The sequence below is a fragment of the Chlorocebus sabaeus genome, chromosome 14 (genome assembly GCF_047675955.1).
Source record: "Chlorocebus sabaeus isolate Y175 chromosome 14, mChlSab1.0.hap1, whole genome shotgun sequence".
NCBI lineage: Eukaryota > Metazoa > Chordata > Mammalia > Primates > Cercopithecidae > Chlorocebus > Chlorocebus sabaeus.
The window spans coordinates 20,804,579-20,876,667 of NC_132917.1; the positions used below are offsets into that span (position 1 = coordinate 20,804,579).

General features: G+C 36.6%; 1 protein-coding gene across 1 annotated transcript; it reads left to right on the forward strand.

Annotated features, from left to right (window-relative positions):
* The first annotated feature begins 11,436 nt into the window (after window positions 1–11,436).
* On the forward strand, window positions 11,437–32,967 carry TDRD15 (tudor domain containing 15). The gene is made up of 4 exons (XM_007971351.3): window positions 11,437–11,515; window positions 15,234–15,346; window positions 23,045–23,130; window positions 26,053–32,967. The coding sequence occupies exon 4, from the start codon at window positions 26,056–26,058 to the stop codon at window positions 31,861–31,863; it is 5,808 nt and encodes a 1,935-aa protein (XP_007969542.3). The 5' UTR covers window positions 11,437–11,515; window positions 15,234–15,346; window positions 23,045–23,130; window positions 26,053–26,055; the 3' UTR covers window positions 31,864–32,967.
* Window positions 32,968–72,089: the final 39,122 nt, after the last annotated feature.

Below are 72,089 nucleotides of genomic sequence, written 5' to 3' on the forward strand. Positions count from 1 at the left end.
GACAGCTTTGAAGAGAGCAGTGGATCTCCCAACACGGAGGTTGAGATCTGAGAAGGGACAGACTGCCTGCTCAAGTGGGTCCCTGACCCCTGAGTAGCCTAACTGGGAGACATCCCCCACTAGGGGCAGTCTGACACCCCACACCTCACAGGGTGGAGTACACCCCTGAGAGGAAGCCTCCAAAGCAAGAATCAGACAGGTACACTCGCGGTTCAGCAATATTCTATCTTCTGCAGCCTCTGCTGCTGACACCCAGGCAAACAGGGTCTGGAGTGGACCTCAAGCAATCTCCAACAGACCTACAGCTGAGGGTCCTGACTGTTAGAAGGAAAACTATCAAACAGGAAGGACACCTACACCAAAACCCCATCAGTACGTCACCATCGTCATCAAAGACCAGAGGCAGATAAAACCACAAAGATGGGGAAAAAGCAGGGCAGAAAAGCTGGAAATTCAAAAAATAAGAGCGCATCTCCCCCAGCAAAGGAATGCAGCTCATTGCCAGCAATGGATCAAAGCTTGACGGAGAATGACTTTGACGAGATGAGAGAAGAAGGCTTCAGTCCATCAAACTTCTCAGAGCTAAAGGAGGAATTATGTACCCAGCGCAAAGAAACTAAAAATCTTGAAAAAAAGTGGAAGAATTGATGGCTAGAGTAATTAATGCAGAGAAGGTCATAAACGAAATGAAAGAGATGAAAACCATGACATGAGAAATACGTGACAAATGCACAAGCTTCAGTAACCGGCTCGATCAACTGGAAGAAAGAGTATCAGCGATTGAGGATCAAATGAACGAAATGAAGTGAGAAGAGAAACCAAAAGAAGAAAGAAGAAAAAGAAATGAACAAAGCCTGCAAGAAGTATGGGATTATGTAAAAAGACCAAATCTACGTCTGATTGGGGTGCCTGAAAGTGAGGAGGAAAATGGAACCAAGTTGGAAAACACTCTTCAGGATATCATCCAGGAGAACTTCCCCAACCTAGTAGGGCAGGCCAACATTCAAATCCAGGAAATACAGAGAATGCCACAAAGATACTCCTCGAGAAGAGCAACTCCAAGACACATAATTGCCAGATTCACCAAAGTTGAAATGAAGGAAAAAATCTTAAGGGCAGCCAGAGAGAAAGGTCGGGTTACCCACAAAGGGAAGCCCATCAGACTAACAGCAGATCTCTCGGCAGAAACTCTACAAGCCAGAAGAGAGTGGGGGCCAATATTCAACATTCATAAAAGAATTTTAAACCCAGAATTTCATATCCAGCCAAACTAAGTTTCATAAGTGAAGGAGAAATAAAATCCTTTACAGATATGCAAATGCTTAGAGATTTTGTCACCACTAGGCCTGCCTTACAAGAGACCCTGAAGGAAGCACTAAACATGGAAAGGAACAACCGGTACCAGCCATTGCAAAAACATGCCAAAATGTAAAGACCATTTAGGCTAGGAAGAAACTGCATCAACTAATGAGCAAAATAACCAGTTAGTATCATAATGGCAGGATCAAGTTCACACATAACAATATTAACCTTAAATGTAAATGGACTAAATGCTCCAATTAAAAGACACAGACTGGCAAACTGGATAAAGAGTCAAGACCCATCAGTCTGCTGTATTCAGGAGACCCATCTCACACGCAGAGACATACATAGGCTCAAAATAAAGGGATGGAGGAAGATTTACCAAGCAAATGGAGAACAAAAAAAAGCAGGGGTTGCAATACTAGTCTCTGATAAAACAGACTTTAAACCATCAAAGATCAAAAGAGACAAAGAAGGCCATTACATAATGGTAAAAGGATCAATTCAGCAGGAAGAACTAACTATCCTAAATATATATGCACCCAATACAGGAGCACCCAGATTCATAAAGCAAGTCCTTAGAGACTTACAAAGAGACTTAGACTCCCATACAATAATAATGGGAGACTTCAACACTCCACTGTCAACATTAGACAGATCAACGAGACAGAAAGTTAACAAGGATATCCAGGAATTGAACTCATCTCTGCAGCAAGCAGACCTAACAGACATCTACAGAACTCTCCACCCCAAATCAACAGAATATACATTCTTCTCAGCACCACATTGCACTTATTCAAAAACTGACCACATAATTGGAAGTAAAGCACTCCTCAGCAAATGTACAAGAACAAATTGTAACAAACTGTCTCTCAGACCACAGTGCAATCAAACTAGAACTCAGGACTCAGAAACTCAATCAAAACCAGTCAACTACATGGAAACTGAACAACCTGCTCCTGAATGACTACTAGGTACATAACGAAATGAAGGCAGAAATAAAGATGTTCTTTGAAACCAATGAGAACAAAGATACAACATACCAGAATCTCTGGGACACATTTAAAGCAGTGTGTAGAGGGAAATTTATAGCACTAAATGACCACAGGAGAAAGCAGGAAAGATCTAAAATTGACACTCTAACATCACAATTAAAGAACTAGAGAAGCAAGAGCAAACGCATTCAAAAGCTAGCAGAAGGCAAGAAATAACTAAGATCAGAGCAGAACTGAAGGAGATAGAGACACAAAAAACCCTCCAAAAAATCAATGAATCCAGGAGTTGGTTTTTTGAAAAGATCAACAAAATTGACAGATCGCTAGCAAGACTAATAAAGAAGAAAAGAAAGAAGAATCAAATAGACGCAATAAAAAATGATAAAGGGGATATCACCACCGACCCCACAGAAATACAAACTACCATCAGAGAATACTATAAACACCTCTACACAAATAAACTAGAAAATCTAGAAGAAATGGATAATTTCCTGGACACTTACACTCTTCCAAGACTAAACCAGGAAGAAGTTGAATCCCTGAATAGACCAATAGCAGGCTCTGAAATTGAGGCAATAATTAATAGCCTACCAACCAAAGAAAGTCCAGGACCAGATGGATTCACAGCTGAATTCTACCAGAGGTACAAGGAGGAGCTGGTACCATTCCTTCTGAAACTATTCCAATCAATAGAAAAAGAGGGAATCCTCCCTAACTCATTTTATGAGGCCAACATCATCCTGATACCAAAGCCTGGCAGAGACACAACAAAAAAAAGAGAATTTTAGACCAATATCCCTGATGAACATCGATGCAAAAATCCTCAATAAAATACTGGCAAACCAGATTCAGCAGCACATCAAAACGCTTATCCACCATGATCAAGTGGGCTTCATCCCTGGGATGCAAGGCTGGTTCAACATTTGCAAATCAATAAACATAATCCAGCATATAAACAGAACCAAAGACAAGAACCACATGATTATCTCAATAGATGCAGAAAAGGCTTTTGACAAAATTCAACAGCCCTTCATGCTAAAAACGCTCAATAAATTCGGTATTGATGGAACGTACCTCAAAATAATAAGAGCTATTTATGACAAACCCACAGCCAATATCATACTGAATGGGCAAAAACTGGAAAAATTCCCTTTGAAAACTGGCACAAGACAGGGATGCCCTCTCTCACCACTCCTATTCAACATAGTGTTGGAAGTTCTGGCTAGGGCAATCAGGCAAGAGAAAGAAATCAAGGGGATTCAGTTAGGAAAAGAAGAAGTCAAATTGTCCCTCTTTGCAGATGACATGATTGTAGATTTAGAAAATCCCATTGTCTCAGCCCGAAATCTCCTTAAGCTGATAAGCAACTTCAGCAAAGTCTCGGAATACAAAATTAATGTGCAAAAATCACAAGCATTCTTATACACCAGTAACAGACAAAGAGAAAGCAAATCATGAATGAACTTCCATTCACAATTGCTTCAAAGAGAATAAAATACCTAGGAATCCAACTTACAAGGGATATAAAGGACCTCTTCAAGGAGAACTACAAACCACTGCTCAGTGAAATAAAAGAGGACACAAACAAATGGAAGAACATACCATGCTCATGGATAGGAAGAATCAATATCGTGAAAATGGCCATACTGCCCAAGGTAATTTATAGATTCAATGCCATCCCCATCAAGCTACCAACGAGTTTCTTCACAGAATTGGAAAAAACTGCTTTAAAGTTCATATGGAAGCAAAAAAGAGCCCGCATCTCCAAGACAATCCTAAGTCAAAAGAACAAAGCTGGAGGCATCACGCTACCTGATTTCAAACTATACTACAAGGCTACAGTAACCAAAACAGCATGGTACTGATACCAAAACAGAGATACAGACCAATGGAACAGAACAGAGTCCTCAGAAATAATACCACACATCTACAGCCATCTAATCTTTGACAAACCTGAGAGAAACAAGAAATGGGGAAAGAATTCCCTATTTAATAAATGGTGCTGGGAAAATTGGCTAGCCATAAGTAGAAAGCTGGATCCTTTCCTTACTCCTTATACGAAAATTAATTCAAGATGGATTAGAGACTTAAATGTTAGACCTAATACCATAAAAACCCTAGAGGAAAACCTAGGTAGTACCATTCAGGACATAGGCATGGGCAAAGACTTCATGTCTAAAACACCAAAAGCAACGGCAGCAAAAGCCAAAATTGACAAATGGGATCTCATTAAACTAAAGAGCTTCTGCACAGCAAAAGAAACTACCATCAGGGTGAACAGGCAACCTACAGAATGGGAGAAAATTTTTGCAATCTACTCATCTGACAAAGGGCTAATATCCAGAACCTACAAAGAACTCCAACAAATTTACAAGAAAGAAACAAACAACCCCATCAAAAAGTGGGCAAAGCATATGAACAGACATTTCTCAAAAGAAGACATTCATACAGCCAACAGACACATAAAAAAATGCTCATCATCACTGGCCATCAGAGAAATGCAAATCAAAACCACAATGAGATGCCATCTCACACCAGTTAGAATGGCGATCATTAAAAAGTCAGGAAACAAGAGGTGCTGGAGAGGATGTGGAGAAATAGGAACACTTTTACACTGTTGGTGGGATTGTAAACTAGTTCAACCATTATGGAAAACAGTATGGCGATTCCTCAAGGATCTAGATCTAGATGTACCATATGACCCAGCCATCCCATTACTGGGTATATACCAAAAGGATTATAAATCATGCTGCTATAAAGACACATGCACACGTATGTTTACTGCGGCACTATTCACAATAGCAAAGACTTGGAATCAACCTAAATGTCCATCAGTGACAGACTGGATTAAGAAAACGTGGCACATATACACCATGGAATACTATGCAGCCATAAAAAAGGATGAGTTGTGTCCTTTGTAGGGACATGGATGCAGCTGGAAACCATCATTCTTAGCAAACTATCACAAGAACAGAAAACCAAACACCGCATGTTCTCACTCATAGGTGGGAACTGAACAATGAGATCACTTGGACTCGGGAAGGGGAACATCACACACAGGGGCCTATCATGGGGAGGGGGGAGCGGGGAGGGATTGCATTGGGAGTTATACCTGATGTAAATGACGAGTTGATGGGTGCAGCACAGCAAGATGGCACAAGTATACATATGTAACAAACCTGCATGTTATGCACATGTACCCTAGAACTTAAAGTATAATAATAATAAAAAATAAAAAATAATAATAAAAAAAAGAAAATAGCATGTAAGGGACTTGCTTTTCTGTTTCATCAGTAATAATGTGACCCATGACTGGATGACATTAATAAATGATGTTCCATACTAAAGGCAATTCTTGATAAGAGACATTAGATTGCTCTAATACACATGAACCATGAACCAACAACATATATTATTTTTTACAGTTTAATTTCCAATTTCTAAAAGAATTCTTCTCCCCAAAGATCACAATGAATTTCAAGTGAGATTTAGGATTGGATTTAAATGAACTTAGAAAAACATTTACTTGTATTTTATCTTATTTCTCATTTCCCAACTATTCTCTAAATCATAGAACTCATAGGAAATATTAACTGCTTTTTAATTTCTCCTTGGGAAATTCACCAATTTTATACATTCTGAACTAGGAATTTAACTAGCTTCTATACATTTACAGAAAGAAACTGACTGCCACATATTTGTGACTATTGTTATGAAAAGGCGAACACTTTATCCTCACTACTGAGTTGGGAATATATCTAGATGATGTTTATGATTATTTCTTAAACAAGATATTTGCGGAAGCTCTACTTGCAAAACATATTAAATGGCAAAGAAGCTTTGGTTAGAAGTAAGGAGGGCTATAAGGAAGAAATAAGAGTAGAAAATAAAAGGGCCAGAATAGATAAAAGAAGTCTATTTTGTAGGCTTGGGGAAGGGAGTGCTGAAGCTAAGGGTGGAGCAATGGCATGCAGAAGAAACTGGGGACTTCCAGGGACAAAAGAGGGGCAGGAGGAGAGGAGTGAGGAGGGGCTGGCGAGGTGGCTCACACCTGTAATCCCAGCACTTTGGGAGGCCGAGGCAGGTGGATCACCTGAGGTCAGGAGTTTGAGACTAGCCTGATCAACATGGTGAAACCCTGTCTCTACTAAAAATACAAAAATTAGCTGAGTGTGGTGGTGGGCACCTGTGATCCCAGCTATTGGGGAGGCTGAAGCACAAGTGTTTCTTGAACCCGGGAGGCGGAGGTTGCAGTGAGCCGAGATCGCTATGCTGCACTCCAGCCTGGGCAACAAAGAGCAAAACTCCGTCTCCAAAAAAAAAAAGCAATGAGGACAGGTTTTCTCTAAGGGATATGGGAATCACGTAACAGGACAAGAAGGTAGACAGGAGCTTAGGGGAAGGGGCAGAGCTGGGGGTTTCAGGAAATACTAAGAAAAGGAGCTTGAGGGCAACGAGGGTGGAGCTGACTGACTGCCAGACCACCTGGAGGGCTGTGCTGGGGAACCAGAAAGAGCTGTGTGGGAAGGAAAGGGATTGGAGGCTAGGCATGGTGGCTCATCCCTGTAATCCCTGCACTTTGGGAGGTGGAGGCAGGAGAATCTCTTGAGCCCAGGAGTTTGAGACCAGCCTGGGCAACATAGCTAGACCCCATCTCTAAAAAAAAAATGTAAAAAATTAACCAGGTGTGGTGGCACGTGACTGTAGTCCTTGCTGCTTGGGAGGCTGAGGTGGGAGGATCACTTGAACCCAGGAGGTCAAGGTTACAGTGAGCCATGATCACACCACTGCATTCCAGGTGACAGAGTGAGCCCATGTCTCAGAAAAGAAAAAGAAAAAGCCTGTCAAAATGTGCAAAACCTTTATAATAAAAGCTCCAAAATACTGCTGAGAAATCTAACAAACAAATAAATGATTATTTGGATTTGTTGTTGTCTTCAGATGGAGATGACATTGTTTTACAGCTTTCTTTATTTAAAAAAAAAATAATAAAGGGAGTGGGATGAAGCCTGGGCCTTGGAGAGGGAATAGAACAAGGAAGTCCTAGAGGAGGCTGGGGAAGAGAAGAGCCTGGGTGTGTATGGGAAGCCATAGCCTCCTGCCTGTCTAGGAGGGAGGCCACACAGCCGGGACACTCATTCTGGGACCAGATAAGAGATACAGTGAAAGCGAAACATGCTTCCTTTTCATGTCCCACTTACAATGGTTTTGTAGACCATATCTGGTAATATGTATACCACATTTTCAGAAAAATTTCAATAATATCATTTTTATCAGCCTCAGAGCTATCTATTGTATGACCAGAATGTGTTCTTGTTGGACATTTATATTGTTTCTAGTTGATGTTTGTATGAGCATGCTGTACTGAATGTCCCTGTAGCTAAGTCTTTGCTCACGATCTCAATAATTTCATAAAGAGAAATTGCTGGGAAGGGGAGAGTGACTGTGGGGAAGGGGAATGCCAGAGCAAAGGACATAAACAATTTTAAGGTTTCAGATAAGTAATTTTCAAATTGCCCTAATTAACATTCTAACACAAGCCTATGATGATCTCTGCTTCCCCACGTCCCATTATCACTGAGTATTATTTTTAAAAAAGGTGAGATTTAATTACATCTTAAATAAAAAAGACATCTTTCTTTAAAAAGTAACAGGATGACTGCAGATGTACAGGCATCAAGAGAGATTATCAGTAGGCAAGTTCATGCTGCCTCCCGGTGGCACATACAAAACTGACAAGATAGAAAACCAAGTCCAACCACATAGGGACTATCTAAGCAAGTCATCAATGTTAATTTACTTAGAGCTAAAGTTTTATAAAGTGAGTGGAAGAAATACAGAAAAAATGGACTTGATCTTAGCATATTAGAGGAAATGGGAACTAGAAGGAAAACATTCTTACCGATGACTAGAACATGTGACATGATTGTGTATGATGCACTCAGAGATGATTTATTAAACTGAGTGATAGCAAAAAAATTAACTTTTTAATGTCAGGCTAGGAGGAAAGATCACCCGTAACTTCTTTGAAGGGGCTATGGGACTACCTATATCTTGCGTATTTCACATCTGTTTCTTCTACAAGACAGTGAAGACAACAAGGTGCAGTCTTCTAAGGTAACTATTTCCCTGAAAAGAACACTCATAACAGTAATTACGTATTCTGTGTCTTAGACCACCTTTGGGGAAGAAAGTTTATTTTAACACTGAAATTGTTTCTGTGTGTAAAACACTATGCTCTCTAGGGACAAAGCAGGAAAGGAAAAGGGAAAAAGGGAAAAAGTTGCGCAGACAAATGATGGTTTTTGTACTAAAAGGAGTTGTTTATCTTTTGCTGTTTTCCAGAGTTCCATCCTCTTCTCTGTTTATCTGTTTCTGCATGATCTCAACTACTCCTAGGACTGCAAATACCACTTGCACAGTAATCCACTTGCTTATTCAATCTTTGACTTAGATTCACTGTGAATGAACAATATGCTTAGTATTATTTCCATGAGACTTGATGTTAGAGAAACACACATCAAATAATCATATCAATAGGCATGTATTTATAGATTATGATAAATAAGGGGAAAAGTTCAGGTTACCAAGAGAATGTATAACTTAGAGGTTCTTAAACATTTTGCTCTCATACCCCTAATGCTCTCCTATCTGTAATGACTGATGATTAATTTACTGATAATTGGGTACTTGCCTAGATTCTTCAATCTTTTTTTTAAAAAATAAAGCACTACAATTAGAGATTACCTGACTTGAAAAATGATTTTCTACTTAGCCATTAGAATGGTCTACAATCTTAGTTGCTGGGAAGCTTAACAAAAGGACTCTAAAAAAATTATATGTTATTATTTCACTTAGATATGCCTTATTTAACACATATACTCAGAAAACATACTGTTAATTTTAAGATACTTTTTCAAAACTCTTTTTTCAATGAGGTATAACATAAATATACACAAAGTGCACACATCTTCAGTGTACAGGTCAATGAAGGTTTTTTTTTTTTTTTTTTTTTTTTGACAGAATCTTGCTCTGTCACCCAGGCTGGAGTGCAGTGGCGTGATCTTGGCTCACTGCAACCTCTGCGTCCTGGGTTCAAGCAATTCTTGTGCCTCAAACTCCCGAGTAGCTGAGATTACAGGCGTGCACCACCATGCCTGGCTAATTTTTGTATTTTTGTGTTTTAGTAGACATGGGGTTTTGCCATGTTGGCCAGGCTGGTCTCAAACTCCTGACTTCAAGTGATCTGCCCGCCTTGGCCTCCCAAAGTGCTGGGATTGCAGGCGTGAGCCACTGTGCCCGGCCAGATCAGTGAAGTTTCAATTTTATAATGAGTTCATTTCTACAAAACCTTGGAGTTTGAGTGTGCAGCCTCAATGAAATAAAGTACCTCTTTATTTCAAGTTTTAAGTACCTTAAGACTTCTTTCTTACATTTTTGGATTTGCTCTAACAGAACTCTCCCTTGGGTACATTGTATTGTTTAAAAATGTCAAAGAGATGGAAGAAAAAAATGTCCTTATGTTTTCTAGAGTTTCCAGATAAAATATACAATGACCCATTAAATTTGAACTTCAGAAGCTAATAATTTTTCAGTGTTTTAGTATATCTAGAATATACTCATACTAAAAAAATGTTATTTATCTGCAGTTCAAATTTAACTGGGGTTCTGTATTTTTACTTGCTAAATCTGGCAACTCTACTCATGGTCAACTCCACGTTGTGTCTAATTATCAACAGCCCTACATGCACCAAAATACTCCATTTCTAATGCTGTGCTTTGTGTCTCACAGAAATTTGAGTAATATGGAAAAAGACACAATGGCCCTACAAAGGAAGGCTTCACGATGCTACTATTTTAAACAGCTGCTTATTTGTTCAGTGTTTCAGGGGAATTTACACTTCAGGGTAACAAACAATAATAAATATAGGCAATGAAGACTTTTTTGCTTGTTTGTTTTGAGACGGAGTCTCGCTCTGTCACTCAGGCTGGAGTGCAATGGCGTGATATCGGCTTATTGCACCCTCCACCTCCTGGTTCAAGCGATTCTCCTGCCTTACCCTCCTAAGTAGCTAGGATTACAAGCGTGTGCCACCACACCTGGGTAATTCTTGTATTTTACAGGGTTTCACCACATTACAAGGTTTCATCAACAGGGTTTCACCACTTTAGCCAGGCTGGTCTTGAACTCCTGACCTCAGGTGATCCACCCACCTTGGCCTCCCAAAGTGCTGGGATTTTGCCTCCCCCAAAATACCTACCTAGATGACTTAATAGAGTTGAGTTTCTAATTTTTCAAGGGACAGTTACTTTCTCTTCTTGCTATATATAATGTCATATAAATTGCTGCCGAACACAAAAAAATAGAGTTGTGCGGCTCATTTTATGAGACTAGTGTAATTTTTCAAATAAAGTTTTTATTTTAAAATTACATTTTTACAGAACAGTTGCAAGAAGAGTAGAAAGAACATGTCACCTCCCCATTTGAAAGTAAACTACAGGCATTGTGCCCAATAACCTTTGTCTAATTCCTATAAACAAAGACTTTTCCCTACATAACCCTAACATACCCACGGGGGTCAGGAAATTAACATTATATACTTTAATACCATCGAATCCACGGACCCAATTCAAGAGTCTCCAAAATAGACAAATAGAATTAAATGCAATAACTTAAATAAATATCTGATTAACTGGTGCTCAATAAATAGACATTCCTTTCACTAATTCACTGGGGACTCCTGAGTTTCTATCCTGGTAGTTGCAAGATAGATCTGTCTGCATGATCTCCAACCCTTGGACAGCCAGGAAGTGGGGTGATACCACCCCAATGTGTCACAGCCATATGACAAGGCTACATCCTGTCCACCACATTAGCCCGTCCAGAGTCTCTCCATGGCCTGTCCCTGAGAGACAAGGCTGTGAGGCTGCCCACCTGGCGCCTAATGCCAGCTTCAAGAACTCCCAGTGGGCACTACACTTACCGTGCCGCACACAACGTCCGCCCTCAGGAAGGCAGGGACAGCGTCAGGCGGGACGCTTTGCGCAGCTGCAGGCCTTCCCCGCCACATTCGGCCTTCAAGCCCGCACATGCTCCCTGGGGCCCCTGCGGGATTATGAGGGGGTGGGTACAGGGCCCGAGTTTCCCGCCATCTTGGGCCCTAGCGGTATTTTTCCAGTTCCGGGAAGATCGGCCTGACCCGCCGCAGAGATTTTTGGTAAACCCCAGCTCGGCTTATGTATGGTTAGCCTGCTTCAGGTACTATTGATTTCCATGGTACTTCCCCACTTTTCTCCTCTGACTCACAGGGGCTTTGGCCTCCCAGGGGCGGGCTGGGAGCTGAAGTCTGTGGTGGGATCCTCGGCTGCCTCCGTTCTCCCTACCTCTAATGGCGGCGGCGGCCCAGACTCAGCTCTCCCACCCGGGAGCAGAGCCCTTCCTCGAAAAGTGCAGTTATCAGAGAGGGGAGCACCCAGCATATGAGGTCAATGATGGCTGATCCTAATGTCAAGCTGTGTGTGAGTGTGAGAGAGACGCTAATGCCAGGGTGTGTGTGACACAGTGATCCTAATGCCAGGGTGTGTGAATGTGAGAGAAACCCTAATATCAGGGTGTATTAGTGTGACAGATCCTAATTTCAGGGTGTGTGTGTGTGTGAGTGAGAGACCCTAATGCTAGGGTGTGTGAGTGTGACAAAGTGATCCCAATGCCAGGGTGTGAGTGTGAGAGATCCTGTCAGGGTGTGTGTTAGACCCTAATGCCAGGGTATGTGAGTGTGATCGAGTGATCCTAATGCGAGGGTGTGTGTGTGTGTGTGAGAAACCCTAATGCCAGGGTGTGTGTGAGTGTGAGATAAATCCTAATGCCAGGGTGTGTGTGAGTGTGAGATAAATCCTAATGCCAGGGTGTGTGTGAGTGTGAGATAAATCCTAATGCCAGGGTGTGTGTGAGTTGGAGAGATCCTAATGCCGGGGAGTGTGTGACTGTGAGAGAAATCCTGATGTCAGGGTGTGTGTGTGAGGGAGACCTTAATGCCAGGCTGTGTGAGTGTGAGAGATCCTAATGTCAGGATGTGTGAGTGTAACTGAGAGATCCTAATGTCAGGGTGTGTGTGTGAGCGACCCTAATGCCAGGGTGTGTGAGTGTGACTGAGAGATCCTAATGTCAGGGTGTGTGAGTGTGAGAGAGATCCTAATGTCAGGGTGTGTGGGTATGAGAGAGACCCTAATGCCAGGGTGCGTGTGAGAGAAATCCTAATGTCAGTGTGTGTGTGTAACACACCTTAATGCCAGGGTGTGTGAGTGTGAGAGATCCTAATATCAGGGTTTGTGAGTGTGACTGAGAGATCCTAATGTCAGCGTGTGTGTGTGAGGGAGACCTTAATGCCAGGGTGTGTGAGTGTGAGAGATCCTAATATCAGGGTGTGTGAGTGTGACTGAGAGATCCTAATGTCAGGGTGTGTGTGTGAGAGAGAGACCCTAATGTCAGGGTGTGTGTGTGTGTGAGAAATCCTAATGTTAGGGTGTGTGTGACTGTGAGAGAAATCCTAATTTTAGGATGTGTGTGTGAGGGAGAGATCCCAATGCCAGGTTGTGTGTGAGTGTGTGAGAGAAATCCTAATTCTAGGGTGTGTGTGTGTGAGAGAGAATAATCCTAATGCCAGTGTAGGTGTGAGAAAGAGATCGTAATGCCATGGTGTGTGTGTGAATTAGATTCTAAGCCAGGGTGTGTGTGAGTGTGTGAGATATGCTAGGATTGTGTTGGGAAGAGATCCTAATGCTAGGGTGTGTGTGTGAGTGTGAGATATCCTAATGCCGAGTTGTGTGTGAGTTGTTGCGTGTGTGTGTGTGTGTGAAAGAGAGAGAGTGTGTTAGTGTAGACCAAAAGACATAAAGAGAGTTAAGGTATGGAGGTGCTTTTCTAACGAAGTTTATGTTTGATGAATCACTTAATTGTTGTACCACTTTGGTATACATTCAATTTTTCTAACCTTTTGAAATTAACAAGAAATATAAGCTCTTTACAGCATGTCAGCTAAAACAGAGGGTCAAGTGAATTCCCTTTTCCCCCCGGAACTCTTTTTCCAGTTCCATCTCCTGATATATTTGTTTGATATGTACCCGTCACACTTTCCTCTATTTGTATACGAACACATGATCATGTATACATGTAAGATATGATTTTAATATCTTTTTTATATTACTCTGACCTCCTCCCAAATTGAACAGGATTCTTAAGACCTGTTGATCAGAGCGAATAGAAATTTTTTATTAGTAATTACAAATATTAACATAGGTCCTCTATGAATTATTCTTTTCCTCCATTAATGAACATTCAGGTTGCACATGTGTGCCTGTGCATGTGTGTGTACGTGTGTGTGTCTTATAGCTTTAGTGAAGTATATCTGAGATAGACCACATATTTGAAGTGTACAATTTGACATTTGACACATGTATACTCTATGAAGCCACTATAAATGGCATCATAAGCATATCCATCACTTTCAAACGTTTCCTTTGGTCCCACTCCAACCTGCGCTCCCCTTACCCAAGTCAATCATTGATGTTTCTGTTACTGTAGATTAATTGGCATTTTCTAGGATTTTATACAAATGGATTCATAAATTGTGTATTCTGCCTCTTTGTGTTTCAGCATAATTGTTTTGAGAATCATCCATGTTTTTATGAGTATCAGTGCTTCATTCCTTTTTTTTTTCTTTCTTTGAGACACAGTTTCCCTCTTGTTGCCCAGGCTGGAGTGCAGTGGTGAGACCTCGTCTCACTGCAGCCTCCACCTCCCGGGTTCAAGGGATTCTCCTGCCTCAGCCTCCGAGTAACTGGGATTACAGGCATGTGCCACCACATCTGGCTACTTTCGTATTTTTAGTAGAGACGGGGTTTCTCCATGTTGGTCAGGCTGATCTCGAACTCCCAACCTCAGGTGATCCGCCTGCCTTGGCCTCCTAAAGTGCTGGGATTACAGCATTCCTTTTTATTGTTGGATAGTTTCCATTTTATGTGGTACGACTATTCTATGGTTCCATTGTTTATTGTGTTGACAAACATTTGGGTTGTTTTGTTTTGGGCTCTTACAAGTAAACTTGCTGTGAACAGTCTCCTACAAGTTTTTGCATGGACATATATTTTCATTTATCTTGAGCAAATACTCGGAAGTGGATTGACTGGGTCATGTGGAAGGTATATGGTATATATTTAACTTTTAAAGAAACTTCCAAACTGTTCTCCAAGTGTTTGTACCATTTTACAATTCCTTCTGCAGTCTGTGACCTTTTCAGTTACACTATACCCTCACCAATGTTTGGTATGGTTGCCCTTTAATTTCAGTCATTCTAGTGGATGTGAAGTGTTATCTTATTGTGATTTAATTTGCATTTTCTTAGTGACAATGATATTAAGCATCTTTTTCAAATGCTAATTTTCCATCCATAAATCCTCTTTGGTAAAGTGGCTGCTAAATCTTTTACCTATTTTTAAATTGGATTTTTTTTTTACTGTTGAGTTGTAAAAGTTCTTTATATATTTTAGAGACAGGTTCTAGGCTATATGTTTTGTATTTTCTCACTCTCTGGCTTGCCTTTAGTTTTTTTATTGTGTCTTTAGAAGAGCAAAATATTTTAATTTTGATAAACTCTGATATATTCATTTTTTTCCCTCTTTAGTAGTTTGAATTTTTTTGTGTCCTATTTAAGACATCTTTGCCAAGTCAAGTTACCTATGATTTTCTATTTTTTTCTGAGAAGTTTTATACATTTAGTTCTTATATGTGGGTTTATATTCCATTTAGAATAAATTTTTGCATATGGTTAGTTTTTTTTCCCTCTTTTAAGCTTTTGGCTGTCTAACAGTTAAAGCATCATTTGTCGAATTGCTGGCACCTTGGTTGAAATCGTTTTATCTTTTATTGACTTTATCTAGGTCTTAATTCTGGATTCTATGATCTGTTCCAGTGAATTACATTTCCACACCAGTACTACACCAGTACCACAGTGTCCTGAGTGCTGTAACTTTATAATTAGTCTTAAACTCAGGTAAGCATAAGTTCTCAAACTTTAATCTTTTTCAGTTTATTTATTTATAACTGATTTAGACCATTCTGTTCCTTTGCATTTCCGTAAAAGGTTTCAATTTCTACCAAAATGCATTCCAGGATTTTGATTGGGAGTATATGTCAGTTCTGTAGGTGACTTTAGGAAGAATTGATACCTTAAAATTAATTTACATCCTCTTTAATTTCTCCTAGCAGTGTTTTATAGTTTTAATTTTATAAGTGTTTCAATAAACATCTTCCAGTATATATTCTTATATTCATAAGGATAGATTACCAAGAGTAATCTTGGTATCAAAAGATGTGAGGATTTTAAGATTAATGGTGCTATAAGTTTACATGACAAAAATATTATAAGAATTTATTCTCGGGCCGAGCGCGGTGGCTCAAGCCTGTAATCCCAGCACTTTGGGAGGCCAAGACGGGCAGGTCACGAAGTCAGGAGATTGAGACCATCCTGGCTAACACGGTGAAACCCTGTCTCTACTAAAAAAATACAAAAAACTAGCCGGGCGAGGTGGCGGGCACCTGTTGTCCCAGCTACCCGGGAGGCTGAGGTGGGAGAATGGCATGAACCCGGGAGGCGGAGCTTGCAGCGAGCTGAGATCCAGCCACTGCACTCCAGCCTGGGCGACAGAGCGAGACTCACCGTCTCAAAAAAAAAAAAAAAAAAAGAATTTATTCTCTTACCTGGAATATATGAACTTTCATTCTCCACATCTTCTTCATTTGTTCTGGATATAATCATTCAGTTGTTTTTCCTAACACAGTACATGGAAGAGGAATTCTCATTTTTCTTTTCCCCATACCAGTGATATGGAACACATTTCTATGTTAAGGACGCTTTACATTTATATTCCATGTTACAGTTTTTTTTTTTTTTTTAAATCTGTCATGTGTCTATTCATATGCTATTCTTTTTTTTTTTTTTTTTTTTTTTGAGACAGAGTCTCACTCTGTTGCCCAGGCTGGAGTACAGTGGCACGATCTCGGCTCACTGCAAACTCTGCCTCCTGGGTTCATGCCATTCTCCTGCCTCAGCCTCCCGAGTAGCCAGTACTACAGGCGCCCTCCACCACATCCAGCTAATTTTTTGTATTTTTAGTAGAGACGGGGTTTCACCGTGTTAGCCAGGTTGGTCTCAATCTCCTGATCTCTCCCGCCTCGGCCTCCCAAAGGACTGGGATAACAGGCAAGAGCCACCACGCCCGGCCGATTTTCTTTTCTGTATAGCAGTTTTAGCATATATGTACCTAACTGTGTTCTTCATTCCTTTTATGGTTTTTGGGTTTCTATCTTTTTTAAGATTGTCCACCTTATCCTAAAATATTTCAAATGTTTTTCTAAATTTTCTTCTAACTTTATGGCATTTTGAAAAGAATTTTGTTTCAGTGTTTTTTTCTTGACTGTCAGAGAAGAAATGTATGGCCATTTATAGAAAAATTCGAAATGCAAAAATCAGAAAGAAGGAAAAATCACTGTCACTTAATATAATCCATGGGAAAATAAGTGTTTTCTTAAAAAAATGTTATTATTATTTATTTATTTTTTTGACAAGAATCTTGCTCTGTCAACCAGACTGGAGTGCAGTGGCAGGATCTCGGCTCACTGCAACCTCTGTCCCCCAGGGTCAAGCCATCCCACCTTAGCCTCCTAAGTAGCTGGGACCAGAGGTGCACGTTACCATGCGCCGCTAATTTTTGTATTTATTGCATTGTGTTTCTCCTTCAACAGTTGATGAAATTTGGGTAGTTTTCACTTTTAGTTGTTAGGAATAATGCTACTGAGAATGGTCCTGTCCAGATATTTGTGTGGATGTGTGTTTTCAGTTTTCTTTGATCTGTATCTAGTAATGGAATTGCTGTTTAAGTTTCTGAGGAATCACCAAACTTTTTGAAAATGGCTGCACCATTTTACAGATGCAGATTGCAGGAGGGTTCTCATTTCTCTACATTCTTGCTAATACTTGTAATTGTTCATTTTTTAAAACACAAGTCATCCTAGTGTGTCTGAAGCAGCATTTCATTGTAGTTTGCATTTTCCTAGTGACTGATGATGTTGACTGTCTTTTTATATGCTTATTGGCCTTTTGTGTATCTTTTCTGAAGAAATACGTAGTCAAATCCTTTGCCTGTGTTTAGATTGGATTGTCTTTCCATTGCTAAGTTTGAGGTCTTTGCATATATTGTGCATCAAGCCCCTTATCAGATAGATGATTTGCAGATATTTTCTGCCATTTGGGGGGTTGACTTTTCACTTTTCTGATGGGTCCTTTGGAGCACAGGTTTTTTTTAAACTTTGATGGTTCAATTGATCTTTGTTTTAATCTTTTGTCACTTGTGCTTTTGGAACCATATTTAAGAAGCCATTGCCTAATTAGGTTATTGTCTTGATATGTTTTCTGTTCCTTATAGCAATACCTGAAACTGGGTAATATATAAAGAAAAGGAATTTATTTCTTACAATTATGGAGGCTGAGAAGTCCAAGGTCAAGGGGCCCTATCTGGTGAGAGCCTTCTTGCTAGTGGAGATTCTGCAGGTCCTGAGGTGGTACAGGGCATCACATGGACAGGGGGTGAGCATGCTAGTTCAAGTCTTTCTTCCTTCTCTTATAAAGCCACCAATCCCACTCCCTGATAACCCGTTAACCCATGAATGGATTAATTCATTTATAAGGACAGTACACTCCTGACCTATTCACCCCTATCGAATGTCCCACATCTCAGTGATTAAGTTGCAATGTGAGTTTTGGAGGGGGCAAACATTTAAATCATAATAGTCATGAAGATTTATTTCAAATTTTTTAAGGGATTGACAGCTTTAGTTCTTATCCATAGGTTTTTTATCCATTTTCAGTAGCTTTTTGTGCAGATGCTCCTCAACTTGCAATGAGATTACATCTTTTTTTTTTTTTTTTTTTGAGATGGAGTCTCGCTCGCTCTTTCGCCCAGGTTGGAGTGCAATGGTGTGATCTCAACTCACTGCAAGCTCCGCCTCCTGGGTTCACGCCATTCTCCTGCCTCTCAGCCTCCCAAGTAGCTGGGACTACAGGTGCCCTCCACTGCGCCCAGCTAATTTTTTGTATTTTTAGTAGAGATGGGGTTTCACTGTGTTAGCCAGGATGGTCTCGATCTCCTGACCTCGTGATCCACCCGTCTTGGCCTCCCAGAGTGCTGGGATTACAGGCATGAGCCACAGCGCCCAGCCGAGATAAACTTGATAAACTCATTTTAAATTGAAAATACTGTAAGTTGAAGATGCATTTAATGCTGGCAACAAAAGAGATGGTCCCTGACTTACCATGGTTCAATTTAGGATTTTCAATTTCACGATAGTGTGGAAGCAATACACATTCAGTAGAAACTGTACCTCCTTTTTAAGTTGCAAGGAGCTCTTAGATTTCTAAGGGGTTATGTCCCCAAAAATTCCCTGTAAAGCTGTAAAACCTTAAGTCAAACCATCGTAAGTCTGAGAACATCTCGTGTATATTGTGTGAGGTCGGGGTCTGACTTCATTCTTTTGCATGTGGGTATCCATTTTTTTTTAGGACCATTTTTTGAAAATATTATTATTTCCCCATGAATAAACTTGGCATCTTGTCAATGTTTAGCTTTTTCAGTGTGTTAATGTTGACACTCATGGTGCAAAAGCAATGGTGGGTAAAACTGCTGGCACCTTGCTGTGAATCAAGGCAATGGCACCAAACTATTGGTAGTCATTTTATTATTTACTACCAAACACTTGCAATAAAAAAGGTGGCAGTTTCACCTTAAAATGTCCTTGATCTGGCAGTAAAAATGAATGATATTGAAGCATGATCCTTGAAAATATGTCTTTTTAATATTCCATGTGATGAAATGGGAGGTACTCATAAAAGCACATCTGTTGATACTGAACTGTGCAGATTGACTCTAGGAAAAGCATTTGATGTAACGATTTGAGCTGCAAACCAGTGTGGCAGACTGAGTCAGATTTGGGTACTTGGCACATTGAAGCAAGCTCCTCACTTGGAGGAAAACAGCTGACAGTATTTGTCAATGATAAAATCCAAGTTTTAAAGCAAAAATTAGAAAAGTCAGGAAAGTTATGTCTGCCATTCTGAGTTTGATGGTATCCCCAAATTTGATGACTTTTCTGATGAGATTGCTGGTGATACCAGTCAGTTTTATTTGGGAATGTTGGGTAGTGTAGTATGTCGACATATGGAAGATCTATACATCTAACCAATATTTTCAAATTAATCCATGTGATATCTTATAAAATCATGCATATTTAAATATTTCAAAGTACAAGATAGGTAGGCCAGTAGATTTTTAAGTTAACAATACAAAAAGTTCCCTTATGATTTTATATTCCACGCTGTAAACTAACTTCGAAGAAACTACTACTCATTGAGTTGTTGTGCATATCAAAGAAGAATGTCTTCAGTTATATGAAAAAGCTTTTAATGTTCTCCTCCCTTCTCCAACTACGTGTCTGTATAGCTAGATTTTCTTCACATCCTTCACTCAGAATAGCCTATTGCAACACATTGAATGTAGAAGCAGATATGAGAATCCAGCTTAATTTCTATTAAGCAGACATTAAAGAGATTTGTAAAAATTATAAAACCATGTCACTTTTCACTATTTTTTTTGGTTTTAGGAAATATAACCATCTCTCATGAAAATATCTATGTTTTTAGTGGGTTTAGTATTTTTAAATGAATTAAATATATTTAAAATTTCTATTTTTATTTCTAAAATGATAAATGTTGGTAGATATAAGTCACATAAATGAAAACTCTCTGAGATCTTTAATGATTTGTAGGACTATAAATGTGTCCTGAGAACAAAGGTTTGAGAACCACTAGTTTAATAGAACTTTTTTGTTGCTTTTGATAGAGAGGGTAGGGAGGGGCTAGGGACTGTTAAATTTGTGGGAGATTACAGTTTTAATTAGAATAGTCAGGGAATGCTTCACCTAAAGGGGATCTTCTGACCAAAACTTGAAGGAAGTGAGGAAGCAAGCTGTGCTCTGACAGCAGTTAAGCCCAAAGCCCAAAGGTGGAAAGATTCGTGGAATGGCAAGGGAGGCATTGTAGCTTCAGTGTAATAAGTGAGGGGAGTGTAATAGGAAATAAGGTAAGAGAAACCATGGGAGGTTTTGGTGTTGGTGGTGATGGTGGTGATGGTTAGCCCTTTTGGACTTCATGAAGCCATTTTGATGGCTTTAATTTTCACTCAGTGAAATTAGAAGCCACTGATTTTTTTTTTTCTCTCTCAGCATATTGTATCTTATATTTTAAAAAGATCACTCTGGTTACAATGCTAAGAATATTCACAGGTTGGGATAGGGTGGGGTTAAGGCTAAAAGACTAGTGAGGAAAGTAGTATCACAGATGACAGAGGAAGGTAGTTTAGACCAGGATTGTGGCAGCAGAACTGCAAGTTTCAGATTTTTATATGCTCTGGAGATGAACCCAGTAGAATTTCCTGGTGGATTGTGAGTGGAATGATAGTGGAGTCATAGATGATGAAGATATTTGTCTTGAGAAAATCCTTCATGCAGTAAATTAAATTGATTTCAATGTTGTTTACAGCTTCATTTTTTGCCTATAATTAACAAAATTAATATATTTAAAAAATTGTATGGCCTCTGGGTTTTGTCTCCTAAAAGATGTCTCCCTTAGTAAGATTAGAAAAATATTCTTGTATTTTCTTCTACTTCTTTTAGATAGTTTCAATAAATTAGTTCTTTTATCTACCTGGTGTTTGTTTTTGCTCTCTCATTAAAGCAGTTTCTCAAATTCAGAACTGTTGACATATTGGGCTGAATAATTCTTTGTTTGTGGAAGAATGTGCTCTGCTGTGCATTATAGGATATTCAGCGGCATCCCTGGCTTCTACCCACTAGAGACTGGTAGCACTCACTTTCTACCTCAGTTAAGACAACTAAATGTATTTCCAGATGCCCCCAAATGTTCCCTTGGGGAAAAAATACTCCTCTTTGTGAACTTCAGTAAAGAACGTTAAAAAAAATTAAGCCCTGATTTTGAAATATGCATACTCAAATAGTATACCCAGTTTTATTTTCATCACATCAGTGTCATTAACAAGGTGAATCTAGAAACCATTCTGAATATATGGAAAAGACGGGAGGAGGAAAACCAAAGCACAGATGCTTCAACTTGAATCAGTCTTTTGGAACATAGTAACCTTGCCAGAATATTGCCAAAGTTTGAGCAGAATGATCTTAAATTTTGAAAAAGGAAGAATTAATAAGCACATTCTGTCCCAGAATGGTGCTTTGCTTGTTTGTTTGTGTGGGTTTTTTTTTTTTTGTATTTGCATCTTTCATTTTTATTTTGGTTCTTCTCCATGTTTATGTAGTTTAGTTGAAACAACAGTGTAAAGCAGTGGAAATAATGTACGTAGTGCACTGGACTGATAATCAGAAAACCTAATCAGAAACCTGAATCTCTTTTTACATTTCCGTTTTGATGAATTTTGGTTTCAATTGATCTTCAGTTCTGTGCTCTGAAAAATGAAGAATCTTATTGTGAAGATCAGTTAAACTAGTGTACTAAAATCCTTTAAAAAATTTAAAGCATTATAAGGAGTTATTAATACAAGGAACTATTATTTTACCTGCTTTAAGATTTTTGACAAAATTTATATTTAAAACGTAAAATTGTATCATAGTTCTAGACCTGTACTTTGAAATACTGTAGTCACTAACCACATATAGCTATTGAGCATTTGATATGTGGTTAGTCCAAATTGAGATGTATGCTAAATGTAAAATGTACACCATAGTTTGAAGACTTAGTATTAAAAAGAAATCAAATATCATAATTTATGTTGATTACATGTTGAAATGATAGTGGTTTGGGTATATTGAGTTAAAATAGATTTCTCTTTTTAATTACTTTTTAATGGTGTTACTGGATTACTTTATATATATGGCTTAATTGTGTTTCTAGTGGACTCTACTGGTCTAGACTTATTTGATGTTAATTTATAGAAGATAAACTTCAATGAGTGCCATTATCTATAATATATGTTCTATAGAATCAGGAAATTTTAGTATAGAAAGAGTTTTCCCTATCAATTTTAATAGTGTTTGCAGATTATATTTTCCTCAAACCTCAGGGGAACTGTGATTCTGTATATTTTTTATTTAGATTTAATTCAGGTGTTTGGGGACTTTGGATTTCAATTTGATTTTTTTACATATAATTTTTATACAAAACATTCAAATATTATATACTAAATTTAAAAGCAGAGAAGAGCACTAGTTAGTGCCATTAGATTAACTCATTGATTATTTAAGTTGTGGCTCTCCCATATTTTTGTTTGCTCTGTCTGTGTTGGATCATGTGTAATTTTGGAAGCAGGTAGACTGTTCCATATTTGTGAGCCTGATTTTCCCGATACTGTGCTATCAAACATCGTAAGTCAAATTATATGATGAGGCTGCTATTGGCTTGTGTTTAATAGAATAACTTCATTAGTTTCATTTACTGACTTCACAATTAAATTTTATAAACGTATGAAATTGTTAGAACACTAATGAATCCTCTTTATAGGTATTTTGATTTTTGCAAAAAATACCTTTTGCGTTTTACATTTGTTTAAGATTTTGACTGCAGAAAAATGGTTTGAAAAACCCTAATTTAATTAAACTTTTCATTTTACAGATTTAGAGTCTGATTCTAAGGAAAAACAGTTTGCCAAATTTCACACAATTAATTGAGTACTGATATCTGAATCCTGTGTATACAGTGTAAGTACTTTCTGTGATGTAGTAGTCTTCTAAGGATTGTTATATTTGAGTAGGGGTTGGATTTAGAACATCTTGATTTAAATTATGTCTTTAAAATAATTTATTTGTTCATTTTGTAAAATAATTAGTTTTAAATTTTATATATATTATATATAAATGTAATATATAGTTTATATAAATATATGAACATATTTATTATATTTATATAAATATATATAAATATAATTTATTATATATTATACAAACATATAATATAATATATACTATATAAAAATATATAATATAAATATATAAAATATAAAATATAAAAATATAATATATATTTTTAGTATATATTATATAAAAATATATTCTATAAATATATTTATAGCATTTAAAATTTGTATATTATATAAATTCTATAAATATATTTATAGAATATATTTTTATATAATATATACTAAAAATATATATTATATTTATATATTATATAAATTCTATATATAAATATATATTTTATAAATATATTTGTATAATATATAATCTATATTATATATAGAATATATTTTATATATAAATATATTTTATATGTTATATATTTTAAGAGATATATACATTATATAAATATATATTTATATAATATATTTTAAAAGATATATATACATTTTATATATAAATACATATAATTAAAAAGATGTATATATATACTTGAATTTTCTTTGAATTATTTTCATTTGGTCTTTAGGCACCCAAGGATAGGAGCTTTATCCATAACACTTGGAACTTTCTTCATGATCCTGTTGAGTAAGCACTGTAGAGGCAGGTGAAAGAGGTTGACTGACATCCTGACTGACAGGAGAGATTATGCTGTCTACCTGATTAAGATATTTTTTTTATTGTGGGGCCCTCTGGTGAGCATCACATGGGACCTAAAATTTTCCTATGTACCAATTCATAGAGGCTCATTCATATACCTCTTCTTCAGACTTTTTTGTAGTAAGTCTTCCAGTCTTATTCTTTCAGCATTCCTAATCATCCTGCAGAAACTATTAGCCATTATATATTAATATGCATAGGTTATTAACTCAAGCAATTTCTTCTTTAGGCAAAGTAGATGTAATGGTAGGTCTTTCTACTGTGAAGATTTTCTTTCATTTCTTAGTCTGACACCCTGCCCCGATTACCACCCCCCACCCGGGTTGGGGTGTAATGCCTCAGCAATGTATTTCTGGATGTCACTGGCATTAAGTGAGAGCCATGTATAAACCAGATGTTTACCCCCTCTGATGTGAAATTCCCCAGGAGGCCATCTGTATTGTTTGATGGAGAGACAGTGATGTGGAGGAGTAGATTTTTGATAGTTTGAATAACCTATTTAAAAACTTCCTTGTGCCTTTGGGCTTGCTTTGTCTTATATGTTCTGTATATACCACCTCTGTTTAATGAAGGAGATCTCCTGGGTACATCTACTTTTTATACATTAAGAAGGGTGCCATGGTTCCTGAAAGATGTATGTAAATGTTTTCTTTCCCATATACCCATGTGAATGGTCACAGGGCCTTTTAGGTGAATGCCAGGAAGACAGTTTTGGTATAATGCAGTATAGGATTATTTTAGAGTACCTGGTTGTCTCTTGATGTAAGGAATTAATGGGGGCTATAAACTGAGTAAAGTATAGGAATTGGGTGAAGGCCTGTGACTAAATAATGACAACATTTAGACTTTGGTGAGACTTTATATTCTGGCCCTATATACTCCTCTTTCATCTTTTTATCTTTTTCCTCTGAGCTTTGGGGTATTCTGTCAAAATTTTCTTCTAATTTATCTTTATTTTAGGTTTCATTTTCCCATTATAGTTCTAAATCTATCATGTGTGTATAGTTCATCCTAATATTAGTTGTTATATTTTCACCTTTTGACCTTTTCGAGAACAGGACTTTGCTATTTCTTTCCGTACATCTATTTCTATGGAGTAGCATTTCCATTTTTTTTTTTTTTAAGAGGATCCCTCATTTTTGAGGGGAGGGCATGCAATGTTTTTCTCTTACTCGTCCTCATAGAAATAAATTGATGCCTGTCGACTGTTAACTCAGAGTCAAGGAAGAGTTGAGCTGTATTCTGTCACAGTAGACGATGGTTCTTGCCTGAAATTGGGGATTATTTATATTTCTTGCATATTTGCCTTATTTTTAGAATCCTGAAAATCCACAGATTATCTATGGTAGAAAATTTTGCCTTGATGCTATAGATTCCTTCCCTTTTCCACTCATTGTGGCCAGTCATGCCAGTGATAAGGCGTGGATGTACCTAATCTACTTCAGTGTCTTTCTATGCTTGGCTTCCCTTATTGGTGTCCAGGTCTCAGCTGATTTCCCTCAATCAAAGATGAATCCCGGGGTTGCATAATGATACTGATAAGAGTCCAAATATTGCAAATTCAGCATAAAGTGGGGAGTGCAAACAATGTGCCCCTTTTTGGTTCACCATCTGCCCTTTCTTCTAGCACTCACCTCTTTGAGTTATAGATTGTTGGAAAGAGTCTGCATGAAGGAAAGTGGTTGTCTCACAGGAGAAGGAGGTCCCCAATGAGGCTAATTTGGCTCCTTTCATTACACCACACCTGTCCAATATCCAGCTGGAATTTGTTAAAGTTTCTGGAAAATAAAGGTTGCTCCTCTCTGTTTTCCAGTGATGATATTCTTCCTATTAAAAAAAGATTTTGTAATATTTCAATGAAAAATTTTGAAAGTATAGAAAAGAGTGAATGTTAGATTTTGTTTATTTCACCAGCATCTTATTCGGTGTGTATAATTTTTATCAACATGTTTAAATTTGATAAAATACAGGCATATAATTATTTTTAGTTTTATGTTTATATGCCAAACATAAGGCTAATTGCAGTTAACTTTGATAGCTAATGAGTAATTATTATTTGCTTTTTAGAAAATGGATTCTACATCTCTCTTACCAACATTTTTAGATGTGGATCTGACAATATCACATATTAAATGTCTTCCCAAGGATATTCTGGTGAAATTTCAAGGCATAAATAATAATGAATGTGAGTTTGACTACCACATATTGCAGAGAGAAATACAACATACTCCAAAAGTGAAAAATAATGTGGAAATTGATGAATTTTGTTTGGTGGAAGAAAGAGTATCTGGAGAATGGCAGAGAGGAAGAGTCGTGGAAAAGAAAAATGAACTCTATACAGTGCTCCTCATAGATCGTGGAGAAGAACTAAGAGTTGCCGGTCCACAGATTGCTTCAGCCTGTGGCAACTTATTTGAGCTACCGCCACGGGTAGTATTTGGTATTTTTGCAAATATACTACCAGTTGGGGAAAAATGGTCCCCTAAAGCTTTGAATTATTTCAAGTCATTAGTAGGAATACAAGTGAAAGGTTATGTGCAAGCTATTTTACCTCTGCAAATGTTTCTTTTTGAAGTGCCAAAAATTATATCTCAGGCTCTCGAGTTACAATTAGGAAGACTTGTTGATGGAGATTCATTTCGTCTTATTGTAGAAATGTTAGAAGAATTCCCTCAACAAATGCCAGATTTATCGCAACATAAAAGACCTGAATTGTCATTAGGTGATAAAGACACTTCACTTGATATTCAACATGTTCTGGATAAGTTGCAGCCATCTTTGTCAGTAGGAAGTACTGAAAGTGTAAAGGTATCATCTGCATTGAGCCCAAGTAAATTTTATTGTCAGTTAATTAAATGGACTCCAGAACTAGAAAACTTGACAGCACATATGACTTTACATTATGATACCATCTGTCAAGAAACTAGTCCCACATGTGATAATTTTGGACTACTTTGTGTTGCCAGAAGGCGAAATGGACAGTGGCATAGAGGAATTCTTCAGCAGCTCTTGCCCCCAAATCAAGTAAAAATTTGGTTTATGGATTATGGCAGTAGCGAGGCTATACCCTCAATTTATGTAAAGAAACTTAAACAAGATTTTATTTTAGTACCATTATTTTCATTTCCATGTTCTCTGACATGTTTGCACAGTGAAGATAGAGATGCAAGAACATTTCAACTGAGTATATTTAAACAGGCCTTATTAGGACAAGTGGTATATGCACACATTGATTGGTTCAATAAGGATGAGCATTTGTATTACGTGACATTACAAACTCAAGAGTCTACAGTTAATTCTAAGTGTCTACTGAAGACTGTAGGCACACAAGTACTTTGTCCGATGTCTGATTCAAAAATATCCAATATCTTGAGTGAGACAAGTGTGTCTGATGTAAACAGTTTTGCAGTTGAGAGTTTTATGGGAAACATTGAATGGTCAATAGACTCTCTAAATAAAAAAGGCATTTTAAAAGTAGGTTTTCCCATTGAAACAGTAGAAATGGAGATAGAGGCTGCCTACATAGCTTTTATAGCATATGTATTAAACCCATCAAATTTCTGGGTACGCACTAATGACCATCAGAATGAATTTCAAGAAATAATGAAAAATATAAACAAATTTTATGATTTGTGTGAAAACGATGAAATGATTCTAAGAAAACCTGAACCTGGATTATTTTGTTGTGCTAGATATAGCAAGGACAGACGTTTTTACAGAGCTGTCATCACTGAAATTAATGGTTATAAGATTAATGTTTATTTTTTGGATTATGGTAATACTGATTCCATACCATTTTTTGATGTAAAAATTTTGCTTCCAGAATTTTGTGAGTTACCTGCCTTAGCAATGTGCTGTTCACTTGCACATATATTTCCTGTTGAAGATTTATGGACTAAGGCTGCAATTGATTATTTTAAAAAATTAGTTTTGAACAAAGCAATTTTGCTTCAGGTTATAGCAAAAAAAGATGACAAATACACCGTAAATATTCAAAGTGTTGAAGCCTCAGAAAATATTGATGTTATCTCTCTTATGTTACAAGCTGGATATGCAGAATATTGTCAAGTAGAACTAAAATATTTTCCAAAATCTGTAAGTGAATATTCAATGTTAAATTCAAAATCTAAAAACAAAGTTAATATTAAAAAAGTCATATCTGCCCTTCTTGAAGGACCTAAATCTAAAAAGTACCTTTCAAATAACCTAGTAGAAAATAACTTGTCTTTGCCAAAGTCCCCAGCTGTTAATGTCTCAGATTTAAAAAATCCTTTCACCTTGTCTGTGGGACCTGAGTCATCCTGGTCTTATAAAGAATATAGTTTTAAACCAGGAACAGTTCTTGAAGTTAAATGTTCCTATTATTATGGCCCAGGTGACTTTTCGTGCCAGCTCCAATGTAAGTTAGAAGACCTAAAATTACTAATGGAGCAAATTCAAAATTACTATAGTATTCATTCTGATCCTTACGAGATTGGGCAGACTGCTTGTGTTGCTAAGTATTCTGGGAAGTGGTATAGAGCTGCTGTTTTGACTCAAGTATCAAAAGAAGTTGACATAGTATTTGTTGACTATGGTTACCAAAAAAGGGTTTTAATTAAAGATCTTTGTGCAATTAACCCACGTTTTCTCTTGCTAGAAAGCCAAGCCTTCAGATGTTGTCTTAACCATTTTATTGATCCTGTTAGTTGTAAATTATTCAGTTGGACAAGAAAAGCATTCAGAGACTTGTGGAATTTTATCTCTTCATCTAGAGGGTTATTGACTTGTATCATCTATGCCTTAGTTATTATACATCCCAACCATTTATATAACTTAGTGGATTTACAATCCTCATTTACTAGTGCAAAAGAATTTCTTATGAATTGTGGCTCTGCTCAGTATATCACATTATCAGAGACATTCCCATCTTTAGTTAGTCTTTACAGTTACTGTTATTCTTCCTTTAATATAAAAATTGGAAGTGAAGAAGAAGTATATATATCTCACATATATAGTCCCAAAAAGTTTTATTGCCAGCTTGGCAGAAATAATAAAGATCTAGAGATGATAGAAACAAAAATCACAGAGAGCAGTAAACTCAAAAATTGTCCAAAATATGATTGTAATAAAATGAGAGTGTGCATATCTAAGTATGTAGAGGATGGTCTCTCATATAGAGCTTTAGCAGTACCAACAGATTCATCATCTGAATTTCAAGTCTATTTTGTAGACTTTGGAAATAAGCAATTAGTAGGAGAAAATATGTTGAGGGCCATTTCAGCTCAGTTTCCAGAGTTGTTGTTTACACCTATGCAAGCTATTAAGTGTTTTTTGTCAGATCTTAGAGATGTAGATATTCCAGCAGAAATCAGTAGTTGGTTTAAAGACAATTTCTTGGGAAAACCATTAAAGGCGATAATATTGTCCCAGGAGTCAGATGGACAGCTTGGTGTAGAATTGTATGATGAATCTCAATATATAAATGAGAAAATTAAAGTGTTGCTTCATGCTTATGGAAAAAGACATTGTGACCAAGCATGCTGCATGGAAAAGAGTAATAAAATAAATGAGAATAAGAGACTTACTACTTCTTTGAAAGGCAGAACAGGAAACAACTATCGCCATAATGTGATTAATAAAACTAGTCCAGTAACATATTCCGAAAGAAAAATGGATCAATTGATGCATCCCAAAAGTATATATGCCAGGTTTTTGAAGCCATCAGTTTGTTATAAAATGGAACCTGTGTCAAAAAACAAAATGAAGAATTCTTTGAATGATGGGCTTAAAGGTATAAAAATTGCCCCTGGAGCTGCACATATTCTTGAGAACAGGGGTGTGCGTCAAAAACCACTAAAGGTTGTATCACAATCTTTTATCAGAGCATTAAATCAAACATCCTCACAAAACCCATATGACCTTATCAGGCCACGGATTAAAGACCTTCCTCAACCCCAAATTTATTTGAATGCCAAAGTTAAAGGGTATGTATCTAATATCAGTAATCCAGCAAGTTTCCATATTCAGCTTGCTGAGAATGAAAGTATAATTATCAGACTTGCTGATGCTCTAAATACAACAGCAAGGAGATTGAAAGAGAAAAAATCAGTTACACCTCTAGTGGGAGATCTTGTAGTTGCAGAATATTCTGGTGACAGTGCCATTTACAGGGCAGTTATTAAGAAAATTTTGCCAGGAAATTCTTTTGAAGTAGAATTTATTGACTATGGTAACTCTGCAATAGTAAACACATGTAAAATTTATGAACTTCAGAGGGAATTTTTAACTGTTCCTCAGTTAGGAATCCATTCTTTTCTTAGTGGAGTAAAATGGAATGAGCCTGATGAAATATGGGATGACAAAACTGTGGATTATTTTACTTCGAAAGTACATAACAAAACAGTTTATTGTGAATTTTTGAAAAAGCATGATCAGAAATGGGAAGTGAATTTGATTTGTGATGAAAGATGTGTCATTAATGAACTACTGAAATGGAAAGCGTGTTCAAAACTACAGAAGTCAGCATTGCAAATGCCTCAGGTTCTTGCTCAAAAGGTGAGCCCAGGTGATAATAATGAAATGAAGAAAGGAAAATCAAATGAGTCTGAAGGTTCTATGAATTCGAACCAACAGCTGTTTAAAATTCCTTTCGAAGAATTCAAACCTGGACAACTTGAAAAAGCTGAAATGCTTAATGTTTCAAAAAGTGGAAGATTTTATGTGAAGTTATCCAAAAATAAAAAGATTTTATCAGATTTAATAGTATTAATTACTAAAGAAGAAAAAAATTCTCCCTTTTTATCAATGGAAAGTATTGAAAAAGGTTTAGAATGCTTGGCAAAATCTAAAAATACCTTGAAATGGCATCGATCAAAAGTGGAAGAAAAGTATGTTGGTGATAAAGTACTTGTTTTTTTAGTAGATTGTGGTATCTATGAAATAGTGCCTGTATGTAATACCAAGCTGCTTAGTAATGAAATAAGAAATATTCCTAGACAAGCTGTACCTTGTAAATGGATTTGGTTTGAAAATTCTAAGAACATGTCATTTGAGTGCTTATTTGCTCATTTGGAAATAAATATTCTTTTCCTGAAATATTTAGATGCTGTTTGGGAAGTAGAAATTTTGGTAGGTGACCTGTTACTTTTGGAATACTTAAATTTGAATACAGTTCATGTTGAAGAAAACAAACTTAGACCTACAGAAATTGTTTACAACTTTGAATCTAAGACTCCTGTATCATCATGCACAATAAAATCATTTACTTGGGTTCAATTCCAAAATGATAGGCAGTATTCTGGTATTGCAACTGCTGTTTCTGATCCATCAGACTTCAGTATTCAGTTAGAAGATTTCTTCGACATAATGAAATATCTTTTTATGTTGCTTTCTGATCTCCCGGAGACCTTACAAACATTGCCTCAGGAGTTCATAATTCCCGGTTCTAGTTGTTTGTTCAAATATAAATCGGAAGATCAGTGGAATAGAGTAGAAATTTCTGAAGTCTCACCTCAGTCTTTATGTCTTGTGTTGATTGACTATGGATTTTCTTTTTATATACATTATTCAGAAATTATAAATCTTAAAGTTGTTCCTGAGGAACTTTTGAATTTGCCAAGGCTGAGTTATCCATGTATTTTATATGGTATCTTACCTGCTAAAGGAAAACATTGGAGTGAAGAAGCCAAAAGCTTTTTTCGAGATTTCCTAAGTAAACCAGACCTAGTTTTTCAGTTTAGGGAATATAATTCTGAAACAAAACTGAAAGTAGATGTCATTCATGAGAAAAAGAATTTGGCAGATATATTAGTTGCATCTGGTCTCGCAACTTATTCTAAAGATTCAGCTCATCTTGATGCAATTACTGCTACTGAATCTACTGAAAATCCAATATAAATTACAGGGTAAGCCTATTTTCCCATTGTTAGATCAAAATTGTTACAAAAAACAAAATATAAATTTTACATGCACTGAGAAACAAAAGTGTAAACAGAAATCTGCAAAGAGGAAAGATGTCTGTAAGAACCTCTTAAGGAAAATTCGTATTAGTAAAAGATCACATTCTAGAAATTTAACAGTGAGAAAGAAAGTTGGTAGTGGAAAACATTTCCAGAGTACCATTTTGTTTGATACATGTACAAGAACTTCATTTTGGGAACTGCCCGATGGTTTGAAGAACAGCAGTTACGTTGAAGACATTTTTGAAAAACTACCAACCAAAGGAATTCAGGAAAATAAGACAATGAACTTGAGAACAACAGTAAAAACATCACATGATAATGAAAAAAAAAAAAATCAGAAGAACACTTAAAAGGTAAATAGACATTTTTATAAAGTAGATTATTTTCTGTAGATTTTTTTTTTATTCTTTAAAAGTTTTTCATGTACTGATATCTAAATTGAAAATAAATGGCAGGAAAACTTACTAGAAAATCTGGATAAACGGATGAACTGGAAGTGGCCACTATAATTATAAAATGTTGCTTCACTATCTTTACATTTTTTGAATGGTGAAGTTTTTAGAATGTAGTGAAAGATTTTAACCACACATGCATGCACACATGCATGACATTTCACAAATAATTTCAAGGGTTTCATAAAACTCCTAAATGTCTGTAGATCTCATATTAATAAATCTTGCTATTATTAGTGAGCTTCCTGGGCTCATTTTGAAGAATCATTTTTCTGTTATATATAGTTTTATATCATATGAAATGTCTTTAGGTGTTTTGAGTGTGCTTCTAGCATATTTCTGAACCAGATAAATTTATAAATAAACTGATTCTAGCATATTTTCTCTTAAATCTTTTAGATGTCAAACTGACCCTAAAATATTGTTAAAAATTTCATATTTTATGCACTAAAGTATTGTCTGATTTTGTTTATCCACATTACATTCATTTTCTGTATGGATTAGTTACTGAGGATTTTGTAGGCTGTAAAGAATGTTCCCTGGCAAATGTTTGTTTTGACTTTATAAATAAAACATATATTATTCCACATTCTGTATTATAACTAACGTCATCACAGGCTATACTCTTTCAGTGAGTGGAAATATCTTGTTTTTACTGATGTAATGTTAGAAGGTATTTTATTTGAATTTTACCTAGATGTTTTATAGTGAATTGATAAATGCTTTACAATTGGCACCCTTTACTATCTAATTTTCGAATCTTTCCTGATAGCAGTAGTGGTTATTGTAGCGATAGAAACAGCTACCATATTTTGAGTGGTTACTATGCTTCAGGCACTGTCTCAAGAGTCTTATATGTATTACCTCACTTAATGCTTATTACAACTCTACAAAGTATGTTGATATAAAGGTCTAGGAACCTAGTAACTAGTACTCTACTTCGAGTTCTAAACCACTTTCAAATAAACTTCTTCAGAAGGAGAAAGATAATTGTTAAGCAAAATGTCACACTTAAACAAATAAAACCAAAAACAATATTGAAGACTGGCTTATATTAATGAAAAATTGGCTTACCAATAATGAAATAAGGAATTATTTAGATGTACACAGACGGTTATAGGCACAGACAAGAGAATCTTCTTGGGAGGGTACCCATGTAAAACAGCCTGAGGCAGTTCTCCCCAAAAAGAAAAGGAGGAGGAAGAGGCTAATCAAACATAGGTCTTTTTCCTTCCAAATGGACCAATGAGATTGACCTTATTTCTGGAAGGCATAAGTAAGAAGAACAAAGAGGCTAGGAGTATTATGCTAGGAGAGTGCCCCACCCATGAACCTCCACATGGAAGGAAACATCAGGAGTGGGAAAGAAGCATTTTCCTCCAAGCTATTATCACCACTTTATGGATGAGTCTCAGGGAAATTAAATATCTTGCCCATGAATTTAAAGCTGGTAAGTAAGGAACTGAGATGTTCAACTCAGATTTCTCTGACTGCTTTTGTTTGTTATTTATACTGCCTTTTGAAAAGTAGTTAGCTTACTTGGGGAAGAGTTTCCTATAAACTCTTGGCACCAAACCATACATTTTGGCTCTTATGTCCTTTACTGTTCCCTTACCTGTGCATGTGTCTACTTTCTTTTATGTTTTTTTCCCCATCAGATTCTTTAAGGACCCACTTTGGGTCCCAGCTTCTATCTCATAGCACTCCTAACACAGTGAATCACTGAGTGAGTTAAAGTAGCTGTTGTAAAAGCAGTTAGAAAACCAAACATTAAATTATACTTCAAAACACAAATTTGAAGTCCTATTTAAGGAAAAAAACATGACTTTGTATGACAAATATAAGAAATATAGTGTCATGGACTAATAATAAATTTCCATACTTGCTGTAATCATAGCCTTAAAACAAAGCAAGAAAACAATGTTAAAAAAAAACTAGTTTTATTGCCTTTACTACTTCAGCTCCTACCACCTCTATTACTCTTCCAATATTATTGCCTGCGGGTACTCTGGGTCCAGGGCAAAGTGATTTTAGTAGTTCCTCTTGGTTTAAGACATCAATATTTGAAAGAGTCTTACCTACTAAAAAAGCATAAAAGGGACTCTGTTACAGTGGTTCTTAACCTTGACTTTGCATTGGAATTAACAAAGGAAGCTTTCAAAAAACTCTGATGCCTGGGTCCCTGTTAAAAATTAAACATTCTGTTTTAATTGGTCGAGAACTGTGACTTTACTAATGGGTGTTTAAAGCTCTCCTGGTGATTCTAATGCACAGCTAAGGTTGATAATCACTACTCTATAGAGGACTGTAGATAAATTCCTGAATTATTTCATGAGAAAAAAAAATAATTTTAGGCTTTATGTGTAAAAACTCTTAGAATCTATTCTTCCTGTATTTGAAGTCCAGACTATACATAATGAGTCACAGTAATTTTGAGCTAAACTTAATTCAGAATAAATAGTAAAAATATTATCATGTTAGAAATGGCTTAGATGTATAATATGTTTACTTTATCTTTCCCAGGTATTGTTCTAAATGCAGAAGTTGCCACCCTTTACACTTGGAAAATTGGCTTAACTTTCCCATAGTTTCAGCCTATTTTAACATCAGTGTTTAAATATTCAGGGTAATTGTTTTTATCTGTAGACTATTTTCTCCAGAACAAACTTGTTAGTCTTTTTCCAGGATATTTTCTCATTTGTTTTTGTTTTTTAAAATCATGCTTTCTTGCCCATATGCTTGTTTTTGCTTGAAAGTCCTTGTGTAGATTATGAGAACTAGAGAATGTAATAACCCATTCAAAAAAAGCACAAGAAATATCTGTTCATTCTTTGCTAATGAGGCGGTGCTTAATGGTAATGTGTGCCTATCCTTCTACAGTTGCTTATTTAACTGGAAGTCATCTTTGAAAGAAATCTAGAATGATAACCCATTTTTAAAGAAGAGTTTTTGATACTTTAAATATGAAGTAACATCTAGACATCCAGAGGAGAATGGCTGATAGACATGTGAAATGTCAGACTAAGTCTTGAGAACACAACACTGTTGAGTCATAGAGATTTATGAATTGCTTGCATTGAATGGTTATTAAAAGTATGGGCACTGAGGCTGACTCCCTGAGTGTGAATATTTGCTTTCTCCCTTATTAGTGATAAAACCATGGGTAAGCTTTCAAACTCTTTTGTGCCTCAGTTTCTTCTTGTGTAAAATGGAGATCATAATAGTAACTACCCCTTTGGGTGGCTGTGAAGATTAAATAAATTAAAACATGTAAAGCATTGCAGTGTTGCCTGGTATATAATAAATGCTCACTAACTGTTAGAAATATAATCATCCTGATAAAACTATATTTGTTTTGAAAGTATTTTTGTGAAATCATAAGTTAAAATAATTTTTGATGCTGCTAAGCAAGAAACTGAACTATATTTAGGGTGAATACACACAGATGTGTTTAGTATTGGTATAATGGTTACATTCATCATTAAATTTCTATTTGGAAGATAGGATTTATGAGTAAGAGATGATTTATGAGTAAGAGGTGATTATAGTTCCAGATAAAGAATAGAATAGGTTATATATATTTTTTCCATTGTAGACATATATTGCTAAATGAACAAGTTTTTAGTTGTTACATAGAATTATATATATAGCATGTGTTATATAATTATACTATAGTATACTATACTACATGTAGTATATGTTATACATACTATATATTATACTATATGTTATACAGATAGTATATTTATAATTTGTTTATGCTCAGTATTTTTCCTTATTTACCTTTTATATTGTGACTTTTAGGAATTGTTAAGTAAAAGGAATTGTTAAGTAAAAGTTTATAGTTTATAGGAATTTTTAAATGAGTAAGTCTTGAGTAACTCTTAATGAGACCCATAATGCTTTGAAGATTATATTACAATATACTCATGATTTTTTGTTTTTCAGTACAATAAAATGGAAGCTCAGATCACTTATGCATTAGTTTGGTAACAACTGATATATAGGATACCCAGTAATTACTATCTTGGTTGAGACACTGTAGAGCTAGAGTAAAGGTGTTAAGCATAGTACAACAGCTTCTAATATTAAATCATGTTAAATGAATCTAGATTTTTCGGTTTTTTTTTCCCCAGGAGACCTTGTTAGAGTGTTAGATTGCTGTAGAAATTTTCTGTGACCTAGGACATGATAAAAAGATTTTAAAAATATTATTACTTAGTAATAATTTTTAAAAGATTATTACCTAGTAAATGTGGTTCACCAGTGTGAGATATCTTGAAAATATTTTATTTGATGAACTATTCTTCTTTGTATGTGGTTTCAAAGGCAATAAATACCATTCTACCTTCTGATCCTTTACACGTCTTCCCTGACCTTTGTTTCAGTTCCTACTTTGTCGAGTCATAATTGCAACTGTGGTTAATATAAAGAGAGTTAGTGCTACCATTTCCCTGGAAAATATAAGTGCTTGTAGGAGTGACATTTATTAAAAGGGAATAGAGAAGTCAGACATGTGTTTAGCTCATAGTATGATAATTTTCTATCATTTTATTTTTAGTAATATTTAATTTTAGTTGGGTTTTATACTTTTGGTTATTAGCTACTTCGAGATATTTGTGATATTCAAGAACAGTATATCCAGTGGGGAAGGGGAATCAATATTTTGTTATTTCATTTACTATTGAACTGGAATTTATTTTGCAAGCAAATATTAATTGAGCAAGTTCAGAGTATTATTTTGATGCAAAGATAGAACCATAAAATTATACAAGTGCACTTAAGAGTTAGCATAAGCCAAACATTTCTGAAGAACTGGATATGGGGTGATTTAAAGAATATTTGCAAAAATTTAGGAAATTCCTAAGCAAGCTAGGGACAATCAAGTGTGTTAATATGTGTGTGTCTGTATTGAGCATGTTGATATTGTCATTTCTTTGATGTTGGGAAATAATTTCCAGAAATACTGTAAGTTTCAATTTGGTATCCTGAAAGTTAAAGTTTACTTAAGAGTTGGAAACTTCATGTATGTATTTTTTCAAACAAGTTCATTTCTAGTTTGTGATTATTTTCGAACAGACAATGTAACATTTACTTTTTGTAACCTAAACTCTCTGAACACTTTTGTGTCATTCCCTCTCCCCTAAGCCCTGCCAGATCTTGAAGATTATTTACACTATTATGAAGAATATCTCCCTTGGAAAATAATTCATTTTGCACAACTTCTTCTTCTTCTTCTTTTTTTTTTTTGACAAAGTCTTGCTCTGTCACTCAGGCTGGAGTGCAATGGTGCTTGGCTAATTTTGTATTTTTAGGAGAGACAGGGTTTCACCATGTTGGTCAGGCTGGTCTTGAACTCAACCTCAGGTGATCCACCCGCCTCAGCCTCCCAAAGTGCTGGGATTACAGGCATAAGGCACTGCGCCCGGTCCCCACATTTTACACAACTTGTATAGCTATTGTATCACTGGGATGCTTTTGTTGTTTAGTCACCATAAAATATGGCAAAGTTAATGATTTTGGTTTATTAAAAATAAAATGAGTTTGAATGTCAAAGAAAAGGCATTATGATGCCTTTTTTTTTTTTTTTGGAGGGGGCACCAATTTAATCAGGAAGGACCAATCATTTGCCTTTAGTTTTCAGAGCTCCTTTAATTTCAGTTATGTCTTAATGTATAATATTTTATATTTGGAAATGATAAGAATATACAAACTAGAAAATTTATTTGCAGCATTTAAATTATTAAATCCTGCAGAAAATGATGTTTTGACAAGTCTACATTTCAGTTAAATTTTTTTTTTTTTTTTGAGATGGTGTCTCACTCTGTCACCCAGGCTAGAGTGCAGTGGCGCGATCTCAGCTCACTGCAACCTCCTCCTCCCGGTTTCAAGCTATTCTCCTGCCTCAGCCTCCTGAGTAGCTAGGAATACAGGCACCTGCCACCATGCCCGGCTAATTTTTGTATTTTTAGTAGAGGCGAGGTTTCACCATATTGGCCAGGCCGATCTCGAACTCCTGACCTTGTAATCTGCCCGCCTCAGCCTCCCAAAGTGCTGGGATTGCAGGTGTGAGCCACTGTGCCTGGCCAATTTTAATTGATATTTTTCCTGTTTGGACAGAAATCCAATAAAGAAAATAGCTGAAGATATATGTGAAATTAGGTTGCCTTCTTTTAAGATAGTTTATAATTTAAAACTAGCTTTTTTGTTTTATTTTGAAAGTATTATTTTTCAGCCTGTTATTATACTGTATAATTATAGAAGATGTGTAGTAATAGTGCAGTTTTATTCAGAGTGCTTTCAAATAAAAACAAAAAGTAGTGTTTGTATCTTAGTATTTATATTTTCTTAGGATTAAGTTTTATTTTATAGGTATAGTCAAATTGGAATAAGGCTTTTTTCCATTCTAAAACATTCGTGTTAATTTAAGTTAGTAAGATCTGTTATTTTATAAATGTTGCGAACAGATTTTTATTTAAAAATTTGGAGAACAGTAGAACATTTAAGTTACTATGTAAAATATTATATTTCAAAGCTTAGGATTGTTAAAACTTTTTAATTTTTTCCTTCCTAATGCTAATCTATATAAAGAATGAGTTTTAAATCTCATGTAAAATGGTTTTCAATATAGAAAAAAGTGATTCATTAGTAAACCAGTCAAGATTGTTGATATTTTTAAAAATAATATTCACATATACATTTTTCAAGGCTCTATATTGATGTGAAATAAAACACTCATGTCCAAAACTGTTAAATAAAGACAAATTATTCAGATATTTGTATTTTCCTAGCATAGTTGTGATTTTAAATCTTCTCTATGAGAGCCTAAGTAGGTTAAATTTCAGAAGGTCTGAACTTTTTTTGTTTTTACTTTTTAAATCTATGTATGTTAATATCAGCATAACTTTTTTTGATTTTTAGAGGAATATTGAACTCTAATATCACTTTTTAAGAAGTTTTGATGTTGTTGCTGACTATTATTTGTGTATATCCAAGGGAACTTTTTTTTGGTTTTGTATATTGATTATTTTGAGTAAAAAAATTTTTCACAATAAGTGTGTATTCCTAAAGTCTGAAATTATGTATGTGTTTTTGATATTATAATATGAACTTCTTATGATGAAATACTGAATTGACTTTAAAATTTCTCTTCACCAAAGATAATCATTACACGGTTTTCCTATTTCCAAAACATATGAGTTCTTTTTTTATTCTTTCTTTATCATTTCACTTTTATTTATTTTTAATTTTTAATTTTATGTTCCAGGGTACATGTGCAGGATATGCAGATTTATTACGCAGGTAAACATGTGCCATGGTGGTTTGCTGCACCTATCAACCCATCACCTAGGTATTAAGCCCCAGCATGCATTAGCTATTTTTTCCAATGTCCTCCGTTCCCCACGCCACCCCCCAACAGAACGCTGTGTATGTTATTCCCCTCCCTGTGTCCATGTGTTCTCATTGGTCAGCTCCCACGTATAAGTGAGGACATGTAGTGTTTGTTTTTCTGTTCCTGCCTTAGTTTGCTGAGGATAATGGCTTCCAGCTCCATCCATGTCCTTACAAAGGACATGATCTCATTCCTTCTTTATGGGTGCATAGTATTCCATGGTGTATATGTACCACATTTTCTTTATCCAGTCTATCATTAATGGGCGTTTGGGTTGATTCCATGTCTTTGCTAATGCGAATAGTGCTGCAGTGAATATATGCATGCATGTATCTTTGTAATAGAATGATTTATATTCCTTTGGGTATATGCCCAGTAATAGGATTGCTGGGTCAGGTGGTATTTCTTGTTCTAGATCTTTGAGGTATTGCCACACTGTTGTCCACAACGATTGAACTAATTTACATTCCCAGGAACAGTGTAAAAGTGTTTCTGTTTATCTGCAAACTCACCAGCATTTGTTGTTTCTTGACTTTTAATAATCGCCATTCTGACTGGTGTGAGATGGTGTCCCATTATGGTTTTGATTTGCATTTCTAATCATCAGTGATGTTGAACTTCTTTTCATATGTTTGTTGGCTGCATTAATGTCTTTTTTTGGTAAGTGTCTGTTCGTGTCCTTTGCCCACTTTTTAATGGGGTTGTTTGTTTTTTTTTCTTGAATATTTAAGTTCCTTATAGATTCTGGCTGTTACTGGTTTTTTTTTCTTGAATATTTAAGTTCCTTATAGATTCTGGCTGTTAGACTTTGTCAGCTGGATAAATTGCAACAATTTTCTCTAATTCTGTAGATTGCCTGTTCACTCTGATGATGGTTTCTTTAGGTCAATATCCCTCGTGAACGCTGACGCAAAAATTCTCAATAAAATACTGGCAAACTGAATACAGCAGCACATCAGAAAGCTTATCTACCATGATCAAATTGGCTTCAATCCTGGGGATCAAGGCTAGTTCAACATACACAAATCAATAAACGTAATTTGTCACATAACCAGATCTAAAGACAAAAACCACATGATTATCCCAAGAGATGCAGAAAAGGCCTTCAGTAAAATTCAGCATCCCTTCATGTTATTAAAAACTCTCAACAAACTAGGTATTGAAGGAACATACCTCAAATTGATAAGAGCTATTTATGACAAGCCCATAGCCAACATACTGAATGGGCAAGAACTGGAAGCATTCCCATTGAAAACTGGCATAAGACAGTCTCACGACTCCTATTCAACATAGTATTGAAAGTTCTAGCCAGGGCAATCAGAACAGAGAAAGAAATCAAAGGTATTCAAATAGGAAGAGAGGAAGTCAAATTGTCTTTTTTTTTTTGCAGATTACATGATCCTATATCTAGAAAAACCCATTGGCTCAGCCCAAAAGCTTCTTAAGCTGACAAACAACTTTAGTAAAGTCTGAGGATACAAAATCAATGTGCAAAAGTCACAAGCATTCCTATAAGGTAAGCGGAGAGCCAGATCATGAATGAACTCCCATTCACAATTGCTACAAAGAGAATAAAATACCTAGGAATACAGCTAACAAAGGAAGTGAAGGACCTCTTCAAGGAGAACTACAAGCCACTGCTCAAGGAAATCAGAGAGGACACAAACAAATGGAAAAATATTCCATGCTCATGGATAGGAAGAATCAGTATCATGAAAATGGCCATACTGCCCAAAGTGTGTAGCATTATAGATTAAATGCTATTTCCATTAAACTACCATTGACATTCTTCACAGATTTAGAATAAACTATTTTGAAATTCACATGGAACGAAAAAAGAGTTTGTATAACCAAGACAATCGTAAGCAAAAAGAACAAAGCTGGAGGCATCACACTACCAGACTTCAAACTATATAAAAAGGCTACAGTAATCAAAACAACATGGTACTGTTACAAAAATAGACAGATAGACCAATGGAAAAAGAATAGAGAACTCAAAAATAAGACTGCACATCTACAACCATCTGATCTTCGGCAAACCTGACAAAAGCCGTGAGGAAAAGATTCTTTAGTAAGTGGTACTGGGAGAACTGGCTAACCATATGCAGAAAATTGAAACTGGACCCCTACCTTATACCTTCTACAAAAATTAACTCAAGATGGATTAAATACTTAAATGTAAAACCCCAAACTATAAAAACCCTAGAAGAAAATCTAGGCAATAGCATTCAGAACATAGACATGGGTAAAGATTTCATGATGAAATCACCAAAAGCAATTGCAATATAAGCAAACATTGACAAATGGGTTCTAATTAAACTAAAGAGTTTCTGCACAGCAAAAGAAAGTATCCTTTCACTTTTTAAAGAACATTGGATTATTTTTACGTATCCCTTTTAAAAATTTATTTGGTCTGTAGTTTGTATCATAATTATCTCAATGTTTTTCAGAAATCTCTAGCATTAAATTTAATTTTTTTCCTATATATAACTTTTAGAATAATTCTTTTCAGTATGGATTTTATAATATAACTTAAGAATATGTCAGATTATAATAGTTGTTCCCCTTTGGCTATGTAATACATTAACAGTTCAGTGTGAAATCTAAGTAGTATCTTCAACTTATTTTCTTTTCTCGATACTATTCGTATTGTTTTTCCTTAGCACGATGTTTTTTATTTCTGTTTTTATGTCTTTAAACATACTGATACCTCTGAATATCTTCTCCTTCCTACCAAATTATCCTCTTTTATAATCTTGTCACATTCTCCTCTAAGGTGCATTCATTCATCAAACATTTTGGAAGTGACTGTATTAAATATTGGAGATACAAAAATGAGTAAGTGAAATTCCAGTTCCTAAGATATTCCCAGTACAGTGGTGGAAACAAATAATCAGTTATAGTAAGATATACTTTGACATGTAGCAAAAGTATATAATAGGTGTTCTGGACAGAGGACAGTGTGCCTAACTTCCTAGGATTGAGGAAACGGTTGAAAAGGAGTCTCAAAATATGACCTGTGAGCCTGACTCTTGAAAGATAAGTGGTACAATTTTCTAGGGAACTTAGGCAAACACCTAAGAAAGTAAATTATAGAAGGTGTAGTACAGCCAAACAAAGTTGACACATTACAAACACACTACTTTTGTTTGAAAATATTATTTCTTCTTTATACGTGAATAATGGTTGCAATAGTTACACAATTAGAAATGGAGAGTTATTTTCCCTCCGCATTAGAAAATGTTGTTCCATGCTCTTTTGACTTCCACTTTTGATCCTGAGAAGTCTCCTGTCTGCTTAGCAATAATTCATTTTCCTTATGAGTAGTCTTTTCCTTCCTGGTCCTGTACATCTTCACATTGTATTTGGTGTTTCACACCTAACACATTATTTATTAATGTTGTTAATTATGTTATCCTGCTTGAGACTCTGACATTCCTGAATCTAAAGATGGGTCTTTTTGTCCACTCTGGGATATTCTTAGCTATTATATCTTTGTGGATTCTTGCCCATTGTATTTTTCTTTGTACAACTGTCTTGATACATGTGAATAATTATTATTATTATACTATGACTCAACATATTTTCCATATATTAATCTCTTTGCATTGCATTCTGGGTAATCTCTTTACACCTGTCTCCCAAATAAACTCTTCAGTGGTATTTAATTTGCAGTTTATTTTGAGTTATTAATTTTAATTATAGTTTTCCACTCTAGAAGTACTATTTCTTTTATTTTCATATTTGCTTGCTCATTTTTATTCTCTTCTTTTCTATCCCAATTTCAGTGTCTTATTTTATTTAACATATTAAGAATACTTAGTTTATACTTGTATTTTATAATACCAGTGTATACACTCATTGTAGATACAAACTTGTAGTTAAATAATTCTGTGAACGATTTTTTACTTATTGTACCTTATTTACCCGCATGTTTTATGATTTTATTGTCGACTCATGTTTCTTGGTACTTTTAACTGTGGAAATTCTTTAAGACCTGTGTTTAAAGTACTGCCTGCAGTTGGAATTTGCATATTCTTTTGCCAAGTACCTGAGGGCATTTTCAGACCCAACCCCTGGCTTAGTGGTTTTTCTTGTGTTCAGGTAGTATAAACTCGAGCTGCCAAAGCTCAGGGTTAGGAAAGCTTCAGAAAGGTTTTTTTTTGTTGTTGTTAGTTAAAGTAAAAATGCTGAAACATGTAAATAAGCCATTTTGTCTCACAGTAGGTTGCTTTTTATTCAGTCCCTGGGATATCACTTTTGGAATCAGGGGTTCTGCAGGGGTGTCTGATCAAACTTTTTACCCTGCTTGATTACCATTCAGTTTACTACTTGCTTGTACTTACATTTGTACTTTTGAAACACAGGTTTAAGTGCTTTGGATATCAGGAACTACATTCTAGCACTTGTTTACCTCTGTGGATTAGGCATTGATTTCTTAGATATGACTAAAATCACGAGTGACAAAACTGGACTTCTCAAAGTTCAAAATTTTTGTTTCAAAGGACACCATCAAGAAAGTGAAAAGATTACCTAGAGAATGGGGAAAATATTTGCAAACTATATAATAATTAACTTGTATGCACAATATATAGTGAACCCTTAGAACTCAACAGTTAAAAGGACAACCCATTTTATAAATGGGGAAAGGTTTTATATAGCAGCTTCTCTCAAGAAAATACACAGTAAACCCATGAAAAGGTGCTCACCATCACTGGCAACTACAGAAATGCAAAAGCACAACTAAATAGCACTTGATATCCAGTGGGTTGGTAAAAAAAAATGTTAAAGATAACAGGTACTGATGTGGATGCAGAGAAATTGGAACTCTCATACATTGCTAGTGAGATTGTAAAATCATGCATCTACTTTGGAACACAGTTTGATAGTTCCTCAAAATGTTAATTAACATTGAGTTGATACATGACCCAGCAATTGTATTCCTGGGTATACACTTAATTTAAGAAATATATCTACACAAAAAATTGTGCACAAAATTTTATGGTAGCAAAGTCAGAATGGCCAGAAATAGAATCAAATCAAATGTCCCTTAATGGAAGAGTTTATAAACAAAGTTGGTATATTCATGCATTAGGATATTATTCAGCAAAAGAAAAATAATTGGTATGGGGGGTCTTTGAAAATTCATAGAAAATTCATATTATGAAAAATCTATGCATGGATTTCAAAAATTTGTTTACACCAAAATAAACTGGTATTATTTTGATATTATGTATCTGAACAGGATCTAGTTTGAGGTACTGAAAAGGATAAGACATCAGTTTGAAAAGAAACCCTATCAGAACAAGATGCATTCTGCTAAAATTGAAGCAAGAGTAAACATCAAATTTATGATGATGCTTGGGTGGAAGAATGGCAAAATCACTGATGCTTTATGAAAAGTTTGCGGGGACAATGCTTCATAGAAATCAGCAGTTTATAAATGGATAACTCTTTTTAAGAAGGAATGAGATGATGTTGAACATGAAAACTGCAGCAGCAAATCTCCACATCAATTTGCAAGGAAAAAGTTACTCTTGTTCATGCTTTAATTGAAGAGGACCCATGATTAATGGCACAAATAGTAGCCACAGCTATAGACATTTCAACTGGTTCAATGTACACAATTCTGACTGAAAAATTCAAGTTGGGGCAACTTTCCATTTGATAGGCCCCAAATGCATTGCACGCACATCAGCTGAAGACAAAAGCAGAGCTTTGAATGGAAATTTTAAACAACTGGGCTCAAGATCCTGAAACAGTTATTTGAAGAACTGAAACATGGCTTTACAAGTATAATCCTGCGACAAAACACAATTAAAGCAGTGGCTACCAAGAAGTGGAAGTGGTCCAGTCAAGGCAAATTGGACCAATCTAGGGCAAAGGTCATGATAACAGATTTTTGGGATCTAAAGGCATTTTTATTTTATTTTATTTTCTGGCAAGCCAAAGGATGATGACATCTGCTTACTTACTATGAGAGTGTTTTGAGAATGTTAGCCAAAGCTTTAGCAGGAAAATGCCCAGGAGAGCTTTACCAGAGAGTCCTTCTCCACCCTGACAATGCTTCTGCTCATTCTTCTTGTCAAGCAAAAGCAATTCTGAAAGACTTTCATTGTGCAATCATTCATCCACCTTACTGTCCTGGTTTGTCTCCTCCTGACTTCTTGTTTTGTAATCTAAAAAAAAAAATCTCTAATGGGCACCCATTTTTCTTCAGTTAATAAATGGATAACTGCATTTGATGCAGTCAAAATGCCTGCATTGATGTGGTTAAATTCCCAGCACCCCCAGTTCTTTAGGGATGGACTAAATGTCTGGTATCATTGCTTACAAAAGTATCTTGAACTGGATGGAGCTTACATCGAGAAGTAAAGTTATATATTTTGATTTATCATTTTAATCCAATTTTCCCATAAACCTTTTGAAGTCCCTTTGTACATGCTATGCCACGAATGAGTCTCTAAAACATGGTGCTAAGTAAAAGAAGCTAGTTACAAAAGATCACATATTGAATGATTAGATTTATATGAAATGTTCAAATTAGGCAAATTTTTAGAAAGCAGATTGATTAGTGGTTGCCAATGCCTGCAGAGAGATGAGGATGGGAAGTGACTATTAATGAGTGTGAGGTTTCTCTCTGGGCCAGTGACAATATTCTCAAGTTAAATAATTGTGGTACTTTCTCAACTTTGTGAATCTACTGAAAATCAATGAATTGTATACTCATAAAAGGTGAATTTAATGGCATGTGAATGACAGTAAAGGAGTTATTAAAAATTACATGTATTATACTATGAATTCACTTGAGACTAAAGATGAGAAGAAGAATGTAATGAAAAATTATCTAGTACAGGGATTTTGAAATTAACTAAATGGAATAAGATCTAAAACCTCAAAGAAAAAAAAACGAATGAAAAGAATAGGCCTGGGAAGGGGAAAATAGCCATTCCTTTGGCAGTGTCCTCAGCTCAGAGCCTTCTATGCATAATATTATTATTAGATGTGTAATAATGTTGATGTGTAACATATTTTTTACATTAACTATTTGAAAATGTTACAAAGTGAAAAACACAAAAATACACATTTTGAGGGTTTATTTTAGATTGTACACCTGTGTAACCACCAACATAGTTCAGTAATAGAACAGTGCTAAGACTACAGGAGCTCTTTTTCTTCACCTCAAATATTTATGCCCTCCTCTCCAAATGAACTGCTGTTTTGACTTTTGTAGTAATTCCTTCCTTTAAAATTTTTTTTTTTTCACTGAATCTTACCAACAACAAAAAGATAATGTTGCCTTTTTTTTTGGGTAATACCTATATATGGAATTTGTGATAGGCATATATGTGTGGCCTTTTTTTCACAATTTTTTATATATATGAAATACATCTATGTTTTTGTGTGTAGCTGTGATTCATTAATTTTCATTTCTGAATAATGCTTCATTATAAAGTATTATAATTCTACTTTTGATGACATTTATTTCCAATTTTCATCTATTGCAAATACATATAGAAACTACTGTGTACCATTTGATGACTATATATATATGATTTCTGTTGGGTGTTGCTGGGTCCCATTGCTAGAATCGCTGGGTCACTGACTGTACAAATTTTGTACCTTGTGGTGTGGATTTCCCAGAAAAAACTGTGGCAAGATCTTGTATACAATTACTTTATTTGGGAGCAGGAAGAAGGGAGCAGGGGAGCACAACACAGGGGAGGAGGAAAAACTAACATGGGGTGCATTATTGAGGTCGTTGTTAGGTTCAGTGGGATCTCAATTTCTAAGAAGGTGTCAGAATGAATACTAGAATTGTCCGTCTGAAGGATGGGAGTTGGAGCAGGTTCTGTAGTGTTAGAGAAGGTCCTCAGACAGAAGATGGAAAGACACACTGCTCATGCTTGAGGTGAGTCGCCATTACAGCACTAGAAACTGTCTGGGCTTGTGGGGTACCACTGTTTATGACAGAAATTAGAGTTACACCGAAGTCATTTGTCAGGGAACTAGTGGCATCTACTTCAGCCCATTCTTTAAGCTGCTCACATCTGCCTTGCCAACACATTAAGTCCAATCTGTCCTTTAAGTGTTCAAGTAGATGACTAATTACAGTCTCCAGAAGGGTTGGTGGAACATAATAGACTCCCCATGGTTGACAGTGTTTTCAAGTTTTTGATTTATATTAATCATCTCCTATTTTCTCTACTATTTTAGGTTTCCTGTACCTTTGGCCAGCGTTTTGGCTGGTCTGGACCCATTAGGTTGTTACACTTGCCCATTCCCTATTGTTATCAGGCATGGAAGTACCAAAAGACATCAATGAATCCTCTGAGTTCCAGGCGTAGTTGTCTCTGGCTTCATATTTAGTAGCAAGTGTAGTTCCCCATAATACTTGAAATAATTCTCCTGTGCCAATATTATGACTAGTTTAGTTGTCTTCTGATTTATCAGCATGAGGTATGAAAGAGGTTAGGCAGCAATCATAGTTTCAGGCTTGGAAAAGTCGTATTATGTCCCTTGGTGGAATTATCACACCCTTTCCACCCAAGAAACAAGTTCCTATATACTTGTAGGCCCTGAGGTTGTAGGGATGGAAATAATATTTTGAGAAGGAGTCACTAAAGAGAGGGTTAGAGGGGCTCTTCCTACTTAATACCACTTGGTTTAGGCCCTGTGTGTTCCTGCTATTGGGTACAACACACCATACATTGGCCATTCTTTTAGTGCTGCAAACCTAGAGTGTTTTTTCTTATCTGGAGGATGCACTGAACCATTCGTAGGTCATTCTATCATTGTGTTAGACTTTGACAGTTAATGTGATATGTGGTAAGATGAGTAGTTGTCACAGCTGTGTGGTTATTGTTGTGTCTCTTTTTGTTTCTGAGACAAAGTTTCACTCTTGTTGCCCAGGCTGGCGTGCAATGGCATGACCTCAGCTCACCACAACCTCCACCTCCCAGGTTCAAGTGATTCTCCTGCCTCAGCCTCCCAAGTAGCTGGGATTACAGGCACATGCCACTACGCCCGACTAATTTTTGTATTTTTTGTAGAGTTGGGGTTTCTCCATGTCGGTCAGGCTGGTCTCGAACTCCAGACCTCAGGTGATCTGCCCCCCTCAGCCTCCCAAAGTGTTGAGATTACAGGTGTGAGCCACCGCGCCCGGCCTGTTGTATCTCTTTAACATAAAATGGGTCTTCTTATCTGAGGTGATGATGTTATATGAGATCTTATGTTAGTAACTAAGTTGTAAGTTCTTATATTGTGGGGCTGACAGACTTACTATAGCCAAGGAAGTTAACCCACATTCAAAAGTAGGTACCGATTCTGTTAAGGGTAGTCATTACTGTCTCCAGCATGGAATGAGTTCAGGGTGACATATTTGTCACCAAGTTTCTGGTTATTCTTTTGAGAGATGATACCATAGTGAGGGTTCATCGTGGCTTTTTTCTGCTTACAAAAGTATCTGCCGTAGGGGTTGCTACATATAACTTGGTGAGAAGCAGCAACATACTGCAGTCATTGATAATGTCCATCTCTTCCACCATGTCGCCATTCATGGGCCATTTGCACATAGACTAATATTATGAGATCTTTGGGGTGTTGCTTTTCTGGCTAGAAACCTGTGACCAGTGGCACCTTTGCCTGAGGTTTGCTCGGGTCCACTGGACTTGTTCCCATCAGGTTTCGCTCAGCTCACACTACCAGCCTGGATCCCATGCCTCCAAGGGAGACTGGAGTCAGACGTGGAGTGGTCAGGGGTGTGTGAGCAAACATGGGGTCTGGCCACTGCACAGTCAGACACACTGGCCACTGCTGCAGGGCAGGCAACTCCAGGTGCCGGCATGGGTGCCAGCTTTCTGCGAGGCTGCAGCTGGACCAGGCATACTGCAGGCAGCTTCCCCAGCTGGCACTGGGGAATGCAGTGGTACCCAGAAACATGAACACGCCTGGAACTACACGGCCACAAAGAGGGAGTCAGAGCTCTGGCATGGGAAGCTTTCAGGTCTGGGCTCCCCAAAGGGCTGCAGCTCTTCTCTCCTTCTTTTTGCCTGCAATATGGCAAGCAAGGGCATGTTTCAGCCCTGTTTGTATTACAGCAGCTCTTTCGGTCTTGCGACTCAGCAGGTCCCGAGTTCTTGTCCTGTGACCAGGAAGAATGAGGTATGCAGAACAGTGGAGGGTAAGCAAGATGAAGAGGAGCTTTCTTGATCAATAGAACAGCTCAGGAAAGACCTGCAGTGGGCAGCTCCTCTCTGTCGCCAGGGTGTCCCGATGAGCGTTCAGCTCCTAACAGAGAGGGTAGCTCCTCTCTGTAGGCAGGTCATCCCAACAAGTGTTCAGTTCTCACAAGAGAGAGAGTAGCTCCTTTCTGCAGCTGGTTGTCCCAAGTGTTTAGCTATCAGCAGAGAGGATAGCTTTCTCTGTAGCTGGTTGTCCTATCATCTGCAGCTGTTGGCAGAGAGTAGACCCCAGAGTGGGTGGCTCCTCTCTGCAGCAGGTTGTTCTGTCGTTTGCAGCTCTCAGCAAGGAGGATAGCTACTCTATGCTGCTGGTTATCTCATTGGCTCTCCATCCTCTGCTCTGCTCTGGCTGAGCCTGGAGCTTTTATAGGACTCAGAGGGGAGGAAGTGCATGCTTATTGGTTCATGGGCAACCACAGGTGGGCCCAGAAAAGGCACCACAAGTCCCTACTCCAGTCCATAGGACTGGCAGCTTGGCCCCCAGCCTTCAGGCCCTCCCTGGCCTGAAAGTGGGGCCTCATCAGGGACCTGCTTCCTTCTGCCCAGGAGCCCGTCTGCCTGCTTCCACCATCCATGGCACTGAGGCTGCTTGTGCCAAGGGGAAACTGGAGGCCAGCGTTGAGCCACCCTCAGCTCCTCCCTCAGGTTTCCCCCATGCCTGTTGGTGCCCAAGGTCCAGAGGGGGCTGAGGTGGCAGGAGCATGTCAGTGCTTCCCTGAGCATGCACACACCTGGCCAGGGTGTGATAGCATGGGGGCTCAGCCCCAACTTTGCTCTGACATTGCAGTGGGCAGCTGCAGCTGCACCTGGGAGAGTGGGGCTGCTACCTGCTCCTGACTCCTGCTGGCTCTGTGGGGTACACAGCCCCAGTTGCACCCCCTCACAACCTGGGGTAGAGGTTCCAGGTCCTTGCTGGGCCAGGTCGGTGTCCAGGGCAGGGGCAGCATTTCCACGAGGCCCCCGCCTTGGTCTCAGTGCTCAAGGGTGCGCAGAGCTTCTCCTCTAAAGGCTCACGGCCCTGCCCAGGGGAGCACCTCTGTATCAGTCTATTCTCATGCTGCCAATAATAAAGCATACATACCCAAGACTAGGTAATTTATAAAGGAAAGAGGTTTAATTGACTCAGGGTTTCACATGGCTGGGGAGGCCTCACAATCATGGCAGAAGGCGAATGAGGAGCAAAGTCAGGTCTTACATGGTGTCAGGCAAGAGAGTGTGTGCAGGGCAACTCTCCTTTATAAAACCATCAGATCTCATGAGACTTAATTCACTATCATGAGAACAGCATGGGAAATACCTGACCAATGATTCAATTACCTCCCACCAGATCCCGCTGGTGAAACTCTGGGAGTTATGGGAGCTATAATTCAAGATGAGATTTGGGAGGGGATGCAGCTGAAACATATTAGCCTCCTGTAGTGGATTGCAGTCTGCTTTGCTGTTGGGCGTGTCAGGCCCAGCAATCACCCGGATGTGGGGTGGATTTCCCCAACACATGGCCCCGGGTGGTTCTGGGCAGAACCTCTCCTGGGGCACAGGAACCTCGCAGGGTGGCCATGGTGACTGCACCGCTCACTGGGTCCCTGAGGTAGGAGCTGCTCCCACTTCCCACCCTGGGCCGGCGAAACAAGGCCCCAGGTCCACGCTCCTCCCTGCACCCCCGCCCCCAGAGCGTGGGGTCTCCGGACCTGGGGGTGGGTCCTGCCTGGCTGCACTAGGGTGGGGGCAGTGCATTTGGCTGCCTCAGGGACGTGGGGCACAGTGGACCCACCACCGCCGTTGCTGCTTCCACAGGCACTCCTGCCGCCACTACCGCCTTCCCGCACCTCCCTGCTGTGGCAGCCCGCCACTGCCATCACTAACATGGCTGAGAACAGAGGCTCTATAACACCCACCCAATGGGTGATTCTCGTCACCTGGTTTTTGAGTATCTTTTCTGTGGTGGATATCTTATGATGAGCATTAGTATGAATCAAAAAAAGATTTACATACTCTGTGGCCGTTACCACTGGTCCATTCAAATGCCTCTTCACCACATTTTCTTGTCTCTAATCTTCCAGACTTGTTCCTTCTGAGCCCTGACCAACCACTTTAGCCAGCTGCCACTGTCTGGCAGTGTGAAACCTACCTCAGGTTTCTTTTATTTCCATTCAGAAAGGATGTAGGTTCTGCCCATAGGAAAAGCTTCTTATTGTTTTTCATGAATGCTTCTGAATTGACCTATAGTTTGGCAATAGTTCATACTGGCTGGAGATGACATTGATTTGACCAATTTATGGAACAGGCTTTCCCCCCGGCCCCCTTAAATTATCTGTCAGGTGATCCTGGGACATCCTTCCATGAAGACAAAGAGAAGTGTGTGATTTTTGAGTGTCTGAATGTCATATCAATTTTAGATTCCTGGGTTAAATCTCACTTAGATGTGCTATATAAAATATCTTGCTGGATTTGGTGCTAATATTTTGTTAAGGAATTTTGCATCTATATTTATAAGTAATACTGGTATGTGGATTTCTGGTTTTTAAATCTTGTCTTTGTCTGGATTTCGTATCAGGAGGATACCAATGGGTTGGGAAATGACTGAAAACATTTTTGTGGGGTTGGTATTATTTCTTTTTTCAAAATTTAATCGTATTTACCAGTAAAGTAATCTGGGCATGGACTTTTCTTTGTGGGAGAATTGCTAATTGCTAATTTAAATTTTGCTAAGTTATGTAACTATCACTATAAGTAAGTTTCAATACATTTTTATCACTCCACTATCATTCCTGTGTCACATTACTGTTAATCCCTATCTACTGCCTTGCCTCTACCTCTGCTCCAAGAAAATGCTAATATCTGTCTTTAAAGCTTGCTGTTTTCTGAATATTTTAATTAAGTGGAATCGTACAATATATGGTCTCTTCTGTCTAACTCCTTTCACTAAACAAATTTTTTTTGAGATTCATCCATCTCATAGCATCTGTCAATAGTTCATTCATTTTTATTGATGAATAGTATTCCATTCAGTGAACATCTCCCATTTCAGTCATTTCTAAGTTTTGGTTTATGATTATGATTATGATTATTGCTGCTAGGAACATATGTATGCAAGCCATTATGTAGATACTGTTGGTACAGTAAGAATGAAGAGACTTGGTAGTGAGTAAAGTAAGAGTTTCAGTGAAAAAGTTTATGATGCAGTTTTTTTTCTGCCTAGTAGCTTGCTTGTTTATTTACTTGGTTTTGGGATACTAAGTCATGTGACTATATCTGAGTTTCTAGATAGTTGATGTGTCACTGTATATTACTTTGCACTGGTTTATTTATAACATTCTGTTTAATTTGCATTTTGTTCTCCTACTTGGTTAAAAACTCAATAAATGTAATGATTCTTTCAGTTTGCCTCCATATTTTATACATAATAGATGAGATAAATGTGTATTGATTAATTGAATTTAAAATTTTGTCATCTTTTCAAAGGGCATATTTCATGAGCTTTTAAAAATAATGTGAAAACACTGTGGATATCTTAGTTAACAGAGACTATGGATTCCCTGTTTGCTAAGGGATTAATTAACCAATATTCCCTTTATTAATAAGGCTTATAGTCTGACTTTTAAGGAACTTTATTTCTCTTTTGGTAATCTGTACTTCTGATTTGAATATTGTACAAGTCAAATATACTAAGAGGTAAAGATTGTAGATAAAAGAGCAAATTTTTCCAGCAGTTAAGAAAAATGTTTCTGTATTTTTTTGGGGTGGTTTTACTGACATCTAGTGGCATTCAGTCCTATATGTTTAAGCTTGCTTTATTTCTACTTGTCTTTCCATGACTATCTCATGTTTTAAAACTTAAGGAAAAAGCCAGTTCAGGTGTCTAACGTGAGGGTAGCATTTTTTTGTTGAGGATTCGTGATATTATGCATATACCTTGTATATTATTTGACATAAATGGGTCAATGTGACTATGTCATTCATTCCTAAGTTTAGTTTTTTCCTGTACCTTTTCATTTCCTTTATTTGCTTGGATTTCCTTTCCTCCTCCTCCCCTCATTAATATAATTCCTCCACCCTTGCCCTGAGGTAGGTCATTATAACACTGGAGATTTTCTCCATGTGCATGTAAATCAATGAATGAGTAATTATACATCTATAAATACATATATACAATGTATACGTTTGTGTTATTTGTTCTAGAAAAATAAAATCATACATAATTTTTTGCATTTTGCTTTTCTTAGCATACCTCTTGAAAATCTTTCTAAGAAAGGTAATGTAGTTCTATTTGTTCTTTTAAATGTGTGCATACTATTTAAAATTGTGGATGTATTTTAATTTTGTTTTCAGTAACTTTTCTTTTGGTGGCTACTCATCATTAATTTTTTTTTTTTTTTTTTTTGCCACATTGGGGATAGTTACGTTAGACATCTATGCCTATATATCCTTACAGAGGGTAACTTTGACTCTTTGAGATAGCTTTTTATCAGTGAGATTGAGATAGCTTTTTATCAGTGAGATTGCTGGGTGAAAGAATGTGTTTAATTTTAATAGATGTTACCATATTGCTTTCAAAAACAGCTCAGATGTCTATGAGCAATGCATGAGAATACCTTCCCCACATCACCATTACTAGAATAGAATTTTGGATATCTTAGTTATAAAATAATGTCACAAATAAAAGAAATGTATTCTTTAGATTTGTTTCATTTTTTCTTAGAGCATGTATTAAAATTACAAGAAAATGATTAATAATATTGATTGTGAATACTACTCTAGTTACTGATTTAAATAGAAGTGGATTTAGTTTTAGAATATAGGACATTTCCTCTTGGTTTTTAATACATGGTTTTAAAGTATATATTTAACTAGTTTCCTTCTAATTTTATTCTACTTTAGAGTTTTTATTATGAAGAGCTGTTGAATAGTATTAAATACCTTTTAAGTACTTACTAATATGATCATGCTATTTCTACCTTTCATTTGTTGATATAATCAATTATGTTGATAGATTTCCTAAATCTGAATTGTTCTTACATTTCTGGAGTAAATTCTGCTCCGTTAGATTAGATAAAACTCAGCTGTGATCTCATATGGTCCAGTCTTTTAGTAAATTGTTAAATAAAACATACATAAAATAGTGTTTTTCAACATTTATACCCTTAACTAATATATATTTGATTTTACTGCTCACATTCGTATGTCTGAACAATACATTTTAAAATTTTATCTTGTTAAAATTATAAAATGGAATCCTACTTAATTCTTCTGGTTTATTTGGTTATTAGTAAGTTTTTGAGGTTCATCCACTTTGATGCATGTAGTTCTAGCTCATTAATTTTCATTGCTGTATAATACCTTACTATATGAATATACCACAATTTACCCATTGAGTTTGATAGACATTTGTGTTGTTTCTGATTTTGGCGTTCTACAAATAATGGCATCATAAGATATTTTAAAAATATGCCTTTAGTACAAATGTACAAGAATGTGTCTAAAATGTATTCTAGAACTTGAGCTAAGGTTTATCTCGAGTTCAAATGGATAGGGTTTGTCCATATTCAATTTTGTGAGTTACTGTAAGACTACTTTACAGGTTTTTGAAATTATAATCACACCAGCAGTTTATGAAAATTGCCATTTCTCCATATTTTCACCATCATTTAATATTTTTTGAAATTTAAATATTTACTAATTTGGGTGCGAAATGAATCACATAGTTTAAAAAACTTCGTTTTGAAATAATTTTAAAATTATAGAAGTATTGCAAGAATAAAATGATTCCTCTTAACTATTTACCCAGATTCATTGGTTCACCATATTTGCCTTATTTTTTTGAATTTGTACATGTATGTATGCATGTGTGTGTATTAATGTATGTATATGTATGTAGAATGCAGATATATATATACACACACATTTATATACACACATACATATATATGCACACACATTATTTTTCCTTATCTGTTTGAGATTAAGTACATACACTATCTCACAACACTTCAGCATGTGTGTCCTGTAAATAATGCTTTCTGCATAACCAAGCTACATCCATTGAAATCAGGAAATCAACATTGATAACACTCCTACCATCCAATATCTAGAGTTCATTCACATTTGCATCTGACATGGTGGCTATAGGTTCAAGTCTCCTCTACTCACTGTGGTGACTGTGTTTCCACTGCAGTTTTTATAAGCATTTCTTAGATTAAAAATTAGGAGAAACTTTGACTTACTGGGAATTTAGATGCTGCTTTTCAAAATTTTCTATTCCTTTCTTTTGTCCTCTCCCTTCCCATTTGGATTCTTGTCTTTTTTTTTTTTTTTTTTCTATTGATCCTGGATATTTGCAAATATCTTCTGGATTCATTGGTTTTCTTGAGTCTGTGTATTAGTGTCATTCATAAGTCTGGAACATTCTTACCATAATATCTTTCAATATTCCTCTGCCCCATTCTCTTTTGAAAACTTCATTTAGATGTAAATTAGATGTTCTCATTCTCACTTCTTTAAAACTGTATTCTGTATGTATTTTTTTAATTCTTTGTCTCCTGTGTTCTGTTCTGAATAATTTCTATCAGTCTGTCTTCCTGCTCAGCAATTATCTCTTCAGACTTTAAAACCAAGCCATTTCATTTTTGCCTACAATTTAAGAAATATTTGACTATTTTATGACCACAAAGGTAATCTGGAGTTTTTTTTTTTCAAAAAAGCTTTATTATATTACCTTTCACATTTAGATTTAAAATAGATTTTTTAGTATGCTGTGAGGTAGGGGTAAAGATTCATATTTATGTATATGGGTAGTCAGTTACTCAGTACAACTTATCGAGAAGTTTTTCCCTATTGCATAATAGTAAAATGCAATCGACTGCATATATGTTGGTGTGTTGCCAGATTCTTTTCCATTGATCAGTTTATCTTTTTTTTTTTTTTGCAAATACTAAATTGAATTAACATTCTAGCTTTATAATAGATCTTGAAATAACGCTTCAATATACATGTAAGAACATGTTCCAGGATGGATCTTTATGATAATTTAAAAATATGTAGCAATAATGAAATTACTCAGAAAGAGAATGCATATATTTAATTTGACTCAGAAGTGTTATATTGCTTTCCAGAATGACTTTACCAATCTATACTCCTCCCAGCGATGATCATTCCTGTATATGTTCACATTTCCACCAACATTGGACATTGCTCAGCATTCATTTTATTAGTATTAAAGGTATAACAGTGATATAATGTTTTAATATTTATTTCTCTTATTAGTATATTTGAGCATACTCTTTATGCTTGTTAGCCTATATTTATCCTTTTCCTATTTTCCTGTTGGTTATTTAAATCCTTGTTGTGAATATGTAAGGAATATATATTAGAACACTCTAATAGACATTTCTGTGATGATGAAAGCATTTTATTCTGATATGCCTAGTAAGGAACTACTGGCCTCACTTAGCTATTGAGCATAATAGCTACTGAAATGGAGAAATTACTTTTTATTATTTTTCAGCATTTTTAGAATTTAGTTTTATTTCTGAGATTTTGATGCACCCGTCACCGGAACAGTGTACACTGTACCCAATGTGTAGTCTTTTATTCCTTATCCCCCTCCCACTCTTTCCTCTGAGTCCCCAAAGTCCAATGTATCATTCTTATGACTTTGTGTCCTCATAGCTTAGCTCCCACTTATAAGTGAGAACATAGGATGTTTTGTTTTTCATTCCTGAGTTACTTCACTTAGAATAATAGTCTCCAATTCCATCTAGGTTGCTGCAAATGCCATTATTTCATTCCTTTTTGTGGCTGAGTAGTATTCCATGCTGTACATATGTACTGCATTTTCTTTATCCACTAGTTGATTGATGGACATTTGGGCTGGTTCCATATTTTTGCAATTGCAAATTGTGTTGCTGTAAACATGCGTGTGCAAGTATCTTTTTTGTATAATTACTTCTTTTTCTCTGGGCAGATACCTAGTAATGTGATTGCTAGATCAAATGGTAGATCTTTTAGTTCTTTAAGGAATCTCCTCACTGTTTTACATAGTAGTTGCACTAGTTTACATTGCCACCAGTGTAAAAAGTGTTCCCTTTTCACCATATCCACATCAATATTTTTTTTAAAAATTTTTTTATTATGGCCATTCTTGCAGGAGTAAGGTGGTATCACATTGTGGTTTTGATTTGCATTTATCTGATAATTAGTGATGTTTAACATCTTTCCATATGCTTGTTGACCATCTGTATCTTCTTTTGAGAATTGTCTATTCATGTCCGTAGCACACTTTTTGATGGGATTGTTTGTTCTTTTCTTTCTGATTTGAGTTCTTTGTAGATCTGGATATTATTCCTTTGTCAGATGTATAGATTGTGAACATTTTCTCCTACTCTGTGGATTGTCTGTTAACTCTGCTAATTATTTCTTTGTTGTGCAAAAGCTTTTTAGGTTAATTAAGTCCCATCTATTTATCTTTGTTTTGTTGCATTTGCTTTTGGGTTCTTGATCATGAAGTCTTTACCTAAGCCAGTGTCTAGAAGGGCTTTTCTGAGGCTATCTTCTAGAATTTTTATGGTTTCAGTTCTTAGATTTAAGTCTTTGATTCATCTTGAGTTGATTTTATATGAGGTGAGAGATGAGGATCCAGTTTCATTCTTCCAAATGTAGCTTGCCACATATGCCAGCACCATTTGTTGAATAGTGTGTCATCTCCTTATTTTATGTTTTTGTTTGCTTTGTTGAAGATCAATTGGCTGTTAAGTATTTGGCTTTATTTCTAAGTTCTCTATTTTATTCCGTTGGTCTATGTGCCTATTTTTATACTGGTACCATGCTGTTTTGGTGAATATGGCCTTGTAGTATAGTTTGAAGTTGGGTAATGTGATCCTCGAGATTTGTTCTTTTTGCTTAGTCTTGCTTTGGCTATGTGGGTTCTCCTTTGTTTCTATGTGAATTTTAGGATTTTGTTTTTTTAGTTCTGTGAAGAATGATGATGGTATTTTGATGGGAATTGCATTGAATTTGTAGATTGCTTTTGGCAATGTGGTCATTTTCAGAATATTTATTCCACCACTCCATGAGCATGGGGTGTGTTTCCATTTGTTTGTGTTATCTATGAATAAATTACTTTTTAATTTTACTTAATTTAAATTTAAATAGCCACATGTGGATATTGACTCATAAGTTATAGAGTCAGCTCTAGATATTATTCCTTTATAATTCTGGGGCACTGCAAATATCTTCTTTTTATCAGTGGTGTTCAGCATGGTACAGAAATGGGGAAAGGATCTGAATAGACATTTCTTGAAAGAAAACATACAAATAGTTGACAGGCTTATAAAAAGGTGAGTAGCATCACTTATCATCAGGGAAATGCAAATCAAACCACAATAAAATATCATCTCATACCTGTTAGAATGTCTATGATCAAAAAGAAAAAAGGTAACAAGTATTGACAAGAATGTGGAGAAAGGGAGACCCTTGTACACTATTGTATAAATTGGTACAGCCATTACAGAAAACTATGTAGAGATTCCACAAAAAATTAAAAATGGAACTAGCTACATTCGTCAATTTCACTACTTGGTATATAAGCAAAATAAATGAAAATAGTATATTGAAAGGAGACTTGCACTCCCATGTTTATTGCACCATTATTAACAGTAGCCAAGATATGCAAACAACCTAAATGTCCATTGATAAATGAATAGATAAAGAAAATGTGATATATATATACACACACACACACACACACGTACATATATACACATATGCAATGGAATTCTAGCCAAGCTTTTATAAAGAAGAAAATCTTACCATGGTGAACCTGGAGGACAATATGCTATGTAAAATAAGCCAGACACAGGCAGAAAAATACTGCATGATCTCCCTTTTATGTGTGTCTTATTTCGTCTTCTGTTGTTATAACAATATTACAAATTGGCTAATTTATAAAGAAAGTAAATTTATTTAGCTCATGATTTTGGAGACTGGGAAGTCCACGAGCATGACACAGGCATCTTGTGAGGCTCTCCTTGCTGTGTCATTACATGCCAGAGGGCATTGCATGGAGAGAGGGCAAGAGAATGTGTGTCAGCTCAGGTCTCCTTTTGTCTTCTGATAAAGCCACCAGTTTCATCATCAGGGCCCCAGCCTGATAATCTTACCAAATTCTGATTACCTCCGAAAGTCCCCACCATCAATCAGTATATGAATTTGGGTATTAAGTTTCAAATGCATGAAATATGGGGTCACTCAAAAGCCCATTCATTCGAGACTTCAGGCTCAATTTATTCTGAGTCAAATTTTCCTCCAGTTGTGAGTCTGTGAAATCAGAGCAAATTGTCTACATCCAAAATACAATGGTCAGACGGGCATAGGATAGATATTCACATTCTAAAAGGGAGCAACAAGAAAGAAGAAAGGGTAAATAGGTCCCAAGTAAGTCTTGTTGATCTAAAGGAAGAAACTGAGACACCAAATATAATTTTAAAGAGTTTATTTGAGCCAAGGTGAGGCAGCTGCCTGGGAAACACTTCCAATTTGCCTTGGGGTGTACTTCATTCGGCCTTTGTTACAAACAGATTTTTAAAGGAAAAGCAGGGTGCAAATAATGGCTTAATACAAGGTTGTTAGGAATTATTGTTAGTTTACAAAATGATATTGGTTAGTGATTAGCTATACATTGTTGAACTATATGGTATAAGTTATGGTGTCCAGCATGTCTCTTGTCATCCAAAAGACCACAAGGATGGCTAAATAGTAGAAATGAGAGCTCTATTGGTGATACCACTTTGCAGACTGGGAAGAGATGGTCCCTGGCATGTGCCGAAGGCGCTCTCTGAAGAGAAGAAGGATGGGTTGGGTTTTATGCCTCATAGGACCTGTATCACACAATAGTGTCATAATGTTCATCAAGTTTTGGGGAAAAGCTATACATACTTAGGAGGGGAGCTGAGCACATGTGCAATGAGTAAACATATACATAACATACATGCCATGTTCACTTTGGGATGGGATTTTAGCATTAAAATGAGATGGAATTTGACTTTATGTTAAAGGTGAACTATAGGACACAAAGAAAGTTTGGTTGAAACTGGCTTAAGGTCTGCAGTTATCAGAAAAGAGTGTGTGTAGTGCTGGTCCTCTGTCCAACCAGAGTTGTAACAGTCTGGGCTGTAAATCCCAGTTAGGAGTAATCTGATAGCTCCTATAGTTATGGAGTTTCGAGCTGTAGAAATTTAGAAATTTGCCATGCCAGCTGGGTCCTGAACCTTCCATCCATAAGTAGCTTTGTCCTTAACCTTAGGGTCCATCTTAGATGATAAAGGGGTTATTTTTATCTCACATTCTCTGAAGCAACCCTTACTCCACATTTCCATTTGGCATTGGCCTGGTAGCGCTCTGCCCCTGCAACAAGTCTCTATCTGGGCATCCAGGCTATCTGTGACATCCTTTGAAATCTAGATGGAGAAAGCCATGCCCCCACAGCTCTTGCATTCTGTGCATCTGCAGAATTACCACCATGTGGACAATGCCAAGGTTTAGGGCTTGTTCTTTCTGGAGTGGCGGGTCAAGCTGCACCTGGGGCCACTTGAGCCATAGCTCAATGACTTAAAAACTGAGTTTATAATGAAAAGAGAAGCAGAGTGGAAAGATTTGGAAAACTCTCAGCCTAGCCTTGTAAAGAGTGAAAAATCATGTTTGGGAGAAGAAACTAAGGACATGGTCCAGCTACGATTTGCTAAGGAAGTTAGCACTGATAGTAGGAATCATCAAGACAATGGGATAAAGGTCCTGAAGGCATATCAAAGATCTTCTAGGCTCCCCCTCTCATATCAGGCCCAGAGCTCCAGAACATGGAATGGGTTTAGGGATGGGATCATGACCGCCTTCAGGGTCTCTACCAGTTTCTGCTTCTTGTACTTGATGTAACACTCCTTGGTCACCCCAGCTGTGGTTTAGGTTTATTCAGCAAACATGCAATGATTTAGGTACTACCCCCACCCCACCCTAGATAGTTCTTAGAATGCAATATTATTTATTTGTTAATATATCTGATTATATATTTATTTCTTGAGGATAGAGATGATCTCATTTACCTTAATCATTAATACTGAACAAGGGATCAGCATATAACAAGGGCTCAGCAAATATTTCTTGGTTTAAACATACATCATGCAGCAGGAATCATATTAGCCACAGTATCTATATAATTCTTCTGTCAGCAAACTTGACCCAAGATAAGATCAACTTGACTTGATCTTATGGCCTAGAAAGAAATTATTACACAGTATGCTTATATTCTTATCATATAGAGCCTAACCTTTATCATGTATTTACTGGCAATCTTATTTTATCAGTACCTAAACGTTTACATTATGAGAGTGATGGCAGCCAGCTAGGGCAACATGTGTTCAAGTGTAGAAATGTCAATCTCCAGATGTTCAAAAATTCACATATCTGGAGTATCTCTTTGCCTGACTGTTTTACATAATTGAGATGTTAATCATGTGATTTAATATTTAGAATAGTTTTCCTACATATAAAATTAAATCATTAAATCTATTTTATTTTTGAAAAAATGACATTAAGCTTTGTTCTGTAACACATCTGTCTGATCATGTCACCACCATTATCTTTCTGGCCTTCATCTCTTTACATACCTCCTGGGTATCTTCACCTATTCTCTTCTACTGTCCTGCTTATTCTCACATACTGAGCAAATGTTTGTTTCCTGCTAAATTTTTAAAAGTTCAATTATTTTATCACTCTACTAGGACTGAAAGCTTCTGGGCAGTGACTGAACCTTTCTTTCTCTTTTCTCTTCCTTTTTTTTTTTTTTTTTTAGACAGGGTCTTTGTCTGTCATTCAGGCTGGAGTGCAGTGGCATGGGCACAGCTCACTGTAACTTCAAACTTCTTGGCTCAAGCGATCCTCCCACCTTAGTCTCCTCAGTAGCTAGGACTACAGGCATGTGCCACTACACCCAACTAATTACTTTTTGGAGAGACAAGGTATCCTTATGTTGGCCAGACTCATTTTCTTTGTATATTATGGTGCTTAGGATATATGGTCAGCATGTAGGAGGAGCTCTGATTACTCAATTAAAAAATTTACCCACATGTTCTGAATTATACTGCCTTCAATTTAAGATGCATTTTACTCTTTCTGGTGGATTATATTGAAGAACACATCCACATTTTTCCATTTACCGATACGATGTGCAAACCAATTATTTCAGGTGTGCAGCTTCATTTCTTACATTGCCCCTGAAGTGTAAACCCGTGTATTCTGTTGTGTCCTTGACATTTTCACAAGGATGTCTAATAGGCAATTTAAATGTATGTTCTAAATTTAATTCTTGTTTTCCTCCCCCAAACCTGCTCTTTCCCTAGTGTTCTCCACCTTAGTAATTGGCTTCTGGTTCACCTGGTTGTAATGACAGAAACTTTAGCATTATTGTTCATTGCTGTTTTTCTCTCATATCCCACCGGTGTTCCTATTGGCATTCCCTTTAAAATACAGCCCTCTTAACCTTTACCGCCTCCACTCCACCGTCAGTTTCTCACCTGGATTACTTCAACAGACTGCTCATTGGGCTCTCTGCTACTCCCTTTGCCTGTCCCCCAGCATACACCAAGTCTGTTCTTCACATAGTCAGAGTTAATGAAAACCCAAATGTGATCATGCCCAAAACTTCCAAGGGCTCTCCTCCACATTTAAATAAAATTCATAGTCCCTATACAGCTTGCAAGTCCCTGCATGTCTGGCCCTTCACTGTCTTTCTGACCTCATCTCCCACTATTCCCATTACTCACATTCTCTAGCCACACTGTTCCTGTACAGACCTTTAACCATGTTTCTGCCTCAGGTCCTTTGTACACACCATTGCTGCCCCAACATACTTTTTCTCAGGAATATATACATCTCTCACTTAAGTCTATTGTTTAAACATTGTCTTATTATAGAGGTGAATCCTGACCATTCTCCACAAAGTAACATATTCTCATCTCCATAACTATTTCCTTACTCTGTTTTACTTCGTAACCTTAATGCCAAACTCACATTATAATACAGATATATTTGTATCTTCCTCCACAAGAAGGAAGCTTTTTAAAGGGAAGAAATTTGCTTGTCTTGTTCACTGTAATCCCTGTACTTAGGGAAATTGCTGACATATAATATGTCCTTTTAAAATGCAATTTTTGAGTGTGACCGAATTTCTCTCTGTGCTCAATTTAGAATACATCTGCTTTCTCATTTGTTGTTCTGCATGAGATTGGGCTCTGTTTTTAAGATTGCTGGACTTTATTTTGTAAGGATGTCTTTAATTTGTGCATTATTAAACTTATAGCCTTCTGAATTATTAATTAGATTGTGCATTCCTTTTAGGATAATTCATCATATATTTCATCTTTGATAAGTCAATCTCAGGAAGATGCAGTGAAAAGAGATTTTTTAGAATTTAAAAGTAGAACTTTTGGCCACCAGGTGGAGACCCAGTACTGACTTTTTATGATAGGTTGACTATCGGAGAGAAGTAATCTTAAGAATACATGCTTAAACCAAAATGCCTGTTTTTGCTCCTAATTTATATATTTCTAGCAACTTTATTCTTTAGAGATATTATTACCTACATCAAAGAAGGTGTGGAGTGGTTAGCAAGTTGTGCTGAAGAATAATCATAGAACATAAAGTGACCAGAGGCAAATGTATTCGAAGATCAGGGTTCTTAGCTGATTCTCTAAGGTCAGAAGAGAACAGGCTGTTGAAGAAAGTGAAAATGTGTGGGTACTGTGGAGTGATGGAATTTTAGAGTCAAGGGAAATGTATTAGAGGGGAAAAGGGCCAGACAGGAAAGAGTTCAGAAGGGAAAAATAACTTGTGATAAAATAGGTGTAACTACAGTGTACTTTCCTGACACAGCACAGTAGAGAGACAATAAGAGTCATAAAGTAGATTTCAGAACGTCTTTAGTGGCAAGGATCTTCTAAGTGGCCAGGCAGATTGGATCTGCTTGTTCATTCCTAAATGAATGGGGACATTGACTGATTTTATCACTCTATCTCTTTTATTTTTGGAATCATTTTTCCCCAGTGCCATGTAATGTGGAGACTACATGTGCCACATGAGGTGCCTAAATACAACAATAAATACGTTTCCTCTGGAGTTCTTAGCAAATAGAATTTCTTCATACCTGAAAGAAAAAACACCCCAGAAGGGAAAATTAAATAATTTTTCAATTTTTACTCACTGAGTTTTATTTACCTTACTTTCAGCAGTGGCCACACACACACACAAATCTCCTTATGCCAATGCTACGAGGAGAGCAATAGTTCATAGCTTACACGCTATTTGACCTAAACATTAGAAGAGAAATTTGCCTTTTGTTTCACCGTCATCTTACGAAGAGGTTGATGATCTCTGCTCTGTTTTTCTTTCGCCCCACAAATAGCAAAAACCTTTTAATTGATCTCTTTGCCTCTGCTCTCTTTTCTGTCCAATTGGCCTTCTGCAATCCTGTGAAGCTAATTCACCTAAAACAAAAATGATGACCCGGCTATATATATAGAGCCAACTAAAATCTGTCAGAGACTGCATTGAGTGCAGGGTAAAATCCAAACTCGTCAGCATAGCGAATTCTCCTGACCCTGACCCTGCGTAGATTCTATACTAGATGCTCAGTTCAGGTGTAAACTTTGAAGCCTTCCTTAACTCTTCTAGCAAAGGTGATAGAGCCCCCTCTTTCATGTTGTCATGGTTTTGTTTGCACTGTTACAGTAGTCCCTTCTTATGTGTAGTTTTGCTTTCCGTTGTCTCAGTTACCTGCAGTCAGCTGCAGCCCAAAAATAGGGGAGTCTAGTACAATAAGGTATTCTGAGAGAGTGAGAGAGACCACATTCACATAACTTTTGTTACAGTGTATTGTTAAAACTGTTCTTTGTTATAATTATTGTTGTTAATCTCTTACCGTGCCTAATTTACAAGTTAAACTTTATCATCGGTATGTATGTATAGGAAAAAAAATATAGTACAGGGTCCCACATCCACAGCCCAAATCAATGGGTTCAGTCAACTGCAGATAGAAAATGTGACCAAAAAAATTTGAAATATTTTTTATTTCAATAAAAATAATGAGACAATAAAAAATGATACACATAAAACAATATAGCCTCTTGGGCAATGTAAATGCAATTTACATAGCATTTACATTGTATCGGGTATTATAAGTAATTCAGAGACAATTTCAAGTATGTGGGAGGATATGCGTAGGCTATATGCAAATACTACACCATTTTATATCCAGGACTTGAGCATTTGCAGATTTCGGTATTCATGGGGGTACTAGAACCAATCCCCTAGATATACTGAGGGATGACTGTATATATCTGTTCTGGTATGACCCATGGTTTTATGGAATCCACCGAAGGTCTTGGAACTATCCCCTGAAGATAAGGGGGACTACTCTATTAAATCACTTTTCACCTTATGTTGTATTTAATTTTATTGATTTTGATCTTGCATAGGTTTTGAGTTCCTTGAGATCGGGGATCCTATCTTATTTCCCAAAGTCTTCAGTGAAAGAATTATTTACCGAGAATTATTGTTACCGAGAGAGCAATTAGCAAATTTTTTGATGAACCTTTTAATTTTGTTTTTGTAACCTTCCAGTTTTGGTTTTGTAAAAACCTATAATATCATTTATTTCCGTCATTCTATTCTACAGACTTTAGATAATCAATTTGATTTAAAAATTGTTTGCATTTTAATGTTCAAAACCAAAATAGTGTCTTGGGCAAAATAGAAAAACAAAGAGGGTATTGTTATTTTAGCTTCTTATGATGTAACTAATTCATTGCATTTATGGTACATCATGAATACAATTTAATAGAATCATTTTCTCTTTTAATCATTATATACAAATTGAACACCAATAAGGTTAATCAGTAACCATGTAATATTAATCAACATGAAGAATCAGTTTCAATCTACATCCTCCCTCTCAAAACTGCCTACATCAAATGCACTGAAACAACAGTATACAAACTGAAGAACAGGCTAGTGAGTACTGGTAATCCCAATATTGAGGAATACTTTAGGATTCATTTATTTATTTATTTGGCAAACATTTATTCAGCATCTACTATTTGTCAGGTACTGTCCCTGACCTGGAGAGTATCTGTAAATAAAACAGCTCTCAACTCTCATGGAACTTAACATCTTATTTGGGAGACAGACAGTGAGAAGTAAACAATAAATTAGCAATATGATTTTGGACAATGGTAATTGCTATTAGGAAAATCAAGTAGAGGAATAATGTATAGAATTGATGAAATGTGAAGAAGCAGTTTTACTTTATTTTTCTCATCTAAAAGACTATGTGAGCCATGATGATAGTTTAGATTACAGTAGTAGTGGTAAATATGGGAAAAAGTATATGTATGTGGGATATATTTTGGAGATGGAGACATCAAGACTTTCTGATAGATTAGATGTGAAAGATAAAGATTTTTAAAAGGATGATTTTAAGTTTTTTTCTTCTTTTGCTTGAAAAAATCTTTCAGATTTTAGTAAAACAGATTTGATTTTGAAATTCTTGCACTTTTATGCTTAAAAGTAAAATGATATTGGGATTGTTTACTGGAGTGGGAGGACATTCAATAGACATACAGAGTAAAAAGGAGTGGGAGACCCAAAGTATTCATCAGTCCTAAACACTCTTGCTTACTCTTTCTGACCCCTTTCTGCCTCTTACCTGAGAAATTCTGTATCTTTGTGGCATTATCAAATAATTTGATAAATCTTAATATCTTCACCCCAATAACCATTGCCATGTAAACCTGGAAATAAACTAAAATGTCTAGTGAGAGGGTGTATTTGTCAGAGTGTGCTAGATATTTTCTGGTTTTCCCTCCAAATTTACTGTCCACTCTTTCTCTGCCTTTTCTGTTTCCCAGAGACTGACTTTATGGATTACATCAATGGGATGTCTTATCCTCTGGATTTTGTTTAGGTTTGGCCAATGGGATACATAGACAGGAGATCAGAGGTTGGGAAAATAGTGAGATTGGCATGTTTATGTACCTTCCTTCCTCACTACCAGCTTATCGTGGACTTGCTGTGTTCCTTTTCTGAAGACCGCAGCTCCGATCTGGTGATCTTCTCCTACAGCTATTCTCACTGGGTTTTAGTATCCAGTCTGTCCCTTTGCTCCTTAAGGCTTAGGGGATTTCTTGTTGCTAGTCCCTAGGGTACTGTACCATCCCTTGTTGATTCCCTTTAACCCCTCATATAGACCTTTATTAAAGTCTCTTCAAAGACCGCTAACTATACCATTTGTTTCCTTCTAGGACTTTTTTTGTTTTTTCATTTGACAGTCACAGAAGCTGACTTTGGCTGAATTAAGCAATGAAGAAATTAACTGCACAGGTTATTAGGTATCTGATAGAATTATCTGAAATCATGTTGCATAACTTGCCCAATGAGAAAACTGTCACTGTTGCTACTATCCTTGTGTAACCCTAGATGCAATTGTTGCTAATCATTATTCCCCACCAATGCCATTTCTGATTCAGAAGCAGAACCTTAAAATCAATAAGAAATGGCTGTTCCTGCCACTAGTGCCAAAAAAAAAGAAAAAAAGAGAAAAAAGGAAGCTTCAGGCAGAACTGGTTTTCTTACATTGCTCTTTTCTGGTTGGCCAAAAATACAGTACGTCCCTTCTGGTTCTTTGGCTACCCCATATCAATAAACACTCATATTCCGTACTCAAACCTTTAGAAGACATAAAATGCTCTTTCTTAATGCAATACAACTATTATTTAAAATGAAAATGAATACATGATCATGATATCCTCAAAAGGGACAACCCAAAGTCTCTTACCTTAATTCATTTGACTGTAAGTCTGGCCTCTCTGAGTGATACCCATTTCTTTTCTGGTTTTATTGTAATCCTGTTTTGACATTCTATAACTCGTGGACGAAAATGTGAAATTAGCCACTATCAAAACATCCCAGACAAAAATAGTAGTGGAATTGGAGGAGGCAAAGAAATTAGGTAGAATTTATAAATATATTTACAACAAAGCAAGGAAGCAAATATGGGGAGATGCTACAGCTCTTGCTTCTTCAACTAATTACGAGTCTATAGTTACTATGTTTTCATTCCCTTTCTTATCATGCATTTGTTTCATGGCTTCTTTCCTTTCATCTAGCACCTCAGCTGGTCTTATTTCTTTATATGGTAGGGGATGCGAACCTTTGTTTCTGAGGGATCTGAGCCTTTGCAGTCTTGCCTGGATGTCATCATCCTACTCTTCTCTAACCCCAGGTAGGGTAGTGCCAGGAGGCCCTCCAGGGGATTTTGAGTTCTATTGATGCTCTTCCCTGTCCCAGTTGTGAAAAAGCATCCCTATTTTTCATTGAAAATTAGGAGCAATCACTCCAGCCAACAACATTACAACCCTTCCCTGCATTTTCTAAGAATTTATTCATCCAGTGGTATTAGGAGGCATGAATAGCTAGGTAGCAGGCTGTTTTTTTTTAAGTTTTTAATTGGACTGACTATTGCACCCCTGAATGAAAGCATTCTCTTGGGTAATGAGAACATCTAAAATAGAAGAGCCCAGAATAGTAATGAGACACAAACATTTTGCAATTAAGTCGTTAGTTGTAAAAGTTAGGTGCGATTTCCACCATTTGGTTCCTGGAACTGTTTATTCTGGCTATAGAAAATATGGGACATACATAGATGACTGGTTCAGAGCATATTCTTCATCTATTAGAACTGCATCACAAGGTATTTATGTTACTGTCTTTTGGATAGAATGAGAAGTGCATCTTCAATCAACTAATTCACCATTTTTAACGGTCAGTTGCATTTGAGTAATGAGGTACCTGTTAAGACCAGTGAATTCCATAAACAATAACAACTCTTTTTCCTTATTTTACTTTAAAATTAGTTGTTTATTAAAAGCAACTTGTGTGATATTGTGACACTCAATGACACATTCAGTAAGTACTCAGATGATAGTTTATGGCAGAAGAATGGCAAACAGGGAAAGCAAATCCAAATCCAGAGAAAACGTCTCTTTTGTAAGGACAAATTACTGGCCTTCCATGATGGGAAAATTCAATGAAATTAACTGCTACTGGGTAGCTGACTGGTCCTTTGGGATTGGTATCCTCTTGGAAGTTCACTGTCAGTTTCTATTGCTTGCAAGTTTGTTTCTCTGCAGTGAGATCATCCCAGGTGAGGTGAAATATGTATTGACGAAACATTGCAAACCTCCACCCTTGCCACAGTGGCCATTATGTTAATAAATTTATTAAGCAAGTACTGGGTAATCTGGGAAATGAAATTGACTGACATTCACAGGCCGCATTATCTGTTCTTTCATTTTTGTTGGGAGCCTCTTGTGTAGAGGTGGCATGCTGGTGATCATCATATGAGACACAAATATGTTCATGTTTTGGGCCCTTTCTGAGAGCTCTATCCCCATGCCTCTTTCTCCATACTCTCCATGTCTAATCCTCTAGTCATCTTACTGCAAAGATTCTGTTAATCCATGTAGCATTTTAAACTTCTCACTGGTCAGATTTTACATCCCCATTGTTCTATGCAAGGCCACTTGAATTGCGTAATAATGCTTCAGCAATCTGTCCTTCCTCAGTCAGCTGGCCACAAGGAGCTCTCCCTAGGACAGGAAGTGTGGGTTGAGAGGGAGGTGGCAGTGCAGCATACAATGAACGTAGAGTCCAGAATACAAAGAAGTCCCCGAATGTTAGACTTGTTTCTCGGCAGTGGATATGACAGGCATGGCAATTTTCCTTTTGCTTTGTAGGGAATATTCTAACATACCCTAGGTCACTGGAGCCCCAGAATCTTCAATAAAGTTTCAGGTCCCTGTATTTTCATAGATTATTTCAAGTGCTTGACCACACACGTGACTTATCAAAGTATCACGTTTACTTTACACTTCCTAGTTCCCAGATTCCATTAGTATGACAATTCTGCAAAATGAGAAATGGTAAAAGTCCAAGTAGACTAAATTGTTCTACCAACCCTTAGAGGTGGTTAACCTGAGGCAAAATAGTGAAAGTTACTTCTGCTACTGCTGAATGTGAGGAAGCTCCACTGAGTATTGATTCTTTAGTGGTCAGTAGAAAAAGGATTTCCAGATCACAGGCTGCATGTCAGGTGCTAGGAGTTGAGTTGCTTTACTTTAGTGAAGAGGCCACCACAACTGGACCAGTGGCTTCAATTGACATAATCACTTGATAAAATTTTCCTTCTTTAAGACCCGTCTTGGAGTTAAATAGGAAAGTGTTAGGAATTCATACCTCAGTGACCTCCAAGAATTTGGTGGTGGCACTAATTTTTATAATTCTCCAGAGATATCTGGTGTTCCTTTAAATGTACTATTTAGATGAAAAGATGGCATTCCAGAAGCTTCCACTTGGCCATTCCTACCATAAAAGACATTATATTAAAGAGTTAGTGTCAGCCGGGCGTGGTGGTGCATTCCTGTAATCCCAGCTACTCAGGAGGCTGAGGCAGGAGAATGACTTGAACCTGGGAGGCAGAGGTTGCAGTGAGCCGAGATTGTGCCATTGCACTCCAGCCTGGGCAACAAGAGGGAAACTCCAGCTCAAGGAAAAAAAAAAAAAAAAAGTTAATGTCAGCATTCAGCATTCTTCTGTTTCGTAGTTTGTCTAGTCCAACTATATGCTAAGGACCTGGGAAAAGGACCATAGGATGCGTCCATTATCATACTGAGCTGTCTGCAAGACTGATTTTTATCTGAACTCGATTTATCTGTGACTAGTTTACTACGGTAACTTTCTGGATTCCTAGGGTTTAACATCTACTCAAAGTTAATGTGCAATAGTCTTCTAAAGATCTAGGCATTTCCCTACCCCTAATGGCCTCAGGTGCTCTTGGGGAAAATTAGGAAGAGGAGTTTTGAAATGTACTACAGGTAGCTAACCTCCCTTTTATTTAAGCAGCTCTGTGTCTGTGAATTAACTCAGATCTAAGTATTATGTGAAGGGCTGTGTCTCTGTTTTGGTGGCTCATGTC

What these genes read in the sequence shown, in the direction of transcription:
- TDRD15 (XM_007971351.3), top strand. Translation starts at nt 26,056, where the DNA reads ATGGATTCTACATCTCTCTTACCAACATTTTTAGATGTGGATCTGACA.